The sequence below is a fragment of the Ochotona princeps genome, chromosome 18 (genome assembly GCF_030435755.1).
Source record: "Ochotona princeps isolate mOchPri1 chromosome 18, mOchPri1.hap1, whole genome shotgun sequence".
In the NCBI taxonomy this organism is placed as follows: Eukaryota; Metazoa; Chordata; class Mammalia; order Lagomorpha; family Ochotonidae; genus Ochotona; species Ochotona princeps.
The window spans coordinates 13809375-13880598 of record NC_080849.1 but is presented as its reverse complement, the minus strand read 5'-3'; the positions used below and the strand labels follow the sequence as shown (position 1 = coordinate 13880598).

Below are 71224 nucleotides of genomic sequence, written 5' to 3'. Positions count from 1 at the left end.
AAAATGACATCATCAGACTGAGTGAGAGTAGATTAATGTTCACCCCCATCCATCCATCCATCACCAGCGGTCCTGGGTTCATTACGTGTGCACCAGGCATGGTTTCCCACCATGCCCCATAATTCATCTACAGGTCTAATGAACGAGGGTTGGGTTTGTCAGTTTTCCCGGGTTTTGGTGGAACAGACAACAATTCTTTGGTGCACCTTTTGTCCTAGAGAGAGGATGCAAGGAGAATGGAAAAAGTCCTGACACGGTGACATAAATGTCACAACAGGCCCATTCATCATTTTCGAAGAGCTCCCGCAAGAGCAAGGATGTGGAACTCATACCTTTTCTGCGCAAGGTCTTCATTTTGATTGCTATTTTTCAGGGATCATCTCATCCCTCCACTCTCTCATTCCACTATAATTGCCTGGGGTTCCTTCTGTGACAGAGGAAAGGGCACAGCAAGGGGAGGAGAGACCTAGGTGTCCATCTGCCAGGGCTGGGGGCAGGCATGCATTACGTTTCCACGACATGCTCAAAGGTCTACTCATCTGGGCATCCGTGCATCATCAATGGCTCATCTCTCCATGCATTTACTTCAGCAAATGTTTATCACTGACCTTCAATGTAACAGGTACCATACCAGGTGTTGGGCTGTTTTAAAAGATACTTTCTTTCAGTTCCCAAGAGGAGGGCACATGCTGTGCCCTACCAGGAAGGGCCACTCCTGGAAGCAGCAGTGTGGACCAAGAGCCTTGGGGCAGGGTTAGTTCATGTGGAAATTTAAGCTTAGATAGTTTGAGTAACTTCAGTGAGGCCCCTGCTAAGGGGTGATCCTTGGATGTGAGCCGACTTGGTCCTGAGCTGCTCATGTGGGGCAAGAGGATGGGGTTGGAGCTGCCTGAACCTGAGGAAGGTATTAGATGGGGAAAATAGACCCAGGACTGGTTTGCATATCAAAGGCATTCTTGCAGCCAAATTATTTGTTATCTCTAGGAATCAGCTAAATCTGTCAGAGGCGGCTTCTCCCTAGGTCCAGGTGGCCCCAAGATGTCCCAGAATGGTAAAGCAGAGATGGTAATGAATACATAGGTGTTTTCAGAGTGATTATCTCAGCCCTTGAAGAGCCCACAGATCTCCCAACAATTACCATGATTTTGATACCATAACAGTAAAAGGAATTGTACTTGTCTTTGAGGATGTCTGCTCGGCACACAACCTTCCCATTCTTGGCAAACACATCCCATAACTCACAGGATAGGTCCCTCATAGCCAGGGGTCTTATTCATGACCCAGCCCTTAACCCTGGCTAATTGGACCAAAGTGGTCATTTAGTCTCTCCAGCTCAGCCAATTAGATTTCCTCTCCCATGGATTTCTATTGAGATTCACAGACCGTAAAACACTGTGGGTGAGTACTGGCTACAGCAGGTAAACTCACAGGCTGAGAAGGCTGACTGCACCATCTAACCCAGTGATCCCCAGCCACGGTGACATGGCAGAGTCCCCTGAAGAGCTTGTAAGAAATGCTTCAACCAGAGCCCCAACTCAGAATCTTTATAGCCGCGGCCGCAGGCCCCACTCACTCTTCATACCTTCTCCAATCAGGCCTTTAGCCGGTGTCCCAAGTCCATGTACCTGGGTTCAATTCCTGGCTCTGGCTCCAAACTCCAACTTCCTCCCAGTGCGCACTCTGGGAGGCAGCAGGTGATCGAATAGCTGGGTGCCTGCCACCCCGTGTGGGAGACCTGGATTGTGTTTTCAGCCCAAGCTTTCATGCCTTCTCAACTATTCCTCTCCCCACCCCTCACTGTCCATCTCGGTTTTCTCTACCCTCTTCTCTCGTAAGTAATAAAAACTGAATAAGCCTGGGCCTAGGCTGTCTGAGCGCACCACTGCAGACTCTGCCTGGTCTTGCTGTGTGGTGGTGACATGGGACTTGACCATCATAACTACATGTTCTACACATTTATAGGTTCACAGAATATGGCAACAGATGCTTAGGGGCACTTTAAATCAGCTTTCTTCCATTGAATTTCTATTTTTTTAAAGATTTATTTTATTTTTATTGGAAAGTCAGATAGAGAGGAGGAGAGACAGAGAGGAAGAATTTCTGTCCAGTGGCTGCAATGACCGGAGCTGTGCCAACCCAAAGCCAGGATCCAGGAGCCTCTTCTGGATCTCTCACACAGGTGTAGGGTCCTAAGGCCTGGGGTCATCCTCGATTGCTTTCTGTGGCCACAAGCAGAGAGCTAGATGGGAAGCAGGGCTGCTGGAATTAGAACCAGCACCCATAGGGAATCCCAGCACATGCAAGGTGAGGACTTTAGCCACTAGGCTATCATGCCAGGCCCACCAGTGAATTTCAAATAAAATGTATTCTCACCAGAAGATGTGTAGTACATTCTAGAAGCCAATACCATGTGATTCACCAGGAATTATTTTTAGGAAGGGAGCTGGATGGGAGGAAGGATTGCACTCCTGCTCTGCGTGAGCTTTCAGTCCAGCTGGAGAGGGGGTTTCAATGTTGCCGTTGATGTATAAAAATATAAACACATATGCATATGTACGGGCTATTTCACTCACAGCGGAAAATCGAGCACCATACATTCTGGATGGACAGAGGCATTCCACGTGATCAGAAAGCAAAGATTTCTCTGACCTTGGTTGCATCAGGAAGACTTACTGGGGTTGGGAGGGTTTAGCTTCACATTTTAAAGAAAATTGGGTTTCGAACAATTGAAGAAGGCTGGTGGGATGTCACAGGCCCGTGGACCAGCGAAATCAACTCTGAGGGTGCTTGAAAGAGAACTAAACCAGAGGCTAGTCCAAGGGCATTGTTTGCTCTCTCCCCAGGCCCGCATACAACAGTTCCCTCTGACCTCTCTGATCTTTGCCACAACTTGAAAGTTTGTGACTTCCTTTTTTTTTTTTAATTTATTTTATTTTTATTACAAAGTTGGATATACAGAGAGGAGGAGAGACAGAGAGGAAGATCTTCCGTCCAATGATTCACTCCCCAAGTGACCGCAATGGTCAGTACTGCGCCAATCCAAAGCCAGGAACCAGGAACCTCTTCCGGGTCTCCCTCGCGGTGCAGGGTCCCAAAGCTTTGGGCCGTCCTCAACTGCTTTCCCAGGCCACAAGCAGGGAGCTGGATGGGAAGTGGAGCTGCCGGGATTAGAACCAGCGCCCATATGGGATCCTGGCGCATTCAAGGCTAGGACTTGGGCCACTAGGCTACGCCGCCGGGCCCAGTTTGAGACTTCTTTATCTGCCAAGCAATCCAGAGAAACTTAGGGGCCTAAACACCACTGGCCCAGATCCAAGAAGAGAGCAGGTAGCAGAAGAAAAGGAGAATGATCAGAAAAGACAGGAGATCTGGACTCACAACAGCATAGGAACCACCTTTCAAAGATAGGTACAGGAGCTGGCATCGTAGCGTAGTGCGCTAAGCCTCTCCTGGGGTAATGGCATCCTGTACGGGTGCTGGTTGATGTCCCTGTTGCTCCATTTCTGAACCAGCTCCCTTCCTGTGCCCTGAGAAGGTAGTGGAGGCTGGCCCAAATGCTTGGGCTCTTGCTCCCATTTGAGAGACCTGAAAAAACTCCTGATTGCTGTTGGATTTCTTGACCACCTGTGAAACCACCAGCCGAACACAAACAAGCCTTTACTAAACAAAGGGAAGTTCACTCTGGGCCTTTCTTCTGTGCCATGGATCAGCAAGAAGTGGACAGACCACGGGCAAGAGGAAAGAGCAGGGTGACCTGCGGAAACAAGAGCTTTACACCCCTTCTGACATAGATACTGCTGCCCTACCTGGGCCCTAATATGGTAAGAATTGTTGGCCCTTGTCCATCATTGGCCTGCCTGTTATCTATTAGCCTAGAGAGATGCAGAGATGCACCCACCTGCCTCTGATGCAGGACCGGCTTTCTCCTTGCTGCAGTGCCGGGTGGACCTTGACCCGTCCGCAAGGATGACCCTCCCCGATGGCTGGGCCTGGGGATGGGCCCTTCCGCACCAGGGCAGCTCATTTGTAGCTGTAGACTTTCAGCCGTGCTCAGCTCTGCTCCTTTCTGCTGCCGTGGAACATTTTCTGTGCCACTAGGGAGTGTAAATGCTCCTCACATGCATTTTTGAAAGACCTTGGAAACCTCTACATAAATCAGTACAAGTTCATTTATGGTTTTAGAATATTCTGGATAATTTATTTGGTGTCAAGCATCCTGAGCTGGAGCCTTTGCTTTTTCCACCCAGGGCTCTGCTGGACCTTGCTGCATTTCCCTTGCGTGTTTGTTTTGGTTGGCCCTGAAATGCTAGCTGGCCACAAGGAGCCCTTTATCGTTATTCCAAATAGATCTTCCCCTTCCTAATGACATTCTCTTTGGAGATTTGATTCAGAGCCAGGCCTTCTTCCCCTTTTAAAAAAACCAACAGCTAATACAGAGCGCTTGCTTCCAAGCCACACAGGCTGTGGCTCTCAGATTTCAGCCTTGCCCTGCTGCCCTTGCTGGGAGCTGGAGCTCCGCAGTGCCAGCGCGTAGACCAGCGGATGAGTGCTGCTGTCCTCATGTGGTCAGGGCCCAACACTAAATCTGCTTAGAGGGACACAACGAAAATCCTAACGCTTTACACCCAACAGCAGGCTGCCCAGCGTGTGCGCATCCTCGGGACCTCCTACCAGGGACGCAAGCAGAGAGATACAATTGACATCTGTAGCAACTGGCCCAATGCGTGCGTCCTGTGACTGACTGACACCTGACTACAAAACAAGATGTGGGTGGGGAATGTGCCCTGGTTTTTGTCCCCTCAGTATTTCTGCCACCCTGAATAATCATGTGACCAAGCTTCAAACTCATGTCCTGTGAGGACAATCCAAATGACACCTTTAGTGTTGGGGCTTTATTTTATGGCCTCAAGATCTCATGCCCTTTAGAGTTCAAAGGTCGCATCAGGCAACAGACCAGGAGGTTTTTGATGTAACCTCTGAACCCTGGACACAAAAGAATAGAGGTCCACAGAGACAATCTATCTAAAAATGATCCCGTAAAGAAAGCAACTCAATCAGCTCAGAGCATGCAAATCACCAAAGATTCCCTGGTGCACCCTGCCAAACCCAGACCTTGAGCTGGAAAAGGAATACGAACTCCATGATCCCAGCTGATAAATCTAAGTCTGAGAAAAGCAAAGAAATGGATTTACAATCCACTTAGAATGGAAGGATTTGCAAGATGTGACTCAAAAAATTGGTTCCCTCCCCTCCTTCTGTCTGCACACAAGCTCACACTGACGCCAATCAATAGCACACCACATTGGAAAATCAGCACCTTCCCAGTGGACAGACAGGTGGAGGGGGGAGACCCCTCAAAGGCGAGGTCCTTCCCCTTGGCCATCAGCACCCCCTCCTCAGAGACAGGTTGAAAGTTAGGAAGGCTGGCAGCCCATCAGGACGATACGGACCTGTCACAGAGGGGTAGCCCCACAGAGAAGGCCACATTCTGTAGAACAGATGTCACCTCCCACACTACACAGATTGTCCCTCAACAGTCCTTAATAGCTGACACACACGCCCTGGGGCAAAAGGTCAGATTAATTTCCGAAGTGATGAGAAGCACTATTCAACCAGTTAGGGGGGTGCGGGGGGGTGCTCCTATGCATGTAAACATGGAGATGTTGTTTTTCTTTTAAAGAAAGACTTAAGTATGTGTTTAAGATAAGATGCTACTGCTGTTGCTGCTAGGAAATGAGTCTTGAGAACTTAGCCAAAAAAGTTCCATGAGGAAATGTTCTGGTCAGAGACCAGAGCTGTTAGGGAGAGAAAAATAGATGAGGCCCTGCTCTTTTAAATGAAGACCGGGTTTGCAAAGAAAAGGTGTATTTCTGCTACAGTGAAAACGAAAAGCTGTGTAGGCACATCTGCATTTCTCGTGGCAGGTGCTGTGTAGGAAGGAAAGCCTGGCTGCTCTGGTTCATCCAGGCCCCCTTTAGTTTTGTACTGGTTTCTAATGTTCCTGGAACTAGAATACACATTTTAACCCCGTCTGAACAACAGCACAACTCTATCTAAAGAAACTGTGCCCTGGACAGAGGGGGTTCTAAAGGCATTTTAGATCGCAGACCCTAACCTTGGACTCAGAAACCAACTCTGTCTGGGTGGCTTTGCACGAGTTGCTTCACCTCACTGAGCCTGAAGTGCCTTGATCTGTAAGTTCAGCGGTGCCTATGCTGTCTGCTCCCCACTGGCTCTACTCAGAGGCTCAGGCAACCTCAGCCTATCAGACTTGCAGCTGCATGACTTGGACACAAGACAGTGGAGCCCGGGGCTTCTTCACGGTCCCTGTTCTTGAGCTCAAGCCTTTCACCACCCACTTCCGTCTGAGAAGGCATGAGCTACAGCCCACTGCAAAGAGGCACTGTTTTCCAAAGATGCCTGAGCAGCAGCCATTATTTTGAAAACTTCCGCAGAATTCGGTGTGCTATTTTGGAAGCCCAGACTGGTGGATCTATGCGGATTGTGCTGAGGCTGGGCAAAAAATCCGAGCAGCCAGAATCTCAGACTTTTCCTGGAAAGTTTCTGCCATGAGTGGGCACCAAGGCGGCTATGGCCAGAACGGCTGGAGCAGCGCCGAGGCTGATCACCACCTCTGCTGCGTGGCACACTCAGCAGAGTGGGCACTCACCAGAGGTCCCAGGGTTGGCTGGCACCTGTCATAAAGACAAGTATGGGTTCCTGTGTTCCTGGGCAATCATAATAGCCACTTCACTGAGAGATTACACTGACCTGGAGCATTTGCTTCTTTTTGTAATTAAAGATATCTTAATTCACAAATAATGCATGTGCATTTTTATAAGGTGAAGTATAATTCTTTAATACGTATATGCTGGGGCTGGTGTGGTGGCTTACAGGCTAATCCTCCACTTGCAGTGCCAGGATCCCATATGGGCACTGGTTTGAATCCTAGCTGCTCTGTTTTTACGCAGGCTCCCTGCTTGTGACCTGGGAAAGCAACAGAGGAGGGCCCAAGTCCTGCACCCACACGGGAGTTCCAGGAGAAGCTCCTGGCTCCCAGCTTCACAGCTTCGGACTAGTCCAGCTCTGGCCATTTCAGCTATTTTGGAAGTGAATGAGCGAATAGAAAATTTCTCTCTTTCAAATAAATAAATCTTCTTCAAAATACATATATGCAGCAAAAATCAATCAAGCCACACATCCTATCCATCTCTTCAATCTCCTTGCGTTTGGAGCCCAGTAGTTCCTCTCCCCCAGGGTTTCAGCAAGTAGAGTATGCTTAGCTGTGAACTGCAGTCACCACAGTGTTGGGGAACACTATAACCTGCTACAATTTTTAAAGATTTATTTTATTTTTATTGGAAAGTCAGATATATAGAGAGGAGGAGAGACAGAGAGGAAGATCTTCCATCCATTGATGCATTCCCCAAGTAGCCGCAATGGCCGGACCTGCACTGATCCGAAGCCAGGAACCTCTTTCAGGTCTCCCAAGTGGATGCAGGGTCTCAAGGCTTTGGGCCATCCTCCAGTGCTTTCCAGGCCACAAACAGGGAGCTGTATGGGAATTAGAACTGGCACCCATATGCCATCCTGGCACGTGCAAGGCAAGGACTTTAGCTACTAGGTTATTGCACCGGGCCCAACCTGATATTTCTGTCTGACTGTGTCTTGGTACCTGTCCTGATGTGAGTGGGGAGATAGTGAAGATGAGCTGAGAACTCCAGGTACCTGCACGGCAACACCACAGGCACACAACTTGAACTCCACCTCCTCCCATGTAGACTGCAGCTGCCCAGTTCTGCCACTTAGAACTGGTGCCAGCTAAAAACACCCAGTATGGTAGCAGGCATCATTCCTAGCTTGATCTGCAGGTCATTAGACTGTAATTGCAGCAAAATCATCATGAATGCTACTCCTGTGCCATCATGCACCTGACAAATCTGAGACTTGTGAAATTGGGCATGGAATTGGGTAGCACTCAAGACCTATTCCAAAACCTCATGCCCTTTGAATATTCAATGAAGCCTCACCCTAGACACCACGCCCCATGCCTCCAGATAACATACAAGGACAGTCTTGGACCGTACTGATCGCAGCTCGTTCTGTCTCAAATTTGCTGCACTTATTCCTTGAGTTTGTACTTTAGCTTTAAATACATCTTACTTCTTTTCACACCTGTTTCTGTATCTCTTCCTTGAATTCTTATCTGGAGACAAGTTTAGACCAAGCCTGGCTAAGGACAGCCCCCGCAGCATTCTGGTCTCCCTCTCCTTTCCTTTCTTTTCTTTCTTTTTTTAATGTATCCAATGCAGTTTTGTAAGCTGCAGTTACCTGTTCAGCTCTCACAGCTCATACATAGGGAGCTGATGTCAGGTACCAGACCCTCAGTAACCCAAGTAACAGCCCAAGACTGCTCCATTGCCTGCCTTCCTTCCTTCCCCTTCCTTCCTTCCTTCCTTCCTTCCTTCCTTCCTTCCTTCCTTCCTTCCTTCCCCTTAAGACTTGTTTATTGATTTATTTGAAAGGCAGAGCATCAGAGAGAGAGAGAGAGAGAGAGTGCAATGTTACTTCTGCTGGCTCTCCCTCCAAATAGTTGCGAGAGCCAGGGCTGGGCGAAGCTGAATCCAGGAGTCAGGAACTCCATCGAGGTCTCCCACATGGGTATAAGGGTCCAGGCGTTTGAATCACCATTTTATCCTCCCAGGTGCACCAGCAGGGAGATGGTTTCGAAGTGGGGTCTACAGGACTTCAACCAGCACTTTGATATGGGATGCTGGTGGCACAAGTGCTTGACAAGGATCATCTCTAGTTCCAATCCAATCAGAAGCAAGTAGCATCCACACCCTAACCACAAAGAACACCCTGCCTCCATACCTCATGCCTGCCCAGAGATCCAATTCCCCAGTTTCTGACCCTCCTGAGATGACGTGTTGTATACAAGAGGAACAACAGCACCTGCCCAAAACACCAGGCTGGGCATAGATGGAGGCATTGTGTACAAGAGGGCAGAACCAAAACACTGGATCCAAACGCTACGTAAAGAAGGGGCACCGCTACACCACCCCCACCTGGTGAAAATCCCTGCCTTGATCCCATCCATGACACAAGTGGTAGCACCCAGTCCTAATTTGCCTTCTCCCTTGGCTGGAACATGACCCCCAATAAGCCTTGCATGGGTTGCCTGTTGATCGCTGACCTCTTGTCTGTTTCCATCCCAGTGGGTAAAAGAACTGGATAGGGATCACAATGAATAAGTGTGTTAAAGATCCCATGAGTGGTAGAGACTGTAAACTTGCATTATGAATTTGCGCTGTTCTCAGTGATGACTTTATTGTAGGAAGTAGAATTGTTCAGTGGTTTGCTGTTATTGTTATGATAAAGAGAACGGGATTGCAGAGGACATTAGGAGTTCAAAGTTCTCACACAGCCCTAAGGGTCAGTTCCATTGTCCTACTCCTGATGCTCCATCTTGCTGTTGGCTTTTGGTCCCTTGCCCCTAGAGGGTCCCTGGCAAAGGGAAGGGGCAGACTACAGAGCTGTGGATCTTCATTCATCAGTAATTTTACAGTGAGCCTGTGAAATGGGAAAAGTTTCAATTTCAAGTTTGAGCAACTTGGGGGGCTTACATGTGGCTTTTCTTCTCCTCTGTGCATCTGCAGGTATCGGAACTCTGCCTGCGTGTGTCCCAGATGTCCTTGTGTCCCCACACGGCTCTGAGCCAGCTCCTGGAGGGCAGAACCATCCATCAGAGCAAGGCAGGCCTCCGCTCCAGTAACGACCGCACTTACACAATTGTCCCTTAACAAGGGTCAGCAGGGGTGTGTGTTCCTTCCTGTTTCCACCCTCTTGAAGGTTTTCATGTCTGCGCTAACCCACCGCGGACCTGGGCCATGGCCAGGTTGCCCATCAATATTTTAAAGTAGTGGTGTTATAAAATTTATGGAAGACGTACAAAGGACAGTTCCGTAAAGTGACGAGCCCGCTGAGAGGGGATACTCACTAAAAGGAGATTTCCCACTTTGAAACAGTGTGAAATCAAGTGCCCAGCCAGAGAGGCCCTTTATATGCATGGAGCTCAGAGCTTGGTGGAAAGCCTGCACTGGTTTCAAATCCCACCTACAACTGTTAATTTATCTGGTTATCTATTAACAGTCTCCTGGCAGCTTACTTTTATGTTTAAAATTAAGTGCTTGATTGATTATTTTTGAGAACTGTGATGGGCTGTTGTTCTATACTTAAGCCAATCCATTAGTGGGCTCTCTCATTACTGATCTCTCTTCCTTCCTTGCTTGGTTCATTGTGCACGCGTGCTTGGCTGTACGTGCACATGTGTGCACCTGAAGGTTGGGGGAGTCAGACAGTGGAGGAAGGGAGTCTTTGTTCTGAAACTGGAGGAAAAATGAGGCTTTTATAGTCTCCAAAGCGCATCTCCACAGGATTTGCAATCCCAGGGACAGGCGGTGGCTTCCCAGCAGAGGTTGTAGAGGAAACAGCCTCATGGAGACCTTCTGTTCAGGTGATTTCATTCTAGCAAAAATCTTAACATAAGCTTCCCATTTGAAAAATTCTCTATGTTATCTGTTTTGGAGGTATCTTCAGAAATGTCCATGTTTTTGAGATTTGCTTCTAAACATTTGGATTTCATGACTTTTTGAGAAATTAGGTTTATTAAATATTGAACAAATAGAAAAACAGGGCATACATAAGGCAGAGCTCCTAACTCTTTTTTTTCTTAATTTTTATTGGAAAGGCAAATTTACAAAAAGAGAGACAGAGAGAATGATCTTCCATCTGCTAGTTTATTCCCCAAGCGGCCACAATAGCTAGAGTCGGGCCAATCTGAAACCAGGAGCCAGGAGCTTCTTCTGGGTCTCCCACGTGAATACAGGGTCCTAAGGCTTTGGGCCACCATCCACTGCTTTCCCGGGCTATAAGGAGGGAGTTGAATGGAAAAGTGAAGCAGACAGGACATGAACTAGCACCCTTATGGAGCCCCGGTGCTTGCAAAGGGGGCGTGGGGGATTAGCCAATTCAGCCATTGTGCCGGGTCCAGCTCCCTACCTATGGCCTGGGAAAGCAATGGTGGATGACCCAACGCCTTAGGTCTGTGCACCTGCAGGGGAGACCCACAAGAGGCTCCTGGCTTCAAATCAGCTCAGCACTGGCTGTTACAGCCATCTGGGGAGTGAGCCAGCGAATGAAAGATCTCTTGGTCTCCCCTTCTCTATATAAATCTGCTTCTCCAAGAAAGATAAATCAATCTTCTTTTAAAAGCAACTAAACAATCTGTAATATATCCATCTTATACTTGTACTGTGTGGTCATTTAAGATCATGTTGTGGGCCTGGCACGATGGCCTAGTGGCTGAATGCTTGCCTTGCACACACCAGGATCCCATATGGGCACCACTTCCTGTCTCGGCTGCTCTACTTCCCGTCCAGTTCCCTATATTGGCCTGGGAAAGCAGTAGAGAATGGCTCAAATCCTTGGCCGCTACCCTCACGTGGGAAACCCAGAAGAAGCTCCTGGCTCCTGACTTTGGATCGTTCCAGCTCCAGCTATACGAGCCATTTGAATAGTGAACTGGGGGATGATAGCTCTATCTGTGTAATTCTGCCTTTCCAATAAAAATAAACATTTAAACAATAAAAAATATGTAATGACAAAATATGTCCATGAGAGATCAGGATTACTGAGGACTAAGAATAGCGTAGTTTAATAAGTGCAAGTATACATAAAACATGGGGGATTAGATTCATTAGTGTCCTAAGACTGTTGCTGTTTTCTCTATTTACCTTACATTCTAATTTTTTTCAGATAAATTATACTAAGAAAAGTATTTTCAGAGACAGTGATTGGCACAATGGCCATGATGCCAGGCAGGAAGTACATGCCGCGTAACAGAATGCTTGAGTCTCGACTCCACTCTCAGCGCCAGCTTCCTGCTGATGTCGGCTCTGGGAGACAGCAGTGGTGGCTCACGGACTTGGGCTCTGCTCCAGATGGAGGCTCTGGCTCCTGGCTTTGGCCTGGCCCACTCTGGCCCGGCTCTGGCTCTTGCTGATATCTTTGGAAGTAAAGCAGTGGATGTGATAGCTGTCTGTCTCTCCAACTTCCAGATACATTAAAAACTTTTTTTAAAAAAGCATATGTTTTTAAAAAGCTATGTTCAAATAGTTAGATATTACTTAAAACAGTAATAGCCCATTTGACATATAAAGATTTTTTTCATCACTGATTTTATACACATTGTCTTGGATGATTCTTAATCTAACTTTTTCGGGGGTGGGGGTAGAACAGACGTTTGATAAGTCTGAAGATTTCCACAAACACAAACACAATAAAGGAGAGTAACACCAGGAACCTGAGCCTCCCTCTGTGTCCCCAGGCAGGTGGCCCTAAGGAACTCTAGTAAGCAGCTCTAAGCTCCCAGTACCTACTGTAGCCAAGGAAACACCAAACTCTCTCTGAGCTTCCTGCATTAGTTCTGCTTTAGCTTTTCTTCCCCCTTGGTGGGCATGTTTGCTTGGACTCTGCTCTGCTTGAGACAGGTGGGAAAGCATTTCAGCATACAGGTAATCAGGGTGGTGTGCTGCAGCTGGCTCACGAAAGCAGAGGCTGTGGGACCGGCATGTGCCAGGATCCCATATGGGCGCAAGTTTGTATCCCGGCTGCATCACTTCCCATCCAGCTCCCTGCTTGTGTCCTGGGAAAGCAGTCGAGGACGGCCCAAAGCCTTGGGACCATGCACCCACATGGGAGACTCGGAAGAAGCTCCTGGCTTCAGATCAGTTCAGCTCTAGCTTGCCATTATGGCCACCTGTGGGTAGTGAAACAGTGGACAGATCTTTCTGTCTCTTCTTCTCTCTGTATGTCTTTCCAATTAAAAAAAAAGTAAATATTAAAACAAACAAACAAACAAATAAAAAAAACAGAGGCTGTGACCAGTGACGCCCCGCTGTAGCTTGTGGTCAGTCAGGGTGAGAATGTTAACATCATAGGAATTAGCAAATGCCACAAGTCAGGGTTCCTCCTCTCATTCTCTCACAGCCAGTTGTGAAATGCTTCCCAGAACACCGCTGCAGTCTCTAAAGCGAAAAAATTCATATATTGAAATGAATGTCAAACTACCCAGACTCTTGCTTTAAGCAGGCTTATGCCTGTATAGACTAAGCGGACTACAGATGTGTTAGATAATGATATATGATTCGGAAGTTTATGTCCTCTTCAAAGTCAAGAAAAGGCCATCCATGTCTTTCATGTTTGAACTTGATGGAGCTAACCAGTGATTAGAACCAGACATGAGCGCTGCTCACTGCTTAGGGGCCCCGTCCAGGTGAGGCAGGGTTAGGGAGACTGCACTCAGCTGAGTGACTTGGTTCTTTGAGCCATCCCCACTTGTGGACAACTCTGCTGGGAGTGAAACCTGATCAAGAGAGAATTCAGGCCAGGCAGCATCAACACAAAAAAATGACAGGTAGAAGCACCTGGCTGTGCCGGGCATCAGCAGAGGGGCATCTGAATGTGTCAGAGAAGAGATCGTAGCCAAGCTGCCGTGTACCCTCAGAATGGTACCTTGGGAACGCAATGCCAGGTGAGCCCTGAAGATACGCCTAACTGATGAGGATCAAGGCCTTGCGGCAAAGAGTAATCTTGCAGCCGAAAGCCCAGGAAAGCTTAGCAGGCATGCGGAGTTGAAGGGAGGCTGAGCCACACAGAAAGGGTGTAGTGGCCACCGCAGGGCAAGGGAAGAGGCTGGAGCTCACCGGTGGACGCCTCCCCTTCTTTCCTGTCATGAAATCAACAAGAGAAAGACCCAAATGACAGAAGCTGCTTGTCCACAGAACCCAGCTTGGGGGGTGCTTCTGGAAAAGCCGGGTGAAGCTGGGAAGGTAGGAGGGCGACCTTGTGCTTTCTGGCAAGTGTGAAGCCTGGGCTGCCTCTGGGAGCTGGCATGGGGGCTGCAGTCCTGGACTCATCTGCTCAGCCTTGTTCTCGCTCCGTCAATCCAAGGCCTGGCGTGAAAGGCTGACTCCTGGGAAACCAAAGCAATGTCCTCTGAGAACCACTGCCTCCTGCTGAGAACAAATGAGCAACTCAGACACCAAAACTGCTGGCCATGACTGAGTGTTCCAGCTCTCGGGGCAGTGTCCCAGGCTGTGAGAGGGGTAGGGCACAACCCACTTTCCAGACAGATCTTCGCCACCTGAAAGTTCTCCCATCCAGCCCTCTGGTCTAGAATTACTGACTGGGATTCACCTTCCACATTCTGTGAGTGAACAGGGGTGGGCAATGTCAGAACTACACAGGTCATATAAGGTTCACAAAATTATTTGTTCTGGTCCTGCCAAGGCAAAGGCAGGTGAGTCTCAAAACTCAATCTATCTAGCAGGCTAATTTCTAAAAAAAAGTATTTATAGCATGTTATTTAACTTCATATTGTTGTTAATTTAACTCTATTCCTGTTATTGATTTTGTCTTATGGCTTCTCATTTAAGGGAATGTGTAGTAACTGTAATGGAGACGATCATATCCAGATGTGAAGATACAATGCAGTAAGCATCTCTTTCCAAATCAAAGATGAACTTCCAATGAAACTGTTAAATATATCTTGACAATAAGATGCTGGATTTTCTGCCAATGTCCGTACCTGCAATGTCAGGATAGACTTAAATAGCAGAATAATGGACTTATGACTGCTTATGAAGGACTATACAATCGTAACAATATAGGGGAAATCGGGGAGGGGGAGGGAATCTTTGGGAGGGGAATAAGGGAAATCCCAGAGCCCATGGAATTGTATCATAAAATTAAAAAAATTTAAAGATGTATTCATTTGAAATGCAGTGTTACAGAAAGAAACAGAGAGATTTCCATGCAGTGGTTCAGTCCCCAGATGGGTGTTATAGCACAGCAGGTTAAGCCCTTTGTTGGGCTGCCAATATCAAGGGCCAATTCAAGCACTGGCAACTCTGTTTTCTACCCAGCTTCCTGCTGCCATATTCTAGGAGGTAGAACAAGGCCCAGGTGCTTGGACCCCTACCACACATGTAGGAGACGCAGATGGAGTTTCTGGTTCTGACTTTGGCCAGGCCTAATCTTGGCTACTGCAGGCATTTGGGGAGAGAATGAGTGAATACAAGGCCCCTCTTCCTCTCCCTAGCTCTGTCTTTCCCTAGCTCTCTCATGTTCTTTCAAATAGATGAGAAGAAACATTCTTTCAGGTTCATGGAAAATCTGTATTATGAAATAACTACACATAGATCTCAAATACTTTGTGCCAATGAACTTATCATTAATTTCATTTTCCTGAATATTTTGAAGTTCTTCCATATAGAGAGCTTCTTGTACACAATGAAAATGGACAGCAATTCAAGCATAAATCCTCCCCACGAACCAAGAGATGAGCCCTTTGCCGCAACGCTGGAGGGAAATGGACACCAACCAGCGACCCAAACAACCTGTGTGCATGAATCAGATGTGGAACACACAATTTATAAGTAATAATAAGATGCACAGTACTCTTCACTGTCAATTCCACAAAATCAACTGAATCTCAAAGAACGCTTTTGTGGATTTCTACCAAGTACTTACTATCTGTGGCAAACCTATGGGTGCCACTGATTAGCAAGTACTATAGACATGAAACAACTTCTAAGTCCAGACCTCACTGTATGAACCGGATGAAAGTTCTCAAATAGTTGCAGAGTTATTTGTCAAATGTGCTTTTCACACTGGGATGGCTACTGAGACAACTTTTAAACTGTGCAGGTAACATTTTTACCATTGCTTTCTTTACTCCAGATCAGCAAACAGCAACATATATAGTAAGTAAGCAGGCAGTAAAGGCCTTAAATAATAATCCCATTAAAATATATATCATTTTTTGTAATTGTTTTGCTTAGCAATCTGAAATTTAGAATCATCTCCCAAGCCAGCCAACAGTTTGTGGATTCCATTGTACATGTAGAAACCATAAAAAGAGTAAAAATGCAGATTACTACACACACTCTGTACAAAATCCACTATTTTTTTAAAAGATTTATTTTTATTAGAAAATCAGATATACAGAGAAGAGGAGAGACAGAGAGGAAGATTTTCTGTCCGATGATTCACTCCCCAAGTGGCTACAATGGTCAGAGCTGTGCCAATCCAAAGTCAGGAGCCAGGAGCCAGTAGCCTCTTCCGGGTCTCCCATAAATGTGCAGGGTCCAAGGCTTTGGGCCGTCTTTGACTGCTTTCCCAGGCCACAAGCAGGAAACTGCATCGGAAGCAGGGCTGCCGGGATTAGAACTGGCACCCACATGGGATCCTGGTGTGTGCAAGGTGAGGATTTTAGGCTACTACGCTGGGCCCAAAATCCACTATTTCTTAACATGACAGGTGGCAGAGATTTGGCCCCTAGGGAAGACTGGAATTTAGCTTGCGGGTTCCATTTTGGGAATGGGCTGCTACGAGTGGGTTTCTAGAAATGAAAAGTCAGCTTGCAAGGACCAGAAACAGTGCTCAGGTTGTACCCATGGGCTTCATACAAAGACTCCAATCAGGCTTTTTTTTTCTAAAAGTGATTTTAATTCCAATAGCCTAATGGCCTGCTGTAGACAAATTTAGCCAATAGCTGTTGCTATACTAAAAATGGAAGCTAATGATTTCAGCTGAAAACAAATAGGCCAGTACTATCAAAGAATATTGTCAGAGAGTGGTTAGCAGCACATTTGTTGTGCACTTCCTTTTCCCTATAGAAAGGCTTAATAAGATTCCCACATCAAAGCAAACGCATTTCTTTCTCTCTGGGGACCTTGGAGCATTAGGAGTGTGTCCTCCTTGGGCAGCCATCCTCCACCCTGGGGGAGGGGGCTCTTCTTTGGTCAGCCCCATTGCAAGCAGGGAACTTTGGCTGCACTCAGGAGCAGCACCTGCTCTTGCTGGCCATGGCTATGTCATCCAACTAACACCAGGGGCTGCAGGATGTTCCCGGAAAGTATCCATTATGAAAACTCTGTACATTGGTTTCAAACTTTTTTTGCACCAAATAAACATTGTTTAAGTCTGTGACCTTTCGAAACTGCTCTCATAGAACTTCACACATGGCACCCTGACAGGAAACAGCTTTTATATCAAAAATCACACGATAGCCACTTGTCACTCACCTGGCTGGAGGAAACCTGGCAGAAGAAAATATGGAAATGTTTCCAGCACGACTGTTCAATCAACTGGGAATGTTTGAGAAAGGCCTGTAAAACTGAAACACAATTATGACACCAGGACCTACTGCAAGTAGCAGTGACTGCAGGCTGCCTGTGCTGTCCTGCTGTGCAGTATCGTCCATCTCACACCTACATCCCTAAACATGCTGTGGTTAGCTACTGTGAAATGAAATTTCAGTGTCACTGAAAGTGACCTATACTGGGAGAAGTTACTGAGCAGCCTTGTGAGTACAAAACCTCTGTAACTGACATTTGCAAGGTTTTGCCTTACTTTTTTTTTATCCTAGCAGTTCTAGAAATAATGAAATGGCTAGCTTCTGTCGCCTGAGGAATTCCCCCCCTTGACATTTACCATTGAGGAAGTGGATCATCTTAACAAGTAGGGCCCTGGTTCAGGTCAACACAGAATTCTCCCTCTCCAGCAAGTTTCCCATGTCCACCACTTGGGAAGCACATTCCTGTGGCATCCTCAGGATTCTCACAGAGGACTTTCAGGTGAGGCAGGTGGTGAGAGAAGCTGGGACCCCCCCCCCCCCCACACAAGGCCTCCTGTCCTTCTTATGGCTGCTAGCTACAAATTCTGTCCCACCTGCACCCCTACCTCCCTCACCTTCCCTGCCTTTCCCCCCCATGCAGGGAGAAACAGCCATGCTGGAAGTCTGTGGGTGCCAGGTGACCAGCTGCCCCAGCCTGGGCAGGCTGCAGGTCTCACTACTGGCCCCACCCAGGTGTAGGAGGGGCCCATCCTCTGCCCCTTAAGAGTCAGTGTTTGGGAAAGCAACCATGGCATCACACAGAGCAAGGTTTTCTTTAACAAGCCATGGCTTCCATTTAGGAGTGAATTGATGAGCACAAAATAGATGACGAAAGTGAATGCAATGACCACCGTGCTACGTGACCCTCCATGTCCGCGTATTTTGCCTAAAACGAAGTCAAGAAGAAGAAACTGGTCTGCTTTTCATACCAACTGGAAGCGCCAATGACTTCACATCACTGAAGGACTGTGGATGGCCCCTGGCATCCAACAGGGGTGAGGTGGGCAGCCTGGGGCATTCAATGCTCCGTCTTCTAAGCCGACTCTGCCATGAACATTAGCTAACCAACCTGCCCATACAGAACAAGTGACAGTGGACATGCAGGATAACACTTCTCAAACACTGTTAGCTCTAAGAAGAGTCTCTCCTGCCAGATGCTCCTGTAGGACCCCTCTGCATCCCTGGAGAAGTAGCAGTCAAGCATAAAGCTTCCTACAGCAACAAGTGCATGGGCGGGGTTTCTACTCCTGACTCCGTATCCATCAGAACATAACATTCCAGGTGGCCCAGTCACTGCCAACTCTCAGTTCCCACAGCACATGGGCGGTGCTTCAGAAACGCTAGCAGGGATTCCTAAGCTGGACTCACCTGCAACATGGCCATGGCTCAAAGGGCTGAAGCGCCACAGTCCTACAATGAATGTCCACAGGAGGGAAAGGCTCCTAGGGAACCTGCCCTCCGCCGACACCTGGACCCTCCATCTCGTCTGAGCCTAATTCCCACAAAGGGTTTGGAAAGCAGAGTTCAATTCTAGAGTACCTGTGCCTTGTATCTATAAATATAACCTAATAGAAAAGCCAATAGGGGACAGGGATGCAGTGTATATGTGATCCAGTTGGAAAGGCACTGATCAGTATAGGCAAACTATCAACTCAAGCAGATGACACACTTCCTGTCTTGCGCAAGTAAATTCCTTCTGCTTAGTCATGTTGACAGAGGGAGGTGATTTAGCCTAGTGCTCACGGCATTAGTTATGACACCCTCGTCCGCACCAACATGCCTGCATGTCACTCCAAGCTCCAGCTCCGCAGACCCCGGGAAGTGGTGGTGACGGCTCACACGATGCGGTTCCTGACCCCCAAGGAACCAGGCTCGGGGACAGACAGCATGAGTAAAACTGGCTAACGTTAGCGATTTCATAATAATATCAATGGTAAATCCTGAGTATCGAACATCTCTGAATCCCCTGACTCTTCCACTTTACACACACACTTTTCGAAAAAACAGAATCAAAGAAATGCTCTTTGGAAGAACAAAGTTTCATGGCTTGTATGAAAAAGATCATTACAAATGCATCATGGATCCATCAGAGACTTTTAATCCATTTAAATCCAAATATAGAAGATCAAATTCTGATCTGGGATTATTTTTACATTTTTTAGAAGGTGATAATGGCATTGAAAATAGCCACAGGGAAATACAGGAAACCCAGTAATGCAAAGGCTTGCATTAGAATAGCTGTGTTTCTTTTCTGGATTTCTTAAGTGTCCTGCCATATGGCTGTATAATCTTTATAATGAAAATGTATAAACAAAGAATTCAAGGTTACAAAACGTAGTTGATGCCTTAATTCATGAACCAATGTGCAGAAATGAGACAAGGCAGTCAGATCTAGAAGTCATTGGCTGGAAAGGCTGCCAGGACTGGGAGGCCAAGTCCTCTGTGGAGTGTTTCCCAGCAATGCTGTTGTTGGGGATGGGAATGCTGGGGGAAGCCTGCACCGCTGGGCACTGGACTCCCACCAAGGCATGAGCGGCCAGCATGGTGACCAGCCTACACGCCACCACAGCCACAGAGTGCCTCTAAGCTCTGTACTTGATTCCATTCTAGGGTGAGGAAGGGGTGTCAACTTGACCAATGAATATCCCAGCTTCCATCAGTCCTGGGCCTAGGACAAGATCCATTAGGTTTCTTTGTCAAGCTACATTTCATAAACCTAGCTACATTCACTCCTGAGACTACAACTAGCTGTACATGGCTGTAAACAGATCCCAGTCACACTAACAGCCCACACAGGACACTCTCTGGGCAGGTGGTTAAGGATAAAAAGAGTAAAATTTGTATTTAAGATAGGTGTGTTGGGCAGAGGATAATTCTTTACATTTCAAAGGGGTAACTATTCCCAGAGGGAGGGAACACAAAGGCTTCCTGGGGAGGGTGACAAAAACAGGAACCCTTCAGTAACAATTTCAGAGTCAGCGCCTCTAGAAATGGGAGAGGGCACCCCATGGAAAAAGGGAATTGGGTTTGCTTTGGGACAAAGACAAAGCTCAGAATCCTATGCATAGTTTTGTAACAGACATTTCCCATGAACTTTCTTTGGACCCCAGCGCATGTCACGTGACTTCCATGTTGTGTAGGTAACACTTCCGTGATATGTGGAAAGGGCCTTGGCCAGCGGGGTCACAGCTGCTGGTTGGTGAAGAAGGCCTTGGTCTCCCTGCAGATGGGATTCACGCAGAGCGGGCAGCCCAGGGTCAACTGCTTGGAGCACAGCTCGTTGGACTGCATGTGCGCATGCACCAAGTCAGCCAGGGCCTGGAAGACAGAGCAGAAGTGCATCAGAGGCCAGGGGTGGCTGCCCCGACCCGCCCTCAGCTGGGAAGCTTTGCAACTAAGTCTGGCCTTCTGAGAATCTTCCGCCTGGACAAAGTTCAGAGGCATTTGGGACACAGAATCCCCATGTTCACCCACTCAGCCTCTCCTCTGAGAAACAGATTTTAAATCAGACCGAGTTACAGGTGGGTAGAAATAAGAAAATCGGGGCTCTCAAAAGGAAACAGAGAGCGCAGATGAGGAATTCGATTTTATTTTTGTAATTAATTGGAACTCCAAATGTTCTCATATAAGAGAAAACCAATATTCCGCAGGAGCTTCTCAGAGGATTACTCGCCGGCGTGTTCTACTAAAACGGTTGTAGCACCAGAGGTACCTTGGAGAACAGCGGATTTCCATTAAGAGACTCTGCTCTTCTGATGTTTTCCACTCCACACTGAATCAAATGAGAAAAGGGAGGAAAAACAAGACACGCATTATTTTCTTTTTGTTTCGTGGTTTTTATTTATTTTTTTTCCTAGAGAAAATGCTACAAAAACCCCAACACACACCAACACATTCATACAACTCAAGGCTGGCTTTGATGTTCATAGAATGTTCTCCAAGGACAAGGCTCGGCCAGCCCAGAGCATCGGCCCGTCCGCTGAGCAGCAGCTGCTGGCCCGGCTCCTGCGGCCATGCCCTGGGCCTGACCTGCCCACGCCTGGTCTGCTTCCAGGTAGCATTTGATGGATTCCGCGAGTCATTTAGATCTGCCTAGCACTGCTCTTCAGCCTACCCTTCTAGAATATACCTATTCAGACTCTAGGTAGAATACCGCCTTAATTAAGCCAGCTTTCCTACTTGCTTTAATTCCCAAGTGCTAAGTGAAGTAAATTAATTTGTGGATCATCAAATGTATATTGAACTTAGAATGGATCCAATTCAAAGGTGGGTTGTTAACAGTTTTCTAACAGAGAAAAATGTAAGAAAAAAAATTTGGTAAAAACCTGAGGGTCATTTCAGTACCTACTTTTCTCTCTAAAAATATCAAGTTAACTATCATGTGAATAACTGAAAACTGTCTAATTACAATTATGCAGGTAGTCAGCATCTGGCCTTTTCCTTTCCTGCCAGTTAGCGCTAACATCAGGGGACGTGCATACCTGGCAGGCACAACGCCGAGGTTCAGCCAACTCTTGGTTCTCAACCAAGGACGAGGCTGTGTTCGAACAGTCACAGAAGCGTTAGTCACAACAAGACCCCCAGTGTTGGCACAGGGTCCTGTCCGGCGCTGACCAGTATACTGCTAGAGGCACTCTGGGACAGGGCCGTGAGCATGACATTACACTGTAACGAATCCGCCCTGACGAAGCAGCTGGAACAGCTGGTTACAGCCCCCCTCTGAGTGGCTCTTCTCTGGGGGCATATAGACAAGGAGAACGCACTGCCTGTTTCTCTAAAAGAAAGGACTCCGAATGCTCTCACTATGCAGAAACACTACAAGTCTGAAGAGACAGTTATACTGATGGGACTTTACGTAGTCTATGCATGTGAGAAACGTCACACAAATCTACCATTTCTATGTGTCAATTAAAAATACTCTTAAAAATTAGAAATATCTTACACATACTTGAATCATGTTTTTTTAATCATCATGTAGATCTAACTGCATTTGATTGGGATCCATAGCGCATCTTTAAGAAAGGATAAAAGGGGCCTGGCCTAGTGGGTCAAAGTCCTCGCCTTACATGCACCGGGATCCTGTATGGGCACCGGTTCTTATCCTGGCTGCTCCATTTCCCTTCCAGCTCTCTGCTTGTGGCCTGGGAAAAGTAGTCGAGCACAGCCCAAAGCCTTGAGACCCTGCACCCACATGGGAGACCCAGAAGAAGCTCCTGGTTCTTGGCTTTGGGTAGGCTCAGCTCTGGCCATTGTGGTCATTTGGGGAGTGAACCAGTGAATAGGAGATCTTTCTCTGTCTTTCCTTCTCTCTGTGAATCTGACTTTCCAGTGAAAATAAATAAATCTTCAAAAAAAATAAGAAGAAAAGATTGCAAAACATCATGAATTAAAATATCATTTTGTGGGGCCCAGTGCTGTGGCATATCAAGCTGATTCTTCACCCACGCCACAAGCTTATGAGCACCAGTTTGAGTCCCATTTGCTCCAGTTCTGCTCCAGCCTCCTGCTACTGGTCTAGGAAAGCAGCAAAGCATCAGCCAACAGCCCAAATGTGGGAGACCCAAAAGAAGCTCCTGGCTTCAGGATGGCCCCGCTCCAGCCATTGTGGAAAATGAAAAATCTTCTTAAAAACATCATTTTGTGACACAGGTATGACAATCCCATTTCTATTAAAATACACACACATTTGGAGAGATAAGGAGATCAATTTTTACCAAAATATTCACAGATGTTAGCTCTAAGGGTAAGCTCCTGGGTGTTTTCTGTTATCTTCTGAATTGGCTGAGATCTTTATTATTTTCATGATCAAAAAGCAATAAATTTTCTCTATGGGGGAGGAAGAAGTCAAAGAACTTTTTAGAGTTCAGCAGCAGTTTTAAACTTACTACAGTCTCCCATCAAAATAATGAAATAGATTGTGGCTGGGTGGTTTTCTTCGCTATGCGGATTAATTTATTCATCACTAATACTTGCTCTGACTGCTAAGGAATAACCTGGACACAGGAGGCTGGATGAACGCGCACTGTCACTCCGGACAGACAACACTTGATCTTCCAAACACTGGTATGAAGTCTCACTGAAGTCTTAGCAAGCTCACACTTAGCCAAGGTCAGGACGGGATACAGCAGGCATCATTAAATGAAACCTGAGGCATCACTGTAACCTCACCGTAGCCAATTACAACAGGCCTGCAAACCCTTTATCAGACCCACCGGCAAGTAATTTCAGGACTCCCCAACGTCCTCACTGTCTGATTGATAACTGGTGTACACACACAGACTTGGAGGTTGGAGACTGCCTCACGTGCACCTCCCATCCACTGTCTCCTCCCTTTACCTTGCACCTGCCACCCTGTACCAGAGAGGATACGGCATCCTTAGAGGCCAAGAGTCCTGGCAGATGAGAGACAGACATACTGACACAGACACAAAGCTGCAAATGGGACGCGGATTTCAGACTGACCCCCAGAGCCCCTGAGAGAGGTGAGCAGTAGTTTTCCTCTACTCTGTATGAGAATCCACATCCATCCTGCATTACAAGACACCCAGGATATGGTGTCTGTGACTTCAATAACTAGATTGATCACCACACAGTTGTGAGGAGCTCATTAAGTGGGCGAGTAAAATAGGTCAGAGAAATCATCACACGCCACTTCCGTGTTCATCCTGTGCTCTTCTCCTAAATGACAATGTCTCCTATCTGCCTTGACCCAAAGAGGAGCAGTAGAATAGTCCCAAGGAAAAGGGGACACGCTCAACTTAGGCAAAGAAAAGGATACAGGACAAAATGTTTTGTCTTCAAACTGGTGAGGCCCAGTCTTTTGCCTTAAAGGAATGTAGGCATTACTACATTCAGGTATTACAGTGATGCAAACAACACAAAATGATGCCGACCAGGGTGATCCAGGGGTGTAAATGTCCCTTGCTGACCAGAGTGACCCAGAGGGGCAAACATCTGTCCCACTGCTGAGATGGAATTACCTCTGTGGGCTAAGATTATCACCGAAGACTATTACACAGACAAGGACACAGGACACATACATACAGTAAACGGTGTTTGGGAACGATACCATTGGATAGCTGCAGAGGAAACGTCCTTTTTAAACAAGCCAGACAGGTGCACTCACCTCACTGGCAAGCACCTGCGAGTACTCGATGTCCAGCTCGTACAGCGTTTCGATGTGGTCACTGGTAAAGGCTATGGGGACCAGAAGGATGTTCTTCCTCCCCCGCTCACACAGCCCTTTGATGGTCTCATCTGTTTGAGGCCCCAGCCAGGACATGGGACCCACCTAGGAAAGGAGAATGCTGGTGTCCATGGACTATTCTCCCAGAGTGCCTACCACTGCCCTCTACTACGCATGCACATGAGCCCAGCAGGGACAGGAGCCACGCTTGTACCCACTTGGTTGGGTTCTAACATTATCTCATTGAGGCATAAATCCTTCTAGAAGATGGCTCAAATACAAATAAGTAACGGTTTCTGGCATTACAACTGAAAATGAAATCTTAAACCAACTGATCACTCGATTCCCCCTTCCACCTGACTTGATGGCAGAGTGCTTTCTGCCCATGGCAAACAATCAGGCCACAGAACAGCCTGTGTGCCAGGAGAGCCGAATCCAACGACTTTACAACCAAGTCCTCCAATGGGCTTTCCGAGGAAGCTGGCTGGTGGCAGACATGGGGAGGCCACCTACCTTGGACTGCCAAACCAGCCGGTAGGGGTTGGAGTAACCCAGCCTTTCCATGACTCTGTGCACAGTGGCGCCCACCTCCTGAGGGTAGGGGTCCCCTCGGTTGACCACCTGCAACAGAGGAGCAATGGGTATTCAGTGGCCAGCACCGGGAGGGGCTCCTGAAGCCTTGTGTGTGTGCTGAGGTGGTATCCTCCCGTCTGAGGAACAACATGGCCCCAGCCCAAACGCCAAGTGTCCTTAGCTCCATTTCTTCACTGGTTGAAGGAAAACATGGCACTGCCTGGTCTCTCAAGTCCTAAGGAGGAGCGGAGCCCACGTGCCATTGCTGTCTGTGGCAGACTGAGGCCTGCCGGCGGGATGGCAACCCTCTCCCTGCGCCTCCTGCCTGTGGGAAGGCTTCCCAGCATGGGATGGGAAGGGCCACCCTGGGCGTCCCGTGGGTGGCTGTCTGACTACGAGGTACAGAACTGCCCCACTGCGGGGGCAAGAGGAGGCCCAGAGCTTCGTTACAGCATCATGACCTGTCTTCTATGACCTTATGGCTCCGCACCCTCCCCACAGCAGTGCCCGTGGGCAAACACCGTGTCAGGGGGCATGAGTCTCGTTCCTAAGAAGCACACACCACAGGCTGTACCTCGTGTGCTGCAGTATTCAGCAGGGCCCTCACGCTGCTCCAGTTTCTCTACTACCTCCTAATCTTCCACACCATTTTCCTATGCTTATCACCTTTTCTGCCTGCTCACCAAGGACTAAGATTTTCTTCTGTTTTTCCATTCCTGTATCCTATGGAAGTGGGTACAATTTAGCAGATGCTAGAACACAGTAGGTGCCTAATATGTGTCACTTAAGCGAGTGCTGACAAACTACCTTGCTAGTGCCAGTGGTCAGTTAAAAAGCCATTTGACACACAGATACACGAGGCAGGCAGGAACTAAAGAGTTGCCTTTTGGAAGCACAGTTAGAATCATTACTAAGACTTCCAAAAGGATTCCAAAATCAGTGGGAAGAGTTTGAGTAATGATAAAATGTTTGCCTGGTTTCAAAGGGTCTCCCTCGATATACTTCTAAGAGAAGAAAAAACAGTCATTTTAAAATGGGTAAATCCAGCCATTTCTACTTTCAACACATGCCCCGGGGTCCCAGCGAAGTGGGCCGATAACCCGTGCTGCTGAGCTGAGAACATCCTGCAGCAGGCTCACTGCAAGCAGACACTGGCCAGGGGTACACAGAGAGGTGAGACCAGCGATGCTGGACAGACCACCACGGCAAGACCCAGGGGAGGAAGGCATGGCCGAGCAGGTCCAGACGGCCAGACAAACTGTGGGCTCCTGCACTGGATTCGGGAAGGGGAGAGGGACTTGGGTGGGAAAATGAGTGAGCTCCATATACAGGCTGGGAGTTAGCTAAGAGGACTGCACTAGCTTTCACTTCTTTGGGATAACTATGCTAAACTTAGGTAAGGTAGCAGAGCGGACAGGAAAGCACTTTATACTCTGTCTATAAGTCATCTTCAGGGGCATGGAGTGCCGGCATCCCTTTTGGGCACTAGTTGAAGTCCCAGCTCCTATACTTACTATCCAGTTCCTTGCTAATATACCTGGGAAAGCAGCAGAACATGGCCCAAGTGCTCGGGTCCCTGTGCCCATGTCGGAGACCCGAGTGAAGCTGTGGGCTTCTGGCTTCGGCCTGGCCCAGCCCTAGCTATTGTTGTTAATTAGGGAATGAACCAGTAGATGGAAGATCTCTCTTTCTTTGTCTCTCTCTCCCCCTGTATCTATCGCTTTGCCTTTCACATAAACAAAAACATTTTTAGAAGTGATTTCAAAATAAAAATGTCAGAAGTCACTAGAAGCGAACGTGGGGGAGAAGAGTGAGCTGGGTCTGTCTTCTTCCTCTCCACGCCAAGTGAGCTCACTGCCCTCTGGTCGCACTGCAGCAGCATGCTCAGGTCTGAGGCAGGAAGGGGCTGGAGGCCGAGGGTGGGCCCGGGCAAGGGGGCACCAGGAGCTACCCGTGAAGCCTCTGCCCCTGCCCCACTGAGGAGCACCATGCCTAAGGTCTGGCAGGAACAGCACGAGGGCCAGATTGAAGGAAGGATGTGCTGACCACCAGGAAAGGGGAGAGGAACCTGCTGAAGTGAAACATGTAGGCTCCCAGGAGAGAGTTGTACCAGGTTCACCCGCTTGCTCAGCCACTGCCTGCTTTGTTAAGATGCCAGAACAGCAAGGCACAAATAGCTTGCCCCAGTGGCCACCGCTAGGTGGCGGTAAGGAGCGGGGAGCAGAGGGGTCCTGAAGTCCTTGTTGATGCTGTTCCCGATGACACTTCATGAAGGCCAGCGGCAAACTGGTCACTCAATCAGTGCTTGTCTTCTCATATCACACAGCACCAAGATGCAACAGGCAGAGGCAGTCTTGTAAGGAACGAGTCCACCACAACTGTCTATATTCACTGCCCACAATATGAATGCCTTGCTTGAATGTGGATTTTAAACAGCTGCTATTGATGCCTGAGGATGAGGAGGGGACAAAGAGCTTGCTGTGAATGGGGATCCCACATTTACACAATGGCCAGCAACCCGGGCACCAACAGGGCAGGCAGATGCCACCTTCAAATAATCGGCCCCTTGACTTCAAAATCTCCTCTTTTATATAAATACTTTTAAAAAAGGATTGTTTATTTATTGGTTTAAAAAGAGTTACACAGAGAAAGGAAGAGACAAAAATGAGAGAGAGAGAATCTTCTATCTGCTGGTTCATTCCCCAAATGGCTCCAATAGCAAGGGCTGGGCCGGGCCACAACCAGGAGCCAAGAGCTTCTTCTGGGTCTCCCTCATGGGTGACAAGGACCCAAGCACCTGGTCCACCCTCTGCTGCTTTCTCAGGTGCATTAGCAGGGAGCGAGATGGGGAGTGGAGCAGCCGGGCCTTGAACCAGCATGTACATGCGATGCTGGCGGTGCAGGTGGCAGCTTGGCCCATTGTACCACAGTGCCCGGCCCCCAAAACTCTTATATAATGAATACATCTTCAACTTGTCATTAGGTAAGAAAAATGAAAATACAATTTGCAATAAAACAGGAGGATCCAAGAAGTAAACGGAGTTTAGGCAGCACGGGGCGGGCCTGGGAATTCAGAGTTCACCCCTTCACGGGCTTGGGGCACCAGGGGCAGCTGAGCTCCCGAAGCCCCGCCCCGCCCAGGCCCCTCGCAGTCCCCTCCCAGCAGGCCACGCAGCCACACTCTGACTTACCGACATGGGCAGGGAGTGCGCAGAGAACAGAATGACCACCTCGCTTCGCTTCTCTGGGGGAAAGTGGTCCAGCTCCTTCAGAATGTGGTCTGCAAAGCACTGTGGGAAACCCCCGAGAGCAGAGGAGTGGGCAATGGGAAGAAAGGAATGGGAGGAGAAGTCTTAGAAAAAGAGTTGCCCCCGAGACCTCAGCAGGGCCCTCGGACCCTGGAACCCGCTCTTTCCTCAACACTACCCGTGGTACCGCCTGTTCGCTTTGGCTCACCACCAGACTGGAGCCCAACAGTGTCGGTGTGGGGGGCCTGGGGGATTTGACGGGAAACTTCTAACGCTGGCTAATGGCTCAGTGCAAATGACGGCTGTGGCTGCGTGTCCCCTGGGACCGGCAGGAGTGCACACTTCCAGATGGGAAGGAGAGGCTGTGGCGAGGCCTGGGGTGTGCTCTGCAAGCAGGAAAACGGCACCCAGGGTCTGTCTGAATCTCTTGCAGTCTGCTCTTGAGCACAGCCCTCTGAAAGATGTGAGCCTGGGACGGCAGGAGACCAAGAACATGCTCGGGGCCCAGCACCCTCCCCGAGTCGGTCCCGGCAGTGCATGGCCGGCTCTCTGACCCCCATCTGATTCACAGAGCTGGGGGAGGGGGAGATGTTGGGGCTCCAGGCCGGGCAGTCCCATCTGTGATCTGTGGCTGCAAACCTCTGTCCACCAGATCAGCTCAGCCCCTCGTCTACTTAGTGCTCTGCAGTGCACGCGGCTAGGTGCTGAAATGCCAGATCTGAAGGGGCTTCCTTTCATCTCACACTTTCATCCTTCTCTGCCACTGGGCTCCTAAGGAAAGCGCTAGAGGGACGGGTCACTAACGGGCTGGAGGAGCAGCAGCAATAGGACAGAAGTCAGCGCCGATGTTGTTTCCCAAAGCTGAGTGTTGCAGGGTGGTTCCATGAGAGAATAACCCTGATGTGAATACACACACACTTGGGCCTGGCGCCACTGCCTAGCGGCCAAAGTCCTCGCCTTGCATCCACAGGGATCCCATATGGGCGCCAGTTCGAACCCAGCGGCCCCAGTTCCCACCCAGTTCCCTGCTTGTGGCCTGGGAAAGCAGTCAAGGACGACCCAAAGCCTTGGGACCCTGCAACCATGTGGGAGACCCGGAAGAGGCTCTGGGCTCCGGGCTTTGGATCATGCAACTCTGGCCATTGTGGCTGCTTTGGGAGTGAATCAATGGACTGAAGATCTTCCTCTCTGTCTCTCCTTGTCTCTGTAAATCTGCCTTTCCAATAAAAATAAATAAACCTTAAAAAAAAACACCTCTGGGGTCCTCATGGTGATACTCCACTGTGTGAAATATTTACCTATGCTCTTCAAAGGCTCAGGCAAAAAGCCCTGCTCGTTTCCACATATGTATACACACACGGGGTGTGCAAATGGTAAAACAAGAAGTGCACAGAACACTAACACTGCGGCGCCTTACACTGGTCTGAAACTGCTCCTAAAGACCAAGACGCTGTTTAACAATAAAGGCTAATTCATCAGAACCACCAGAATTTGCCTTGTGTTTGGCCTATCATTGGTCACACGGTGGCAAGCAACACAACAGCACTGATTGTCCCAGAAGCCTTGAAAGGCGCTAAATAAATGCTCTAGGCCCCAAGATGCAGCTCAGAGTGATGATCCCTATTCAGAATTTGGAATGTGCCGACAGCCTTAGAGACCAACACACGTGGGATGTCTGCTGCAGAGTGAGGAGCCAGCGGCCAAGCCAGTGCAGGAGCCCGGGAGGGAATTTGGCTCCAGTTACGCCAGGAGCTGGACAGTGTCACAGCAGTCACTGGTTGGTGCTTACTTCAAAACTGGATTTGTAGTTGTAATTTAGAGTTTTATTGCTGCATATTTAAGAAAACAAAACAAAACAAAAAGCCCTATCTTAGGCAGAGCCGCGAGTTTTCCCCTTTGTTGGAGCGCAAGGTGGCCACAGCCCCTGGCCGACTGCAGCTGTCCGGGCTCCCTCCGGCACGCCAGGCAGGGCTATGTCCATCCCCTCCCGCCCATCTGCACGACTGGCAGCGCGCAGTCCCTCTGTGGAATGAAAGGCCCGCGCCTCTCAGAGCCTTCAATCACCGGCCAGGAGGGCAGACAACCGCCTCGCAACTTCCCTTTCATTTCATGAACAGAGACTTCCTCAGTTAAGAGACCTTTCCATCTTTCAGCTCCCCCCCCCCCTTTTCAAAGGGCTGAATTTTAATGCAAATCTAATTACTCACTCCATCGGGGCAGGCAGATGCTGTGCAGACCCTGAGTCCCGCCACCACATGTCAGCCGCCGGCATGCGGGGGGCTGCAGGTGGCCGCAGGGGGCTGGCCCCGAGAAAGTGGGGGCAGTGAGGGACGCAGGGTGCACAGCCACACCCATGCGTAAGGTCAGCTCCGGTCTTTCCACTTTTTAACCTAACACTGGATTTCAACGCGGGCGTTAACCCTTCCCTCGCCGGCCGCCCTGGGGAGACCGGGCTTGGTTTTCATGACGTCCAGCGCCATCTAGTGGCCGGCGCCGTTCAGCAACCCCGGGTCAGTGGACGCCCAAGGAGGAAAAGCAGCCGGGGTGGAAATAAGTCACTGAATGGTTCTCCTCCCTCAGGTAACTGCAGGATTTAGGACACTGTCTTACCAACTGCACTCTCGTAACTGAAAGGCAGAGAATAAAATAACAGCAAATCTGCTGGCTCTAAGATGGATTCCTTTAAAATCGTGAGCTGAATTTACATATGCTATTCACAGAATAAGTTGTTTGTGTGGAAAAAATTACAATTCTTCAAGTCTATGAAACTTTCTCAATTGAATATTTATATTTACTTTCATGTCTCAGAATATATAGATGCCTTAAATTAAAACATGAAAAACAAAAAAACTTCCGCCACTTTGAAGGAGTGACAAAATGGGGCACTGAACTCATCCGCAGGTCGTTCAGTCTGTGCATGCACACTGCAGCCCCGTGCGCAGTCTAACACGCACCTGTCCATGACAAAACACAAAACTTATCAAAAGAGACTCTTGTCAGGAAACTGTCAGCACTAATCTGAAGAAAGGAAAAATGAAATAATTTCATTTTCATTTTCTCTTTACAATAAAATCATGAATTTACTACTGTTTCCAAAAAAATCCCCTATTACATCATCCAAGTTAAAAGAACAGTGCTGTCACAAAGCGAGGGTACGCCCACAGCACTGGCGGCTGCCGACTCACCTGGATGAGCAGGGGATGTGTGGGCCACCTGTCGATGGTGCTCCATCTCATGCCAGGCTTCTTGCCCGTTCCAGTGTAGTACCTGTAGATGGCATTCAGGCTGCTGCCTGAAACACACAGGGGACCACTCAACAGATGCATTCTGGGGGTGGCCGCTTAGAAGTCTGACACAGGCAGCAGATCCACGTTCAGAGGAGTTCAGGGCCCCTCCACTGGGACAGTGGCATCCCAACCATTCTGATAGTCTAAAATGCACACAGATCGACCCAGCTACCCTACAAAGGAAGGTCGCAAAGACGCGATCCATGGCAGCAGATGTGCACAGATGACGGACCACGTCGAGTGACGAGCAGGCGGCCACTGGCTTGGGAGAGGGAAGCAGGTGCTGTTGGAAGGGACCCAGTGTGACAACTGAGAGCATGTTAGGCATGTTCTTCCCACCATGAAGGCAAATGATCCCATGACAGAGAGGGGAGGGGATGACGAAGACATGAAAACAAGCCAGCCACCAGCCCAGCGAGCTGGCTAACACCGCTACTATTCTGTCCCAAAGCCATCATGCTGTTTGTTTTTCACAGAGGCTCTGTGGTACCAATTTGTAGTCTTAGTATATACACAATTCCATAGCCTGAGGAGTTTATTTTGAGAGGAGGGACATTCTCAATATCTTGAGATAAACCTTCTCCATGTCATACAACCAACCTCCCAGCAGTTTTCTGACTAGGAGAGCAGCTGAGGGGCCCTCTGTGACGGGCCCTTTGTGACTGAGCCCTCTGTGACGGGCCCTCTGTGACTGACGGGCCCTCTGTGACGGGCCCTCTGTGACTGGGCCTCCCTGTTTTTATCTGCTTCTACCAAATGACAGGCACCCCCTGCAGACAAGCGCCAAAAACACCAACTCTTCAGAGGGAATCTACAAAAAGCTTCCGTTTGTAAGTGGAGAAGAGGGGGCCGAGCGAGGGCACATTCTATAGGGGCAGGTGATGGGACCAAAGTCGAGTCCTGTGGAGGTCTCACCTGGGCCTCTTCCTCAGCCTAACTCAGGACAAGGTCCAGAAGGAGCCCACGCCTCCGTCTCCTTCTAGGGGATTCTCTAAGGGGAAGGACCATCAGTCAGCTGGGCTTCCGGCTTAAAGCACGATTCACGAAGCAGCCAAACCAAATGTGCTCTTGTGCTAAAACTCAGCAGCTTGGACAAGCAGAAAACAATGACTCTAGAGAAGCCAAACTGGGTCCATTTAATGTTCAAAAGTAACCTCTTCATAAAATGCAAACCACATTTTCCAGGTGGCATCATTTGCATTTTCAGATGTACAAAAAGGGCTTCTGAAAGCTCCGTGGGCTCGTTGAGGTCACTTGGGGGACACTGACTAGACTCCTAAGAAATGAGGAAGACGTGTGAACCGAAACAGAGAAGCAGGCCTGCCGACTGGCACAGGGCACAGCAGCGCCTTCCTTAAAGACACTCCCGCACTCCGCTTCGTGTGTGCTCCATCCCGAGGCTTGCAGGTGAAGACGTGCCCGTCCTTTCTGACAGGATTTACTACACAACAACTGAGCATGCACGTGTGCGCCCCCCAGCGGTACCTGGGGTGTGAAACCAGCCAGCGTCTTGGGGTAGAACTAACCAACTGAGCGCATCTCCCGTGACAGGGCTGCTTCTGGCTCTGAGGGAAGGCCAAAGCACAGCTCTCCCTCAGGGGCCTATAGTCTGTGCTCAGATCGTGTGAAAGTTCCAGTGGTACATTTGCAAAAGATATCCTGATTCAAACTCTAGGGGTGGCTGAGCACCGGGGCCTTCCAATCAGCACTCCCCAAACCTTCGAGAGCATGAGCCCGGGCAGCCTCTTAGTCTCCCTACACTCAGCAGAAGTCATCTGCATCAACCCCAACTCAGCTTGCTGAGAAAAATGTTCGACCTTGGGTCTGGAAACAGAATGCAAATCGATGTATTCAGGGGGTGACAGCGAAAGCTTCGTCTACAATTAATGACCCGCAGATTGCCAAACATAGATTCTTCACCAGCCTCAGTTAAACACAGAGCAAATAATGGGCTGGCGTGTTTTCCCAAGCCAGGAGCTCTGAAAAGTTACAAAAGGAACCCCAAACTGGGCTTCCATTTAACTCCAGAATGAAGCACAAATACCAATACTTCCTGGGTTATATACAGTTTCAAAACACAAACAGCTATTGCCTTTGCTGTGGGAACAGGAATGACGTGAAAACATGGTTTACAACACACTGAGAAAGTGCCTTAAGTTTCCTTACGCTCCAATGCACAACTGCACGGGGCACCTTGAACACTCGCTGCCGCCACCTGCCAGCCAGCGGCTTGAATTCTCGACCCGCTGGCCAATACGTCAAGGGACAGTTGAACCGTAAGACTTCAAATGGCCCGTCCTGAACCCTTGAGTTTAAAGGAGACAGGCTGGATTTGCCATTCAGATTGCCAGTGATTTATCCTCTCCCGCCACGCCTGGGCGCCTGGGCTCCACGTGCCGTCCCCCCCGCCCCCTCACAGCCACACCGGTACCTGTGGTGGAGCAGCTGTACTGCGGATACTGCGTGAAAGCAATGGCCCGTTCAAGCCCGTCCCTCTCCATCTCTTCAATTGCTTCTTCCGTTAAAGGATGGACGTACCGGAATCCAATATAGTATTTGTGAGGAGCTATTAGAAGGCATGTGTGGGAAAAGGAGAATGTATTTGTCTTTGCAGTTGCCACACATAATGCCTACCGGGACAAAGACCAGCTCACCAATAACGGGAACAGGTTTAGAACACACCTCGGATCTCATTCATCTTCAGCAGCCATGGGGACTTTCAGGCACTATTGGATCCCATTTACTTAGCACAATGGCTTTGTAGTCCAGTGGCTAAAGTCCTCACCTTGCATGCACTGTGACCCCATGTGGGTGTTGATTCATATCCCGGCTGCCCCACTTCCCATCCAGCTCCCTGTTTGTGGCCTGGGAAAGCAGTCGAGGACGGCCCGAAGACGGGGAACTCTGCACCCACGTGAGAGACCCAGATGACACTCTGGCTCCTGGCTTTGGATGGGCTCAGCTCTGACCATGACTGCCACTTGGGGAGTGAAGCAGCGAATGGAATATCTTTCTGTCTCTCCTCTCTGTAAATCTAATTTTCCAACAACAAAAAAAAATCTTTTAAAAAAGAAAAAACCCAAAACCCAAACGCATGCTTCTGTCCTAACTTGCTGTTATTGGCTGAGGTCAGACAGACGCAAGAAAAGTATATTTACCCAAGGGGTAGGGGTGGGGAGCAAGTGAACGGGCGAGCTGGCACTCCAGGCATTGCTCCACTCCCCAGATGCCCACAGTGCTCAGCGCTTGGCCCGGGGCCAACTCTGGTCACTACAAACACAGTTCAGGTCTGACGTGGGTGGCAGGAATCCAATTACTTGAGCCATCACCACTGCCTCCCGGGGGCCCCATTAGCAGGAAGCTGGAGTCAGAGCTGGATTTGGAACCTGAGACTCCAGCCTGAGACACAGCATCTTCAGAGCTTAGCCATACCAGCCCGCTAAGTCCCACCCTTAAATTGTAACCTCCTCAGGTGGCCTGGACACCATGGCAGACAATTCACATGTCTTTTTTTCTCTCATTCAAACCTCCATTTCTCAGATAAGGAAACAGACACTCAGGGTCCATAGGTCTGCTCAGAGCCACACCCAGCACAGTCAGCTGGGATTATCACCCAGCAGCTCCAGCCACAAACCCTCCAGCCACACCCCCTGCCTGCTGCCCTCACCCGGTCCCCTCAGATGCCAGGCCACCTCTGGTTTATAAAAACAAAGACTCGGGGATATATGAAAACGCTTACTGACAACAGAGGTTAAGAGGACTGGCTTCTTTCCGGTGTCATCCACACATCCTTCTTTTCCTTCCCGTGACATCAACAACCCCATCCCTTCTTCATCCTCCTACTTCTTCTTAAAACTTTTTATTTAAAGGAATTCCAGAGAGGGGGAGGGAAGGGAGACGGGGGAGGGAAGGGAGAGAGAGAGAGCGAGCAAGAGAGAGCTCTTCCATTCACTGGTTCATACTTCGGATGGCTGCAACAGCCAGGCTAAAGCCAGGAGTCGGGAACTTCTTCCAGGTCTTCCACATGGGTTTCAAGGCCCAAAGACTTGGGCCATCCCCCACCCCTTTAACAGATTCATTAGCAGGGAGCTGGATCAAAAGTAGAGCAGCCAGGACTTGAACTGGTGCATGTATGGGATGACAGCACAGCAAGTGGCAGTTTTACCTACCATGCCACAACACCAGCCCCTTCTTTCATTCCTGCAGTGTAAAAGTATCCACATCACACAGCATCTTAGATTTACAAAAGCCTAAAACTGAAGGCTCGCTGAAGTTACCTGATCTTGTCCTTTTGCTTTTTCATGATTGTGTGTACTGTATGCTCAAGGATGATACTGAGAATACACCATCCAAATGTAAAGTAAGAATGGAACCAATGGGGCTGGTGCTGTGATGCAGTGGGTTAAACTGCCACCTGCAAGCCCGACATCCCATGTGAGTGCTGGTTTGAGTTCCGGCGACTCTATTTTCAATCCAGCTTTCGGGCAATGTGACTGGGAAAGCAGGATGAGATGGCCCAAGTGCTTGGGGACCTGCCACCTGTGTAGGACACTCAACGGAGTCCTCGACTCCTGGCCCAGCCCTGGTCATTGCAGCCATATGCAGGAGTGAATGAGTAGTGTTCACGCATGTGGCGAGCCTGGTTTGACTCATGGTTCTTGGGGAGGGGACTGCAGAAAGAGGAAGGAAGAAGTATGGATGGAATCATTTCCGCTGGCCACCAATCTTTCTGCTCTCCTGCAAAAACACATGCTCAATTACAGTGAAAACACGCCAGAGGACGTGACCCCATAGGCAAACTCCCGTTGACGGATGGCTGAAAGATTATGTGCTCAACCTGCCAACTGTCACAACGCCATCAAGTCCATTTCGAAGCAACTCTTGGGGATCTGAGCTGAGGCTTAGCAAGCCGGTGGGAATTGCTTTCTAATCTATTTTGAGACAATACAATTGCCAGATTGACGCAGCAAGGTCCCGGGACGGTGCCCACCAGCAGGCCTCCCCCCGTCCGGGAGCGGCAAGTTGCAGTGGAGAGGTCTGGCGCCTGGAAGCCCCTCCCATGGTGCCAACTCAGTCAGGGAGAGGCCACCCCAGTAGATAAAGGTGGGGCGGGGAGTGTATTTTCAATATGCTTTCTTAAGATAATGCTTCTGAAAGCTGCCCTGCATGTTTTAGGAAAGTTGACAACATACTGTGTGAGCGGGACCCGTCACTGGGGGGATTTCACCCTAAGTGGCTGTCCCAGCAGGGCACAGAGAGGGAGAGGTGCCTGCCTGCTGTGGATCAGCAGCACGTCTGGCTGACATGAGCCTGGGCCCAGCTGAGCGTGCTGCTGAGTGGCTGCTGTCCCTTCCCTGCCGACCCCCTGGACCTCACCGTGCACACTGGCAAGAAGACAGAGAAGCCCAATTTTAAACATTAGAACTTCTCTGACTTGGCAAGGATGTTATTTCCAAAATCTGCTATGCCCCTGACTCCTTGAGAGCAAGGCTTCTTGGGAACAGCCTATGGCGTGGCGGCTGAGAGGGCATTTGCCTGCAGCACAGGCATGCGCTATGGACACTGGTCCCCGGCGCGGCTGCCTCCATGCGGGTCTGGTTCCCTGCTAGTGGCCTGGGAAAGCAGTGGAAGATGGTCCCTACCACCCACCTGGGAGGCGTGGGTGAAGCTCCAGGCTTCTGGCTTCGAACTGGCCCAGTAAGAGCTACTGGTGCTATCTGGAGAATGAACCAAAAAATGAACTATCTCTCTCTCTCTCTGTCCCTGTCTCTGTAACTCTTTCTTTCCAATAAATAACCAGATCTTTAAACACACAAGCGTGCATACACACACACACACACACACACACACACACACACACACAGACTTCTGAATTTCCATCATATCCTGAACCTACACCAAAGGTGACAGGGTGCAATCCTCACACGGTCTGCCATGTTCCAGGTGAGCACCCGCCAGGATGACCTCACTTAAAGGGCATCAGGCTCTGTAGCAGTTGAGTTCTTTCAAGCAGCCCCATTTCCAAGAGGAAACCTAGTCAGGAAAGCCACACGGGCAGGACTAGAGGAGCCAGGGTCACCTGAAAGCCACGCCCTGACCCACTGGCACCCATGAACGGAACCATGCCCCCGAGTGGCACTCACACCTGGCAGACAGCAGGATGATTAAAGGGGGTATTTTAGACATGAACTTGTGACCTGATGACAGCAATGACGACCTAGCTGTTTTATGCTCTTACCACAATGCAGTGTCACCATATGAAACCACTTCCGACCCGCAGACTCTGCATAACTTGCAGTCTTACTTAATTGGTCAGTTTCACCCAAAGCCAGTGCCAGTGTCAAAGTTTGAATACTGGCTACCAAGCAACAAGTATTTATCTTTTTTAAAAAATTTGCAGCATTTAATGTTTTTATCTGTTTGGAACCATCACATTTTCTTGCCTAATGAGAAGTTTTCCTAACAGAAATTAACAGATGAATGCCACACAGATGTTCAGTTTAAAACTGTATAGTGGGCCCGGTGTGGTAGCCTAGTGGTAAAAGTTCTCGCCTTGCACACACTAGGATCCCATATGGGTGCCAGTTCTAATCCCGGCTGCCCCACTTCCCATCCAGCTCCCTGCTTGTGGCCTAGGAAAACAGTCAAGGACGGCCCAAAGCCTTGGGACTCTGCACCGAGTGGGAGATCCAGAAGAAGCTCCTGGCTTCTGGCTTCAGATCAGCTTAGTTCCAGCCATTGCAGCCACTTAGGGAGTGAATCAGCAAATAGAAGATCTTCCTCTCTGTATCTCCTTCTCTGTGTAAATCTGCCTTTCCAATAAAAATAAATAAATCTTTAAAACAAAAAGACTGTATAGGAAAGAAAGGGTGACAAGGGAGGATTCTGGGCCTACTTCCTCCCGTTGTAGCTGAACGCCACAAAGAAGGACTGATAGAGGGTGGGCGCTCAGTGGCCAGCACTGTGGCACAGCAAGTTAAGCCACTGCCTGCAATGGGAGCAGCCAGTTTGGCTCCAGGGATCACTCTACTTACAATCCAACTCCCTGTCCAAATGTCTGGGAAAGCAGCAGCAGGTGGCCCAGGGCTTGAGCCTGTCACCCGCAGGGGGACCTGGACGGCGCTCCCCAGGCTCCTGGCTGTGGCAGCCATCTGCAGGGAATGAGCAAAACATGAAAGACCTATCTCTTTAATTTGGCCTTTCAAAATAAAAATACATAAATCTCAACCAGCGGAGGTTCATCCAGCTCACGTTCTGCAGATAGGAATGCCCAGAACATGGAGCCAGCATCTTCTGCATTCTCACACACGAGGTGCCACACAGAGAGCACAGCACAGTGCCAGCTCGGCCTCTCTGCCTCTTCTTAGAAAGCCACTAAGGCCGTCAGCCCCCACCCTCAGCACCTCGCCTAGCCCCCATCACCTCCCCAAAGCGTAGCCTCCAACTCAGGAATATGGGGGTTATGTTTCCACCACATGAACTTGAGGGGGCCACAGTCAAGGTACGACAGAGAAGGAATGTGAAAGAGAGAAAGAACAAGAGAAGCCTGCGGGAGCTGAGGGACAAGGGAGCTGAGCGTGTTGCTCCCTGCCAGGGAGTCGCCTGGCTCTTCGGCACCCAGCTCTGTATCACTCAGCAGTGCGGAGCAGAGCACACAGCCTCCCTGGGCGGCCTCGGGGCCTGCCTGGAGCAGGGGGAAAGGGGGACCGTGGCACATCGTGATCTCTGCCTTCAGTGGCAAGCCCCCCTCCTGTCCTCTCCCTGTCTGAGGCTGTCTCACTTAGCCCTGGCACGCTGTGTGCTCATCAGCCCTCACACACGTCTTGTGGCCATCCCTCTGCTCCTTAAGCAGGCTGGCCCTACAAGGAAGGCCCTACAAGGCTAGAGACATCTTAGAAGAAGACGGTTTTCAATTTTGAATAGCGGCACCGTGCAGTACCCAGCGCCAGGTCTTCAAACTCACTGCTGAGCAATGACTGGGTGGCTATGAGCTTTAGCAAGACCATAGTTCCACACCTGCTTGGGGCAGGTCTTCTAAAGTCATGAGGTGCACGGGACCGGTGTTGTGGTACAGCGGGTTAAGCTGCTGTCGCCTACAACGCCAGCATCCCATATGAGCACCTGTTGCAGCACCTAGTGGCTTCACTTTTAATCCAGCTCCCTGATAATGTACCTAGAAAAGTGGCAAAGGCCCCTGCCTCCTGTGGAAGAGCTGGATGGAGCTCCTGGCTCCTGGTTCCTTCTGCCATTTGGGAAGTGAACCAGTGGATGGAAGATTCTCTCATTCTTCCCTCTCTCTGCAACTCTACCTTTCAAATAAATAATTAAATCATAAACAAACCAAAAAAAAAAAAAAAAACCTCAATAAGGTGCTCCTTGCCCTTGCAGGCAAAAGACAAAATTTCCCCTGCCTGCCTCAGACAGCCCACGGTGTGGGCCACAGCAGAGTGAGGTGTTAAAACCCAATTGGTCGGCCTGGCACAGTGGCCTAGTGGCTAAAGTCCTCACTTTGCATGCGCTAAGATCCCATATGGGTGCCAGTTCTAATCCCAGCAGCCCCACTTCCCATCCATCCCCCTGCTTGTGGCCTGGGAAAGCAGTTGAGAATGGCCCAGGGCCTTGGGACCCTGCACCCGTGTGGGAGACCTGGAGGAGGTTTCAGGCTCCTGGTTTGGACCAGCTCAGTTCTGGTCATTGCGGTCACTTGCAGAGGGAATCATCGGACGGAAGATCTTCCTCTCTGTCTCTCCTCTGCTCTGTATATCTGACTTTGCAATAAAAACAAATAAGTATTTTAAAAAAAAAAAAAAAGCCCAACTAGTGTACCCTGGATTAGGACCTGGCCAAATTCCCAAGCTCTAGAGAACCCGAAAGCAGTCCCTGCCTGCCTCGGTGTAAGCCAGCAGGAAGCTCTACTCTGTGAAGAGGAGGCTGCCTTGCTACCCTTTCCTTGTACTTTACCCGAGATAAGTGCTGACATTGACCTGCTGGTTGGTGGGTGCACGTGGGATTAATGGGTCAAAGAGCAGGTAAGTGAGCAGGTAAGCTGAAGAAACGAAGGAGCAAAGGCAATTCCTTGCCATGTTAGGAGTGACGGAGTGATTACTCAGGCAAGCCCAGAGCTGATCCTCGCTTCTTGGAGACCCGAAATGTATCCCCACCACTCCAGTGGGGCAGACATCTGGTACAGTGGTTTAAGTCGCTGTCTGAAGCACCTACATCCAACACTGGAGCATCTGACTCAAGTCTCAACTCCAGCTTCCTGCCTCTGCGCACTCTGGCAGGCAACAGATGCCGGCTCAAGTAGTTGGAGCCCTGACACCTGTGCAAGAGACTCAGCTCAAGATCAAGGTCCTGACTTTGATCTGTGCCAGTCCAGGCTGTTGAAGGCATCTGAGAAGTGAACCAGCATACGGAAGATCTCCTTTTCTCTCTGCCTTTCAGAAAAAGAGTGTACAAATATTTTTAAAAATCACTTTCACGATAAGACATTATTCTTCTTGGTCCCATTCCAAAGTAGAGAATAATTAGTTCTAGAACTTGCATACTAGTAACTTCTCTCCTTGCACAAAGCTGACACATATTAAAACTATCAGACATTTGATGGTAGTTGGGGTGCCTGGTCAAACCTGGGTCGTTCTGTGGGACTCTGTCCAGCTAATTTGGCAGGTTGTCAGCTACAGCTGGTCTGAAGGGTCTGGACCACCCAACAGACTCACCAGGAGACCAAGGACACAGATGGAGGACACAAACATGTGCTCCGACCTGTTCTCCTTTCCCAGGCAGGGCCACACGACAAGGGCTTGGAACTGAATACCACAGTAATGGGGAAACAGGAGGAAAAAGACCTTTGCATCTCCTCTTTCCACTGCTTACAGCACAGCAACAGCCAAATGGATTTACCTTTTATTAGGAAAAACTGATAACAAGTGGGAGAGTTTGTTCTCTGTCAAGCAGGAGTGAGCAGATGGCAGCCAAGGTCCCCACTGCTGCCACTGCCCGTGACATCTGTGACATGTGTTCCTGGACAGCAGACCTGCTGAGAGCCACAGCTGAGGTAGGCGGCAAACCTCACACTCAACAGCACAGTTTGGCCACATTTCAGCTGACACAATAGGCCTTCCCACCCGTGTCGCACTCCTGTCTTCATTCTGATGCCTTTTATCACAGTGAGTATATTTTAGTTCCCTTAAAATGCACACTTTTCTTCCTCTTTTTTTTCCTTTTCTTCTTTCTTTCTCTTCCTCTTTCTTTCTTTCTTTTTATTTCTTCCTTCCTTCCTTTTCTTCATTTCAATTGGTTTATTTTTATTGGAAAAGCAGAGTTACACAGAGAAGGAGATACAGAGAGAAAGATCTTCCATTTGCTGATTCACTCCCCAAGTGGCTGCAATGACCAGAGCTGATCTGAAGCTAGCAGCCAGGAGCTTCTCTGGGTCTCCCACAAGGGTGCAGGGTCCCAAGGCTTTGGGCCGTCCTCGACTGCTTTCCCAGGCCACAAGCAGGAAGCTGGATAGGAAGTGGGACAGCCGGGATATGAACTGGTGCCCATATGGGATCTCAATGCATGCAAGGTGAGGACTTAAGCCGCCAGGCTACCACGCCAGGCCCTGGTGCATCCTTTTCAATTTTAACATCCTTGACTTCCAATGTCTGTATGTGCACTGCCGTAGTGAGCGCCCTCTTGGTCTTAGCTGATGTGCACCATAGACAGTACACATAATGTTATGCCCTGCGATCACTTGTGTCTTGCATAAATTAGATACCGAACCTGCAGCTCAATGGTGCACGTGGTGCTTTGTGCTGCACGTGACTGTTGTGCGTGGACATTCTCAGAGGATGGGCACAACCCTTCCTGTGGCTCTCGGTGCTGTCAAGAGCTGAAAGCAGTGGCCTTAGGTTGCCTAGTGGCTTGTGGCTTTGTGACAGTTGGCTGCTTCTGCTCTAAATGCTGGTTTAATTAGCTATCTGACTAGAAAGAAAAGGTAAGAACAGCAACCCCAATCCATTTCCCAAGGATTTTTTTTCTCCTGTGAGATCATGGGCATGAGTCCTTACATTCATGGTGTATCACTTCTGCCCCATAATCTAGTTCAACTGATCACACACCTTGCGCCTTTTGTGAACCTAACATTAGCTTTTATTTGCAATGGGAAAACCACACGCTGACCGGATAATGCCTCCAGAACAAAGGGAAGTGACCAGGTAGTATGCAGAAATCCCCACAATTCAGGATGTGCTGATCTATGCCACAGCACGTGGTACCTGAAGTGGTTTGGAATTTCCTGATTCTTCTGAAGAAACAGGCCTAGGACCACAGGTCAACGATGGAGCACCCTACCTGTGTGGGGAGACAGTTCGTCCAGCAGCTTCACCATGCCTTCCCCTTGCTTGGAGGTCCACATCTTGATGGGAGAGCCACCTCCAATCTTGCGGTACTGCTCTTGAATTTTGGGGGTCCGGCGTTTGGCGATGAATGGCCCCAGTTTGCTAATCATTGAACAGGTAGAGAAGTGGATTTTATCATTCCACTATAGCAAAGTGAGAGATGTTTACTACTCAGTTTGAAAAAGAGAGAGAGAAACTAAAAATTTAAACATATGACTGGGGAAAAGAAAGGAGGAAGGAGAGAAGGATGAAAGAAAGAGAAAGCAAGCAGCCAGGATAACTATTTAGAACGTACGTGAATAAAGCGCATTGCTTGCCCCAGTGGCAATCAGCCATTACTGGCCAAGTCCAAATAGATCTTTAGGTATCTTTCAAGGTACTTCAGCTGTGGCAAGACAGCTATGACTTCCACAGCCCTGGAGAGGAAAGAGCCCAAGGAGAATCCCAACTTGCCATCCCCTACCACAGTTCCCCAATATCACAGCCTTCTAACACACAACAGCAAAGAGTGCTGCCGCCATAACCACTGCCATGCGTGCCTCAAGACTGCGCCAGACAAGTTACCAGGCCATGCAGGTGTCTCTGCGTTTCTTACTTTTGGACAGGAAGTGTCATGAGATCTCGGTCCAAGAAGAGCCTCAGGAGGAAGTCATGAACGTCTCCGAGGGTCTCAGGGCCGCCCATGTTCAGCATCAATATACCCGTTTTCGGCTTCCTACGAACAAAATAAGTAAAATTCAATGGCTGGCTTGTCATTCTGCTTTTTTTCCAAGCTGGCAAATCCTCATGTCACCTGTCTGGTGTAAAAGAAGAAGCCTATGACTTGTGCACAGCCACCACAGGGAGACCTCCCTAAGGACACCCAAGACCTCCGAACCCCCACAGTCCCAGCTCAGACTCTGACCGTCTCTGAACTCCGCCCAGACACAGGTCTTTGCTGTGCTTGGAACCGTTTCCTGCTAAACCGTCAGCCCTGTGCAAAGATCCAGCTCTCTGGGTTCTGAGAGTCAAGCAGGAACAAGAAAGTGGTCCTGAGGCTGAAGCTCCTAGGTGGGCCTTATGCACACTCAGGAGACCCCACCTCTCCAAATCTCATGTCTCCTCCTCTGCCTGACAGGGAGCCCACTCCCTGCCTCCACTCCGTCATCTGAGAGCCCCGGTCACTTAGAAGGCACTGACACAGAACAGGGTCTCTGACAGCTCACATTCTGCAAAATAGACATCCGGGCCCACCTTTCCTTCCCCTTATTGTTTATAAGCATTTATTTGAAAGACAGAGCAACAGACAGAAAGATATTACATTTGCTGGTCCACTCCCCTAAATGCACACAACAGCCGGGGCTAAAGCAAGGATCCAGAACTCCATCCAAGATCTCCCTCGTGGGTGGCAGGGACCCAAGTACATGGTCCATCATCCGCTGCCTTCCCAGGGCCACTGCAGGGAGCTGGGTCAGAAGCAGAAGAGGCACTCGCATATGGGGTGTAGCTATTTCAAGTGTCAGCTTAGCTCAGCATGCCACTGTGGCCCATCTTTCTTCCACTCCCTTCTCTTTAGACATCTGTTCTTTCTGCTGCTCTGTCTCCTCCACTAATCCAGTATGTGGTGACAGTGACAGAGAAACAAAAGGACACAGTACTCTTTTCCTTTGTTCCCTGGTTGGTTTTACTCTGTGCATGTTTTAAAAATCGAGTTACAATTCACAAAGTGGAAAAGTCACCTTCTTAAACCTTTTTCAGGCAGTCGGAAATCTGGGAAGCCATCTCAATTTTCTCCTTCCAGATACCTTCATCACGCCCCCAAAGAATCTTTGCATCCCTAATGACTACTTCCTGCTCACTCTCTCACCCTCCCTCACCGCTCAGCTACTTTCTAGTGCTACAAACCTGCCTATGCATGAAATCTGAACTGTGGAGCCCCTCCCGGGGCCGGTCCTTCCACCTAGCATACGATGTTCACGATTCACACACGTTGCAGCATGACGCATTATGTCACTCCTTCCTTTTGCTAAATAATATCCCATTATACAACCAAGTCCTTACTCATGCCTGGCAAAGTGACTGGAATAACCTGCCACCGCCATCACGAATGCAGAGGGTGGCCACTTTCGAACTCAGCCTGCTGGAATGGCTCCCCTGGGTGAAATCGTTCTTACGCCCTCCTACTACCCATGATGTCGTTAGGATTCTGTTTTTAAACAAGTGCTGGCAACACCTGGCCACAATGTTAGGCTATGTCCAATGTCAAATCTACGCAGAAAGAAACCAGTTTCTTAATCAAACACACTGTCGATGAACACGGTGACAATCTGAACTCTGCTGACATTTTCAGAATAGGAGCCGATTCCTGAGCAAGGGAATTTTCTAATTGAGCTCCCATCACAAAGATGAACTAAAATCACCTTTCATGTCGCTGTCACTGCCGAACCCGTGGGAGCACGAGGGGAGTACAGGGAGCCCAAATGTCCTGCCCCCCCTTGAGCCCCATCGTCCTAGAGGAGAAAGGCTAAATCCCCTTTTTACTAAACCCAGGAACTACATGAGGCTGTCCTATTATAAAACCCTCCCACAGAAAAGTCCTACCGCTAAATTAACGCAGGTGTTGAGTCCTCTTTTCTTGATACCTGAAAATTCCAGACGCATTATTTTGTGAAGCTGTAATATTCTCTTAATCTTCCTACTTAGGCTACCAATCTTTTCCTGGGATCCTGTCATTCGCCCTCCAAATCTGTGACTCAAAATAAATTAAGTGCGTTTTCCCGTGGATGGCTGCCAGTTAACAGATTACTGGTTGAGAACGCCCGGGCTGAAGGACTTACCTAAGCCACAGAGGGTATCAGTGTGCAAACGGGATTTAGGCTGGTGTTTTTCATCTGCAACACCTGAGCTCTGAACAAGTGCGGCTTTACGGCGGCTGTTGCTGTGCCCTACACACCATGTTGATCTCACACATGAAAGGGACGCACGCGATTTGAAGACGCCGCAGTACGCATGCACTTCATTCAAAACTGTGTTGTGCATGATCAATGGTGCATTAGCAAGCTCTTGGCCAACTCCCCTCTACTCCAGAATGTGAAGTGCAAAGCGTTAGTTAAGGGTCTCCGGCGCCTCTCCTCTCCAGACACAGCACACCTGAGGCCAAGGTCGGACAGGGCAAGTTCCCTTTGTTAGAACACAAAACAGCAAAACCACATTTGTAACTTCTCACTTGGAGGGCTACAGCTGACTGGGAGGAACGCCTTCTGGTATACTAGAGAATACTAGCGTATGGATGGCTGACGGCAATTAACTGAGCTTTTCAGTCACTGGTAGAGAGGAATTTTGACTGTTACTAGCACAGAGAAAATGCTATGTCTGAGGTGATGAATATGCCCAGTGACTCTGATCATTGCACGCCAACTCACTACTGAAATACCACATTTTACCCTAAAGATAAATGCAATTGGGCCCGGCGGCGTGGTCTAGCGGCTAAAGTCCTCGCCTTGAAAGCCCCGGGATCCCATATGGGCGCCGGTTCTAATCCCGGCAGCTCCACTTCCCATCCAGCTCCCTGCTTGTGGCCTGGGAAAGCAGTTGAGGACGGCCCAATGCTTTGGGACACTGCACCCGCGTGGGAGACCCGGAAGAGGTTCCAGGTTCCCGGCTTCGGATCGGCGCGCATCGGCCCGTTGCGGCTCACTTGGGGAGTGAATCATCGGACGGAAGATCTTCCTCTCTGTCTCTCCTCCTCTGTGTATATCTGGCTGTAATAAAATGAATAAATCTTTAAAAAAAAAAAAAAAAAAAGATAAATGCAATTATTAGGTGTCCAAAAAAAACCCGCACTAACTCTTTTCTTAAAAATGCATTTGGGGTTGGGCCTGGCGGTGTGGCCTAGCGGCTAAAGTCCTCGCCTTGAACGCCCCAGGATCCCGTATGGGCGCCGGTTCTAATCCCGGCAGCTCCACTTCCCATCCAGCTCCCTGCTTGTGGCCTGAGAAAGCAGTTGAGGACGGCCCAATGCATTGGGACACTGCACCCGCGTGGGAGACCTGGAAGAGGTTCCAAGTTCCCGGCTTCGGATCGGCGCGCATTGGCCCATGCGGCTCGCTTGGGGAGTGAATCATCAGACGGAAGATCTTCCTCTCTGTCTCTCCTCCTCTGTGTATATCTGGCTGTAATAAAATGAATAAATCTTTTAAAAAAAATGCATTTGGGGGCCCAGCGGCGTGGCCTAGCAGCTAAAGTCCTCACCTTGAACACACCAGTACCCATGTGGACGCCAGTTCTAATCCTGGCAGTCCTGCTTCCCATTCAGCTCCCTGCTTGTGGCCTGGGAAAGCAGTCGAGGATGGCCCAAAGCCTTGGACCCTGAACCTGCATGGGAGACCTGGAGAAAGTTCCTGGCTCCTGGCTTTGGATCAGCCCAGCACCAGCCATTGTGCTCACTTGGAGAGTGAATCATCGGACAGATGATTTTCCTCTCTGTCTCTCCTCAAAGTATATCTGACTTCACAATAAAAATAAAATAAATCTTTAAAAAAAAACACATTTGAAAAGGCTTCAATGTTTTCCTTTTTTTATATTCTGAGGTTCTTAAAACATGAGCATTTTCCTCTGAACTAGTAAATATACATACATAACAACTTTAAGCTCATCAATTAATAATCAACTCTATTCTGCTGTCTATATTCAATATCAAGAAATAGAAGCAAAACACCAGCTCTTCATTAAACCTACAAGAAGTAGTTGGCTGGTAGTCCATCCTGCCTCCAGAACAGTCTGGTAAACCACAGCACCCACCCAAGAGTGCACATGCACACTCCCATTACATGTTTTGTGCACAAGGTTAGAGGAGCACAGCTCCCCTTGCCAGTTCATCCAGAATCTAGGATTACACTCACCACAGAGGGGAACAGCAGCCAAAAGAAAGGCGGCTGCAGAGTCTAAAAAGATTTGCTCCCAAGGTAGGTGTTACACAGGGTTAAGCACCACTTGGCACACTGGCAACCCATATGGGAGTCTTGGTTCAGGCCCCAGTTATGCTGCTCCAGATCCAGCTCTCTGCTAACATGCCTGGGAAGACAGTAGATGATGGGCCAAGCGCTTGGCCTCCTGCCACTTAGGTGGGAAAACTGGATGGAGTTCTAGGCTTCTGGTTTCAGCTCAGCCCAATACCCAACCTGGCTATTCTCGGCATGTGGGGAATGAACCAGGGGGTAGAAGTTCGTTCTCTCTCTCTCTTCTTCTTCTTCTTCTGTCTTGTCACTCTACTTTTCAAATAAATAAATAAACCTAAAATAAATTTACAAATAAATAATCTACTCTCTTCCCCTTTACAGTTAAGTCTGAGAGCCCCTAATGCAGTCTGGTGTGTGGCCTAGCACCTGTTTGGACCAGTCCAAGCACCAAACAGAACAAAGGGGAGGCCTGGCACTGGCATGATCATAGACACGCATCACTTTCCCAACTTTTAACATCCAATAAAGCAGAAATAATCTAGATACTCCATAATGTAAGGCTGGAAAAGTAAATTATGACTTAATACATGACTCAGCCTGCTAAAAATGTAGAAGAACAAATTTATATGATGATGCAGCAAGAAACGAGAAGAAGCTACACAAATAATACGCACGGTATTATCACACTGCAGTAAACATACACCAAGAATAATTAGTTCTAGAACTTGCATACTAGTAACTTCTCTCCTTGCACAAAGCTGTCACATATTAAAACTATCAGACATTTGATGGTAGTTGGGGTGCCTGGTCAAACCTGGCAGACAAAATACTAGGATTACAAGGGATTTTTTTAAAAAGTTTTTTTGTCCTATCTGATTATTCTAAAATGAACTATTTCTTTAGTAGAATTGGGGGATTAAGATTTTTACTTCAATAACTTAACATTATGACTAAGTAAAACTTTTGCCTCTAGGATAATACAGCATCAAAGTAACTCTTCTTCCAGGGTTCCATACAGAACCAGTTCTCCCAGTTACACCTGTTGTTCCTGCCAAGCCCTCAGTGCCCATGGCTGAAGTGGGAAGGATGGCAGGGGAGCATGGAGACTGTGTCCTACTCAGTACAGTACTAACATCATCCTTTAGCGGAACAGAGGCTGGGGAAGAGACGATCAGGGGCCCTAGCCCCAGTGCCCTGTCCCCAACAAACCTCAGCTTGCCTAGCATTCATTCTGTGTCCACCATAAAACGAGGAAAATATGAAGCACACAGAATATTGCCTTTTCGTGGCTGGATAACTTTGATGACAACTTCAGGTGTAGCAGAAATGTCAAGGAGTTCAACAAGTCACAGCTACTTTCTTTCACTCTGCCTGGTGGTAAAGTGTGCTGATTCCATGTACTCGTCCAAGCCACTTCCCTCTGGGGTCACTGTACCTGTTGTGGTACAGCGAGTCAAACCGCTGCTCTAACACCAGCATTCCATATGAGCACTGGTTCAAGTCCCGGTTTACCTGCTTCCAATCCAGCTCCCTGGTGGTGCAACTGTGAAGCTAGTGGAAGCTGGCCCAAATACTTGGGCTCCTGCCAGCCATATGGGAGATCTGGATGAAATTCCTGGCTCCCACTGCAGCCTAGCCCAGGCCTGGCTGTTGTGGCCATCTGGGGCAATGAGGTAGCACATGGAATCTTGTTCTCTTACACATGCACACTCTCTCTCCCTCTATCATTCTGCCTTTAAAAAGTCTTTTTAAAAAATACATAACTTGTGATAGCACTTTCCCCGGCCACTGTGCAAAGCAAGACTGAGAGCTCCTGTCATGTGCAAGAAAATGGTCCCACCTGGAGACCAGCACGCTGAGCAAAACAAGCCGGACCCCAAAGGACAAATACCATACGTCCTCTCTGATAGAAGACAGTTTTTATGTAAAATTAAAAACAGGCAGGTATAGATAATCAAGCATACATATATATTCTCACAGATGAACTATATAATCGAGACTAGCATAGTGGGAAGTAAAATTACATTGCAGTATGCATCTCTGTTCCCAAATAGAAGCAGGACTCCCACCAAAACATGTAAATAAACCTGTACAGTATGATACTAAATATTCTACCTTTGCCGATACCTACCATGTTATGGACATTAAGTAGCAGAAAGTTAATCTTGTGACTATTACTAAGGGACAATATTACTGTGATAATTCAGGGGGAAATGGGACAAGGGAGAAACAGGGACAGAGGGGCGCAGAAGGAAAGAATCCCTATACCTACAAAACTGTATTGTGCTAAATAACACATACACCTGACCAATCAGAATAATAAAAAGACTAAAAACAACTAACGTCTGTCTCGAATAAGACCCTCAGCAATGTCCAAAAATGGCAAGAGTGAAGCATGAAATAACCGACCCCATCTCTGTAACTGATCGGACATCAAACCCATGGTCTATAATTAGGCTACCTGTGTTTGCAGATGAAAGGCAATGATGCTGTTTGCTACAGAAACTCTGGGTGGATCGGTTATGCTTTATCTCGCATAAGACATGGACTGGATAGGTGTAATTACATTAAGTTCCTAAATCCTTTTCTAGCCAACATATCATTCGTGTTACATGACATCTTCCAGAACAAAATTCTTATGGGATCTGCAGGCTGGCCATACTCAACAGCATGTACTCCGTCGCAAGCCCTGGTGTGGGTGTGAGGGGAAAGGTGAACGCCTGAAGGGTAACAGCTTCCGGGAAGGGAAGGCATGAGGAATGCCACCCCTCATGTGCTGGCTTTCTCCGCACTTCTCCTCTAGGGCAGCTGTTGCCACCGGGGCTGGCATCAACAAAGAGAAATTCTATTTGTGCCTAAAACTAGACTCCTACCTCTTCTCTGGGTGAACTTGAGGCTTTGCACTTTTGGCACGCTGAGTTGTCTCAGTGGTGGCGGTGGCAGTGGCTGCTGCTGTACCCAACTGACACTTTCGTAGCTGATGGGCCCTCAGGCTGCCATGCGCTGCTGTAACAAAACCAAAGTGTTAGCATGTAATCCAGCTGCACAGTCATTTTCTCTGCAGAGGTCCTCGGGGTGGGATTCCTGGAGTTAACGCTTTCAGAGCTACCACAGCAGAGGGAAATTTTCTAGTATTTCTGCTGGCATGGATAAAGATATGTAAGGCCTCTCCAACGGGCTGGGGTGTAGGTTCACTACCTCTTGGATGGTCTCTTAGAAGCTGCAGGGAGTCTTCCCAGAAACCACACCTGCTCCTCTCTCTGTCTTGACCACAGACTTTGTTCTAATCCCTCTTGGGAACCACAGCGCCCTTTGAACCCTGCTAATGGCTCAGAGGAAGGGGGCTGGGTGTCTTGACCAAGGGATGAGCCCCAGAAATTAGGCTCATTTTTTCTAACAAGTTGGCGATCTTATTTCTGCCACCAAGTCTTCTCCAGGGAAAAGCACCTGTGCTGGCAAGCTCAGTACCACCCTTAGTCCTTAACAAGGGTGGCCTCTGCTCTACAGGACCTGCTTTGGCCCTCCTCCCACTGCACCCCATGCCATGGGACCCTGCCTCTGAGTAAAAGATCTGGAAGAAGCTCCTGGCTTTTAATCAGCTCAGCTCCAGCCATTATGGCCACTTGCAGAGTGAATTGGAGAATGGAAGATTTTTCTCTGTGTCTCTCCTTTTCTCCGTCAATCTGCCTTTCCAATAAGAATAAATAAATCTTAAAAGTAAATAAAATGGTGACACCTTGCCGCTAGAACTCATGTGAGGATAAGAGCAGGGGAGACCAGTGTCTGCCCCGTAACGCACACCAGCACTCATTTCATTTGGAACTTTCTAAAGTATAGGAAGGGCACCTGTCACCTAATTTCCAGCTTTCCAGAGGGGGCACATTCCCAACAGAGCTTATTATGTAAGCCTGTGCTGAGCAATCCTTACTAGCTCAGAACACGCATGTACACATTGACATCAGGTGCAGGCAGCAGCACAGCGGAGCAAAGACAGTGTGGGTTCCGCAGCCAGAGGAGATGCCAGCACAAACCCCACCAGGGACACACAAGCCAGCTGCCTGTGCTTGGGCAACACACTGGGCCACCATAAGTCTCACTTTTCTCATCTGTAAAGGGATGATAAGCCCCACCTTGCAGGGCTGCTGTGACAAGTGTAGGGTGAGGGAGGAGAAACCTACATCCAGCCACAAGAATACAGCCTGGTGTGCACACACTGCATGAGGTTAAGCAAAGAGGCTAAGAATGCCCAAGAGTACAAACTCACCAACTTAAGAATTAAGCCTGGGGGCCCGGCGGTGTGGCCTAGCAGCTAAAGTCCTCGCCCTGAACGCGTCGGGATCCCATATGGGCGCCGGTTCTAATCCCATCAGACCCACTTCCCATCCATCTCCCTGCTTGTGGCCTGAGAAAGCAGTCAAGGACAGCCCAATGTCTTGGGACACTGCACCCACGTGGGAGACCTGGAGGAGGTTCCTGGCTCCTGGCTTCGGATCGGCGCAGCACCAGCCGTTGCAGCCACTTGGGGAGTGAACCATCAGATGGAAGATCTTCCTCTCTGTCTCTCCTCCTCTATGTATATCTGACTTTCCAATTAAAAAAAAAAAAAATTAAGCCTGGGGCTAGCATAGTGGTGTAGTGGTGTAGTGGTGTAGTGGTGTAGTGGGTGCTGGTTCAAATCCTGGCTGCTTCACTTCCCACCCAGCTCCCTGCTTGTAGCCTGGGAAAGCAGTAGCCTAGAATTTTAATAGCCTAGAATTTTTTCTCATTATCAAAAACATCATAAATATAATTTTTTAGAAGAAAAGTTACCAAAAAAAAAAAAAAAAAGCAACAGGTCCTATATGCAGGAATGCTTCAAAAGTTAGTGGACAATGGAATTCAAAGAAAATTCATTTGGGGAGCCCATGTACACTAATCCTTAGCCTGCAAGCCAGCACCCCACAGGGCAGCCGGTTCCTCTCTCAGCTGATCCATTTCTGATCCACCTCAGTGCTGCTGGCCTTAAAAGGTGGGAGAGGATGGCCCACGGCCTTGGCCTCCTGGACTGATATGGGAGACCCAGAAAAAGCTGCTGGCGCCTGGGTCTGAACTCCTCCAGCTCTGACTGTTATGGCCATCAGGGGACAAGGGACAAACCAATGGATGGTATGTCTCTCTCCCTTTTCCTCTGAGTAACTATGAATTTCAGTGAAGTAAGTCCTTTAAAACTTTTCCTACCAACCAAAATTTCTAAAGCATTACAATTAGACCCAGAAATCAGAATGAAAGAAAACAGTGACTCAGTCCTTCGCTGTGCACTGTCTTCCTTCTCAAGACAACACCCTTAGCTTCCAGCACCTTAACGAGCCCACCCTCAGTGTTCCCAGGCCCTTACTCCTTTTCTAACACAAGATATGTAATAAGGTACGTTCAGAGTGGACGCCCTTCACGCCCCGGACGCAGGTGCCAGATCGAAGAGCGAGGCAACTTAGAAAACAAACTCAGGTCTGTGTTTACCCAAAGTCCCAAAGGTTACTGCACCTTATTTGCGACAGCTGGCCGCCTCAGCCAGACATGCCTGATTCAGAGGAGCCTCAGCTCATCTCACGGGCCCAAGCCACCCATATTCACAGCTGGCATCAGAAACGTGCGAGGCTGTTCGCCCTACTAGTACCTCCAGCAAACAGCAGCCCTGCTGCCCAAGCGATGTCACGGGCTAGCGCTGCGCAGGTGCGCTCTCACCAACACAGGCAGATGGCCTCGGTGGTGGGTGGGCCGTGACTGCGTTAGGCTTCCCCCTGGCCTTCCCTCGGTCTGCCCGACCCCCGACCGTCTAGTTACTGCAGGGCTCTCCCTGCCTGCGGCTGCTCGGGGCCCGCAGGTGTACGCGCTCGCAGCGAGCCTCCCGGGGAGGGCCTGCTATGGGACCTAGCAGCCCACCGCCTCTCCCGGAAGCCACAGGCCAAGGAGGGGTCCGGCCTCGGCGGCGGCCACACTTACGCGGACAGCGGAACAGGGCGCCCGCGCCTCGCAGGGCCGCTGCCATGTTGGCGCCGGCTGGAAGCATTTCCGGCGCAACCTCGGCCTGGGCCTGCGGTCCTCGCAGCGGCGAGCTGAGGCACCGGCCGAACCAATGCCGAAGCCACCGAGGGCTCCCCGCGGACTCCCCGCAGCCGCCCCGGGCCCTCCACGCGCTCCCCGGCCCATTGGCTGCGGGGCAGGGCCGAGACACGCCCCTCGCAGAGAGCCCGCCCCCTGCACGCTGTCCCCGGGCCCGGGGTGAGGGGCATGTGGTCCCCAGGACCCCCGGCCGAGAGCCTGGCCAGGTTGGGGTCAGCCACTGACCCCTCCACCGCTACCATCAGAGGCTATAAACCCAATATAAAATGTCAGGTTAAGTTATATTAATTGGATTGCCTTTTATACACCCTACCTCATTTTAATTCAAACCACGAGAAAACTTGCTCCAGGTATCAAACCACCTAGCATTTTACGCATTTCATATTACAACGAAGATTATATTTAAAGAGGTGATCCTTTAAGGACAATGTACTTCTTTACCTAAAGCCTGAACATGAAATGAAAAAGCTGCACCTTATCTAATGCTGTGCTAGCAAAAATGCAGTCAGGGCTGGGGAGTGCAGCAGCCAGGGGCCCCTGGTCTTTGAGACCTGTGGGCTTTCCGGGTCCTCCCCGCCCTCCTGCTCTTGGGCCCCTCCTGGGAGGAGGAGATAACGGAGATAACGGGGACTTGTGGCCCTGCCCCAGGGAAAGGATTATGGATAAGACAAACACGTCAAAGTCAACCCTTACAACAGGTCAAACATGCTTTATTAACTATATCAACATCTTTTTGATAATTTCTTTTTATTTTTTTTATTGGAAATTTAGGTTTACAGAGAGACAGAAAGATCTTCCATCCCCTTGTTCACTCTCCGAGTGGCTGCAATGACCAGAGCTGAGCTGAATCGATCTGAAGCCACGAGCCTGGAGCCTCCTCCAGGTCTCCCACTTGGGTGCAGGGTCCCAAGGCCCTGGGCCATCCTTGACTGCTTTCCCAGGCCACAGGCATGATGCTGGAAGAGAAGTGGAGCAGACCGGACAGGAATTGGTGCCCATATGGGATCTTGGCGCCTGCAAGGCAAGGACTTTAGCCAGTAGGCTATCACACCAGGCCCATCAACATCATATCTTTTTTTTTTAAAGATTTATTTATTTTTATCACAAAGTCAGATATACAGAGAGAAGAGACAGAGAGGAAGATCTTGAGTCAAATGATTCACTCCCCAAGTTACTGCAACGACCGGTGCTGAGCCAATCCAATGCCAGGAACCAGGAAACTCCTCCAGGTCTCCCACGCGGGTGCAAGGTCCCAAGGACCTGGGCCGTCCTCGACTGCTTTCCCAGGCCACAAGCAGGGAGCTGGACAGGAAGTGGAGCTGCCGGGACTAGAACCGGCGCCCACATGGGATCTCGGTGTGTTCAAGGCGAGGACTTTAGCCACTAGGCCACGCCACCGGGCCCAACATCATATCTTTTTAAAGGCCACTTAACACCGTTTCATTCATTTTATTCACAGCAGATGTGTTCATTTTTGTTGTCCTTTAAAAATTCATTCAAAATTCTTGAGTCTGAGGCTTCCTAAAGCACGTAGGACTCAGAACTTAAAACAGAATTTTGTATTTTTTCCCCAACAGACAGTATCATAGTAATTGCTATTTCTAGTCTATGGCTTCTCTATAACACACATCAAACAGACTAGTTTCCCAACAAGTGTCTGTTTGACAACAGATAAACTCGAAAAGTCCTTGAAAGGCTAAAAAATATGTGAAAGACTGATTCATATACAAGTGTACTTATTGCAAAAGGCTCATGAGAAGACAGAATCAACAGGTAGGTTTTGGGGGAGACACTGGGGCCCTGTTAATTAAGCCATCATCACTGGGACGCCTCCTCCCACCCCCGGCCCCCACATCTCGTGTTAGAGTGCCTGCTTGGAGCCCTCGTGTGCTGCTTCCAGTGCAGCTTCTGCTGACGTACCAGGGAAACAGCTCAAGCACTGGAATTCCTGACACCTATTGGGTTGGGGAGAGACAGGGAGCCGGGGCTCCTGGACCTAGCTTGATCTCGATACATTGGGGAGGGGGAGAGGTTATTTTGTGTAAAAATTCTTTTGAAGTCTATAATATGCATTTTCCACCAACATTTTGAAGATAGACCTCCAAATGTGTGCACCAAAATATTTTGAAATTTTTCATTTTATTTTCAATTTACTTGAAGGGCAGAGAGCAAGAGAAAGAAATCTCCATCCATGGGCTCATTCCCAGGGAGCCAGAATAGCCGGAACCTGGCCAGGCTGAAGCCAGCAGCCCCATCGTTTCTCCCATGAGGGTGCCTAGGCCCAGAGATTGGGGCCTTCACCTGCTGTTTGCCACAGCATACGTTTGTAGGAGCCACAACTTGAACCAGACATTCTGGTTCCACAAACCCACCACAAATGCATTTCAAATTCCATTTTTCACAAACTTCTGGAAGTACTCTGATTGTTGACTGCATTTTCTGACTTTGAAAATGTGTGCCAATTCCATTAGCAAACAGAAACCTAAAAGGCACAGTGCCTGGGCTGGCTCGAAGCACCACCGCAGCCCCAGGGGTGGCCTGTCTGTGCCTGCGTGACTGAGCGAGGCAAGCATTCGTCTGTCACAGAGCAGGCCGGGCTGCTGAGAATCCTAAACAAAATGAATTTGTTGGTTGCGGCTCAATGCTTCAGGGAAGGTGGGGGGTGTGTTTGCCCTTGTTCGTTATTTGCTGATTGGCAACTCAGCCACGCAAACTAAATCTAGATTACCACTCTGTCTCCTTAATCAGAAAAAGAATCAGGGGGTGGAAGGGGCAGGCTTGTTCAATGTAAGAGAAACGGTGGTTGTGTGTGACAAGTGGTGAGCTATGAAGAGTACTCGGAGAAATCTGATCGATTGTCCTCATGACTGCTTTACAACACAGGCCACCAAGTGCAGGACAGCATGATGTGCCTTCAGCTTCCATGGTCATGAGCTGCTTACTCCATTCACGCCCTCACCGAGTGTCTGCTATGGGCAAAGCATCACAGCACACTTCAGGAAAATATGCACCCTCAAGTAGCTCATTGGCTTATGAAATAAACACTCCTGTGTGTAAAGATTCATCTAAAAAAAAAACCTTATCTTTGTTTGAAAAGCAGTGTCGGGGTCTTCCGTCCCGCAGAAGAATTCACCCAACACTCCAGGTTCTATATCTTGAGGCACTTTATTCTTCCAACCCGTCCGTTTCCCAGCCAGTCGACTCGACTTCTCCCTTTTCCTCCCGTTTGTCTCCGCTTCATTTCCCCAACCTCCTCGTCACCCCTAGTCTTCTGTCTGTCCGTCCGTCCGTCCGTCCCAGTCGTACTCTGTCCTCCGTCTCAGTCCGTCCGTCCGTCTCTGTCTCCGTCTTCCTGTGCTGACCCCCGTTCTTCCTGAAACCCCCACCGCTAAATACAATCCTAGTCCAATCAGCTTAAAGGTCACCGATGCACGCGGCAGGCACGCCAATCATGGCTCTGATCACGCGTAGCACACGCGCTAAGCATGCAGCTACGGACCAATCAGAAGGCACTTCCTAAAACCTGTGTACTGCCAAGCTCCGGAGGGAGGAGAGGTCTCAGCGCCATCTTAGGGCACACGTGCAGTGCTCCCGACATCTCCCCCTTTTTGTTTTAATAAACAAAGGACCGTGCCTGTCTTAGGTGTTCTGAGTTAGGGCTCTCCTTCCCCGTCATGGGCTAACCGCGTGGCTGTGAACGCGGCGCCTGTCTTAGGTTGGTAAAGCCTTATCGGATACTTACCCGTCTTTGACTACCGGTCCAGCATGTTCAGCCATACTTCCGGGGATTCTCTGTTGAGAAGCACTAGCACTGCCCGAACAAGCAATTACTGCTGATGTTGTTGGCGTCCTGAGTAAATTAGGAGCATGCAGGTACCCAGATCACAATAACCAACAATAAACTAAGACCCACTAGGCCTGCCCACTGGCGTGCAAACGATAAACCCTGAAAAATCCAACTGGTCTAAAACCGAATCCCACTGGTCCAAGACCGTAGAAACAATAAACATAAATGGGGATTGCACACATACATAAACAGGATCATGAATAACATTAGCACTACAATTAACCGATACACCCTATTCCCAAACTCCCAAAGCATTACTGCTATAGATACAGTTTCTTATCACAACCTTATCAATAAATGCAAAAGCTGATATAGCAGAGCATCCACCCCTACTGGTGTACAATACCCAAGCATTCCAGGGCTGGTCAGATACAGATTGAACAGGATTATCATCCTGGGAAAGTGGAGTTTGTATAGGTGGAAAACAAATTGGTCATGGCAAAGCCAGGCGCCACCCTCTTGGGAGTCACAGCACTCTGGCAGTCTGTCCACATAGGAGACTACTTCCAAGGGTCCATACACTGTGGTAATATCTGCCACACTTCCTTCACAGTGTTGTTGCACTCACTCCATGGGCACAATCAGGGGACTGATGTGGTCATGACCATAGTGATCCTGTAGGTTTGATTGCTTCCGAATCTCCCTATAGTCTGATTTGCCAATAGGATGCAGGGTGGAGTTCCATTGTCCGCTGGTGAGGTGCGAGTCTGGAAACAAACTGCTCCTGGCAGGTCAATGTTCATGTTCTTAAACCTGGCAGTGGTGTTATCCAGAGGGAGTACAAGCAGTCCAACGCCGACATTGCTGGTAAAAAAATGCAGGCAAAATGGAAGAACTATTGGTCACCGACAGGGGGGTTGGCCATGCCTTCACTATCGTCCATAATTGAAGGTTCTGGCTGTGCCCCTTCTGCATCTGGATGATCGTCAGGGTTAGCAGCGTCCACCACATCCAAAGATTCATTTTGATGTGGCTTCTTCACTGCTCACGTCAGGCGTTCAGGCATCCACACTGGTCCGTCCAAATCCTGCGGAAAAACACAAACTGCGCCTCGCGTCCGCCTAAGAACCGGATGCGGGCCCAACCACTGTTTTGTTATTACATCTTTCCACATAACCCAATCTTTATAGGGGCCTGCGCTGGTAGCATGACGTTCAGCAGCAGAACGGCCATCCAAATCCAAGATCAAAAAATTAAAAATATATAGGACAAGAGCCAATTGGTGCTTAGGGCTATTGGGATATAGGGAGGCCCCTACTCCCCCTTTTTGTTTTAATAACAAGGCTTTAAGAGTCGCATGTGCGCGCTCTACAATAGCCTGGCCTGTAGGATTATATGGAATACCTGTGGAATGATTAATGCCAAATTCTGAACAGAACTTGGAGAAGGCTTTAGCTGTGTAGGCAGGTCCATTGTCTGTTTTATAGCAGCGGGGAACACCCCAGGCTGCAAAGGCTTGCAGACAATGAGAGATCACGTCCTGGACCTTTTCTCCTGTATGAGCTGAGGCAAAAATTACACCTGAATAGGTGTCAACTGAAACATGTACATACGAAAAGCGACCAAAGCTGGAAACATGGGTGACATCCATTTGCCGTAGTTTTGATTATGATTTTTTTTTTAACCACCCCCCCCTTTTTTTTTTCTACCCTTCTGCGGCTTTATTGCCTCTAGGCACCATTTCCTATTCATATGCTAAATGCTTTACCAAAGGCATTGCTGACTCCACCTCCCCAAAAATTCTTGAGGTAGTTTGAATAAGTTAGCCACAAAATCCGCATAAGGCTAATTGGCTCCTAGAATAACTTTGGAGAGGCATCTCTGTAGATCCCCAGTGCCTGTCTCTAAATTCCACTGGGGGTTTCCTGCAGCAACATTAAGCCACACAGTGTTTGAACAAAACTCTTGGTATGCCGCCTTCCAAGAAAAAGCATGGGCAGAAATTAAGCTATTTGTAAAAAAAAAACAAGTTCCAGACCCCCAACAGCTGGGGTCACACACCAGACAGTCTGATAGTCTGGTTTAAGGAGAAACTGGCAGGAAATATCAGGACCTAGGTGCTCATAGGAAAGAGATAGGTGCTTAATAAAGGTCCAATATACTTGCTTGTCCCGTCGATCTTCCGATTCAAATGCCATCATCTTGGCCAGTACCCGAGCTTTCACAAGATTCAGCAGCAGGAGCTTGCCAGACAAGCCTCTCATGAATCCACTGTGGATCATTTTTGTTTTCTGGGAAAATACAGACTGATCCTCTCCTTCAAATGAGGATGGGATCTGGGAGTGTCTGCAGAATTCAGAGCTCAAGGCAACCTGCTTTTGCTGTTGATATGCAAGTTATGTGTCCCGCCTTTGCAGCTGAGGATTCAGATAGCTGATGGGACAGATGCATTAATTTACCTGCTTTTTAAAATATTTCCTACAGTAAGTTTAAACTTAATTCACAAAAGCTAGAACATTTTCTGACCAACAGACAATAACACATTATAACAATTTTAAACACCTTATACAGAAGACAAACATTAAGACACACATGTGCGCGCACACACACACACACTTTTGAAACTTAAAAAATAAAAAATTATTAGTAGTGATATTCTCCAGAAACCAGTAGCTGAAAAGCCATCAAATAATCTTGAACAAAGACCTTGAGAAAGAAAAGTCACCGTTACGAAATCTTTTCATCATTGCAAAAATGTGAATTTCAATCTTCCCAATAATATAGCCATCCTAAAAGTACTTGATGAACAACCAGATACAACTGTAAAGCTAAATCATTAAAAATGTGCATTCTAAAATTTAAACCCTCACAACTCCATGGATGTGTACAACATTTTGACGCAACAGAAGTTTACTACATTTGGCAATAATCTTCATCCAATCACCCTGATTAACTGTCTCCACAAAATGGGAGATAAATCCGTTGGCATTCTTGAGGCCTCATAAGAATACCAAGAGATACTAGAATTGGAAAATTTTGAATTCTTGGATACCTTTTTAAGGATGACTAAAAATATCTGGAAAAAGGTTTTTGCTATTATTAATATAACACATTATAGATTAAACTTCGTTATTGACGTGAAATCATCACTCAAATACCTTTAAAACAAAACAAAATCTTTACCAATTTGAAGCAATAAGAAGTTTGATAACCAGCCGAAGACACAAAAATTGTTTTAAACTATAAAAATGCTTTATATATAACAAATACCACATTAATTTAACTTATACCTAGAAATAATTTAATAATGAGTTAAAATTTACTTCTATAACAAATTATTTGCGATAAAACTTCACATTTTTTAAAACATCACAATTGAAACCCCCAAAATCTCAAGAGACTTGTCTTGTATTACCCCTTGAACTCCAAATTTCCAAAATTGCCAAGGGCCATGGATATGCAGATGAAGCTAGCCTGCACAACAAAAGACCTTCCAAAGTACAATCTGCAAGCCCAGAGGACAAGTTCTGCAAATTTTTTTTTTTCTTGACTTTTTCTTTCTGATCATACTATAAAGATATTTAAAAGGTGGAAAACCAGGCAACAGAAAACTTAGGGTCAGGTAATGGAGATCTGGATTAATCAAAAAGCAACCACCTGTCAGCAATATAAGGCCTAACAAAATCAGCATCTCAAGAACTGCTATCAGAGCAAAGCATTTAGCCAAGCTTTTAATGGGTGGAGGATCCTCAGAAGACTCACTTTCAGAGGCCTCTTCTGACTCATTTAACAATCCCTGCCGCAGGTGCTGCATGTGCACCGTGGAGGACAAATTCCCCATGGCTCTAACTTTTTTCTAGTCACTAACCGTGAACCTTCTTGTCGCATAACTGCGAGCTTTCTCTCTTGTCGCACACCGCGAGCTTTACGTGCACGTTCCCGCTTTTGCGGCTCCCTGAGAAATAAATCTCAGTTGAAAATTAATTCCCGCTGTTCAGCGGCTCCCTGAGCGTTCTGCTCAGCTGCTTACCTTATTCCCGCTTTTGCGGCTTACTGGCTAAATTGGGTCCGAGTCACGGCACCAGTTGTCGGGGTCTTCCGTCCCGCAGAAGAATTCACCCAACACTCCAGGTTCTATATCTTGAGGCACTTTATTCTTCCAACCCGTCCGTTTCCCAGCCAGTCGACTCGACTTCTCCCTTTTCCTCCCGTTTGTCTCCGCTTCATTTCCCCAACCTCCTCGTCACCCCTAGTCTTCTGTCTGTCCGTCCGTCCGTCCGTCCCAGTCGTACTCTGTCCTCCGTCTCAGTCCGTCCGTCCGTCTCTGTCTCCGTCTTCCTGTGCTGACCCCCGTTCTTCCTGAAACCCCCACCGCTAAATACAATCCTAGTCCAATCAGCTTAAAGGTCACCGATGCACGCGGCAGGCACGCCAATCATGGCTCTGATCACGCGTAGCACACGCGCTAAGCATGCAGCTACGGACCAATCAGAAGGCACTTCCTAAAACCTGTGTACTGCCAAGCTCCGGAGGGAGGAGAGGTCTCAGCGCCATCTTAGGGCACACGTGCAGTGCTCCCGACAAGCAGGGGTATAGAAAGAAGATGGAGTGGTCTTCCACCTACTGATTCACTCCTGGATGGCTGCAACAGCTGGAGATGGGCTGATCTGAATCAGGAGTCAGGAACTTCTTCCCAGCCTCCTTAACATGAGTACAGGTGCCTAAGGACTTGAGTCATCCCCCACTGCTTTGCCAGGCCATATGCAGGGAGCTGGATGGAAGGTAGAGCAACTAGGACACAAACTGGTGCCCATCTATCAGCCTGCTATGCCAGCCTAGGAGAACAACTTCATGTCAGACATGAATCACGCACTGACTCAGGGCAATGAAATGGCAGTCTCACAGAACTGCCTTTCTAGAAGAGATTATTATTATTATTAAAGGCTTATTTTTATAAGAAAGGCAGATATACAGAGAGGAGGAGAGACAGAGAGGAAGATCTCCCATCCGATGGTTCACTCCCCAAGCGGCCGCAACGGCTGGAGCTGCGCTGATCCGAAGCCAGGAGACAGGAGCTTCTTCCGGGTCTTCCACATGGGTGCAGGTTCTAAGGCCCTGGGCCATCCTAGACTGCTTTCCCCTAGGCCACAAGCAGGGAGTTGGATGGGAAGTGGGGCTGATGGGGTTAGAACCAGTGCCCATATGGGATCCTGGCGCATTCAAGGTGAGGACTTTAACCGCTATGCTATCATCCTGGGCCCTAGAAGAGATTATTATTTTACAACAAAAAGATCTTTGGGGCCCGGCAAAGCAGCCTAGCGGGTAAAGACCTTGCCTTGCACACGTCGGCATCCCATATGGGCACCAGCTCGTGTCCCAGCAGCGCTACTTCCCACCCAACTCCCTGCTTGTGACCTGGGAAAGCAGTCAAGGATGGCCCAAAGCCTTGGGACCTGCACCCGCGTGGGAGACCTGGAGGAGGCTCTGGGCTTTTGGCTTCAGATCAGCCATTGCAGCCGCTTGGGAGCAAATCAACAGACCAAAGAACTCCCTCTCTCCTCCTCTCTGTGTATCTGCCTTTCCAATAGATAAATATTTTTTTTTTAAAAAAGATCTTTGTGGAGAACATCAAAAGGTTCATGGAAAATGGAATGTTGATTTAAATGCAAAAAACCTGAAATCTATGCATAGTTTTTCATCACTCATTTTCCATGAACTTGATAAAAAACTCCTTCTGTGCGTCACTTTCAGAAACTTTTTTCATACAAATAAACATATGCTTGGATTTCAATTTCTATGAACTTACTGAAAATAACCTTGTACAACGTAATGTCAGGAATGGCAGAGCCAGTGAAGATAGACAACCTAGGAATGGAGAGGCCTGGACTGCTGGCTGTAGCGGGGTAGGCAGGCAGTGCCTCTCTGCCACAGTGGCCCTGGCACAGGGAGCTGCAAGGAGCAGAGGGCACTGGAGGACCTACTTTGCAAGCCAAGGGACTGGCCAGCGCTAGGTGATGCATTTGAGGACTGTTAGTGTCCTAGATTGCTGGAACAAACTGTCCCGACTAGGTAGAGCTAAGTGCTGCCTTCCAGTTCTGAAGCAGAAGCAGCAGCTCAAACTTTAGAATGCCTTGGTTTCTCTGAGCTGGAGTGCTAAGCTTAAGTTATGCAAACTGGATTATGTCTTCCACACCAAGCACACGCAGGCTGGCTGCGTGCTGTGCTTTTTCTACGCTGAGGTCACCCCCAACTGATCCCCCCTCCACTGCGCTCCTTGACTGCTTTCCGTCCCGAGTCCACGTCCAGCAGTAAGGCTCAGGCTGACAGAGTCTCTCCTCTTCACCTAAATTCTGTTCACCTGAATTGCCCACTTGAAGCCAAATTCTTTGAAGTATTTTCCTATTCACGTATTTAGCATGGAAAGTCAGATTTACAGAGGAGAGATAGAAAGATCTTCCATCTGCAGGTTCACTTCCAAAGTGCCTGCAATGGCCAAAGCTGAACTGATCCAATCTGAAGGTAGGAACTTGTTCTGGGTCTCCCAGGCGGGTGCAGGGTCCCAAGGCTTTGGGCTGTCTTCAACTGCTTTCCTAGGCCACAAGCAGCGAGCTGGAAGGGAAGTGGAGCAGCCAGGACACAAACTGGCACTCATGTGGGATCCTGGCATGTACAAGGCAAGGACTTTAGCCACTATGCTACCATGCTGGGCACTATTTTCCTATTTAAAGATGCCCCATTTCCTTCTGTCATTGCTCTTGCTCACAAAATAGAACAAAATCTAAGGTATTCAGAAATAACACACCAAAAAAAAAAAAAAAATCCACACATGTACATCTTAAAAATCCATTTCTTTTCACTACCATGCAACTTCTGGAACACCAGTAATATCTAACTTTAAATATCTACTTCATGTAAAAGAAGATAGATTTAAGAAATGTACAAGTTCTGACTACTGAGACACTAACCATCCCACCTGAGGAAATATAAGCCAGCAAAGAGTTTTTACATGTGTCCATTTATTGATTGCTGGGAATATAGTCTATTGAGAATACATGCATGCGTCTGGGGAACCAGGGTGGGGCAGGGGGCATTTGAAGCAGGGTCACCCCAAAAGGCTGCTGCGGTTACTAAGGTAGTACTGAGCACACCTGAGACTCGGCGGGGACGACTCAGTCAGCCACAGAGCGCTGTGAGGCAGACTCGATGCCAAGTCCTTGGGAACTGACTCCGTCCTAACTAGTCGGGAACCGCAGGACGGGATTCAGCTGGCCGCCTGGGTTACAGGGAGGCCGGGAGTCGGCCGAATGCACACCTTCCCCATGCTGTTGTTCTTACCTCACATTCTTTCAGCAGTTCCATTTTTTACAATTTCTTCCGTATCAATTTAGAGGCCTTAGGATTATAAGCAGCTATGTAACAGCTATCTTGATTTGATTCCACCTCTACTGCTCAGCTACACCTGTTCTAATGTTGGAGCTTTATGCCGCATCACTAATTTTCTCACAGGATGTTTGCTGTAACTCACTGATACTATCAAATAATATTCCAGTTACCGTTAAGAGGACAGAAGCATTAAGTTACTGGAATGTCTTAAATCATAATTAAAAACTGTTTTAATTGTATATCTGCTACACATTCATTAACACAATTATAACCTGTAACTGAATAAAATGTTGAAACATATCAAATAAAGTAGTTACAGGCCACATGTTTCTCCCAAATTTTGCAATGAATATTTTCTTAAAATTATATCAATGTTGCTCAAGTTCAAGTAATACACACTACTTTTTATATTGTAGGAGAAATAAAACACAAAAAGACAAATAGGTAATGCAACAAAAGAGGGATGATTTGGCTTTTTTCAAGAGGCAGTCTCTCCCTTCCATGGATGGTTTCCTTCCCTTTGTGATTCAGGAGGACCAGCTATGGCCTGCAGCGCTGGACAAACCGAGGGTATAAGCACACATCTCGGATGTGGTACCGATTCAGAATCCAGGTTAAGAACCGCTCCAAGCCCAAGCCGTAGCCTCCATGAGGACATGTGCCGTATTTTCTCTGTTAAAACAAAAGCAAGGAGGAATAAAGGCCTAGCATAAAATTTCATTTAACTTAAACTATCCTGCCATGAAAGGAGTGCTAACTCATTATGGCTAAGAATTACACTTCTAACTCTGTGGGGCTCCAAGAACCAACTACCTGTTTTTCAGAGACAAATGAAACATAATGCCAGGCACTGGTATGCTTCAGTGACTTTCCTAAAAACCTGGGAGCCATAAGCCACTTCAGCAGTTGAGGTTTTCAAGTGAATTGAACTCATCCCTCAGCCAAAACAAAGCTGGGCAGAACCACATGCCGCAACCCCAAGCAGGAAACGGAATACGGTCCAACCACCAAGGACCGCCTCCAATTCCCTCCTTTACGAAAGCTCGATCTACAGACAAGTATTTCAATAAAGAAAATTTGGGAAATGTTTAAAACAATTGCTTACCTGATCTGTGTACCAGTAATAGGGAGCGGGGTCAATCCCTTCCCTCTTATAACCTGCCAGCATTTCTTCACTATCCCAGATACGCATCGAGCCTCCCACAATCTCACCGACATTGGGCATCAACACGTCCACCTTAAATACAAGCCAAAATGAAGACACACAGTTACTACCAGGTGACAGACACGGCACCCTCTACACAGGAAATGGAGAACACAATAAGCTCCCACAGCAAAACACTACCCCAAATTTCAACACTCTCCAAATCTTCTCACTGAACAAGGCACACCAACCCTTATCAGGGGATGAGAAACCCCACTTCTTTACACTCCGTCAGTCTACACTTAATAGTAAACATTACTTTGCAAAGAGCCACAGCCCTTTAAAAAAGTAAAATTACTACTATTCTATCAGAACTGACAGATTCCGTGAGGCGGGGGTCCTCTGGACATCGCTGCATGTAGAAGGACTTGATCTCCACGGGAAATCGACACAGCAAGATTGGCTCATTAATGGTGTCTGTCATCAGTCTCTCAGGAGCTTCTGGGATATCCTGGGGTCAAATGAGACTTCATTAACATGTACAGCTCGAAATGCAACAGGACAGAAGTAGCTCATTCACCACACACCAATATACCCCTATCCATAACCTACATGCATTTGTGTAAGGAACCATTCCTTTAAAAAAAAAAAAAAGGTCGCTGTATTTAAAAAACAAACATGGCTGTATAATTAACTGTTCAAAAATCTTCCCTTCTACAGAACAGTTCAAGCTGTTTAAGCAAGGAAAAGAGAAAACCCCAGTTCACCTCAGCTGTGACAAAATCCCATGTAGTCATTGTCCAGTGGCCCAAAGTGAATGTGGGCCATTTAGTTCATTAAGCAGGTTACTGGGGAACACTCTAGAACATCACTAGCATACATATGGTGTGTTATTAATCACACTAATCTTTAGACTCTCGCTACCTGCACTTCTTCTCTGCTGTAATAATTCAATTATGCCTTCACTGCTAGTAAGACACAGTTGTAAAACCAATCACCCATGTCATACTCAGAAGCATGCCCAAACTGGAGCAGTTACCAACTGCAAGCTGGATAATAATAAATCAAGTTAATCAGGTTCTTTCCCAAAGCAGCTTTCAGTAAACCACACATAAGCTCAAGTTAAAATTGAACTCTTGTCCTGGTAAAACTGATGGTGAGAACCAGCCAAAACTCAGTGACTGGTGTAATGTATGGACTGATACGAAGCTGAGCTATTTTCTGGTGTGGCTGCCTTCTAGCCCTGGCCCCTGGGACTTGGGCCCTCCGAGATGCAGACAGGAAGTAGCAGTAAGTGGGAGAGGGATGGACTCGGCTTGTACTCTGATCGCTTGAGACACCAGGGCTGTGCCTGAGCTTTAAAAGAAGTCTTACGGCACACCCTGTGAGGGCCGAACAGCAGTGACAGGCTCTGGGAGGACCACAAAGAACAGGCAATGCCGACACAGGCCCATCAGACATTTGACTCATTAAGTCCCTACAATGTTGCCAAATACTAAAAGCTGACTGGCAAGGCACAGATAAGGAGCCAGGGAGCTGCGTCTTGGCCCTTTGGTCAAGGCACAATTGGTCATGGCATGGGTGGGAGCCGGAGGCCAGAGGGAACAGGGCATTCCGACTCTACAGTTCCTGCTCTTTCCACTCAGTCACACTACTCTTGCAAAACACTTGCTCAAAGTACTCATTTTCAAGACAAAATCCTGTTTCTATACCCAGAGACATTGTGAATGATTTAAGCAGACCTGGTATACTGCTGTTCTCTGTGAATTATGCAGCAGCTACCCACATTTCTTCTATAAAACAATTAGATATGCAAATTTTACATAAGGAATGGTTAGACACATAGGAGAGAGGGCCTTGAACTATGGCACCAATCTCCACCCCAGTGCATGGTGGCAGGTGGATCCCAGGCACAGCCAACAAGCCGACAGCACCTTCATCTAGGCTTCCTCTTGGTTTCGCACTTCACCCGATGCGTATCAGCTCTCAATATCCTCTCCCATGATGGAGTTCTAAATCACCATTTCAAGGTGGAAGGGGGTGGTAGGGAAAGACCTGGTCCTTCACCCAATACAGTTTCCCCATCTTCTCAATCAGCCCTGCGGATGAAAGGATCTTAGCCGTCAGGGCCAACGAAGCATCACAAAAGCAGAACCAGGCAAAGGTGCGAGGGAAAGAAGCCAAACCCACTGATGCCGACGGGGCACGACAGAGGAGCCACTGCTCAGAGGGCCGGGCCACCCTGCCAAGGGATGGTCCTTCCTCCGAGGACCAGCACACAGGCCTGCATTCCTCGTCCACTGGCTGCAAGCAGCCATGCTTTGACACAATGCCACCTCTGAAACAGTGATCAGAAAGGCAAACGTACTTCCCCAAATTCATAGAAAGTTCCATCTTCTTTCTTTATATTGTGTTCTTTCAGCCACACAATAGCATCTGAATAGTTCATCCGCTTGAAAGGCCGTTTGGGGGGCTTAAAATTCTACAACAGAAAGGAAAAGCACAGCATACATAAAGAAACGAAAAACTGACACTCATATTTCCATTGAGAAAAAATGATTTTTCACTAGTAAATACCATTTGTTAGTAAACTAGATGACTGATTACAATCTTAAGCAGAAAACACAGACCTCTTCAAAGGTAAGCTAAAATACTACAAAATTACTGGCAATATAAAATTTTAGTCTTCACAACATATACTTATCAGCTTGATAAGCTATCAAATCTATCAAAAAAAAAAAAGTCGAGGACTAAGATTTCATGGGTTCTTCCAAAAATGAATTATCATGTTTAACTTCCAAAGCATCCCACCTACCGGGTTGAGGTCGTACACTATGCTTGCTGCGGGGGACTTCAAGACTCGGTCCACTACATCACAGACCAAGTCCTCCAGCCGGTTCAGGAGGTCCTCAAAGGTCAGGAAGGGGCACTCGGCTTCCACGTGAGTGTACCTGAGGAACCAGACTCCAGCTCAGTGCTCTGCTCTTAGTTTGTCACAAGTAAAGATCTAAATATTGGAAAACCGTCCAGAAAGGTAACATCTCAACCCTGTTCACCAGTTTCCAGCTCTAACTTTTTTACTCCCCTTTTTCCTTTTTATAGTGTTTCCTCAACATATAAAGCATCAGAACAAAATTTTACAAAACAGGTATGATCTAAGAGACAAAACATACTCTCCCACTATCCTCTTAAATATATCAAATTTTTGTGCAAAGATACCACTTAACAACATAAATATTCTTTATTGGAAAGATGATTAAAATAACAGAAGTAAGACAATTCCATACTCAGCCAGATGCCTTCGCGTTCTGGATTGTTCTGCCCTGTACGACTGTGCAATGCAAAAAACATCTCCCATGGCTGGGATGCAGGTCTCCAGGTACAACTGAGAGGACTGAGTCAAAAATGCCTCTTCTCCAAAATAGTCGAGCTTGAAGAGGGTAGCGCCGCCTTCTACCTGTGTCTGCACTAACGTTGGAGGAGTCACCTGCCCACATGCAAAAGGAAGAGTAAGCAGAAGCTGCTGGGACTGCCGCTGTTCAAGTTTCCAAATGGCAAGAAGGGCAGCATTGGCACAAGATGACAACACACACTTACTTCATAGTAACCCCTGTCAAAGAAGTGGTCCCTAAAGCACCTGGTGACCACCGAGCGTGCTTTCAGGATTTTGGACATGTTTTCTCCCCGGATCATCATGTGTCTGTTGTTGAGCTGGACATCGACGTCAGACTCCTCGTTGATCAAGTTATCAGCTCCTCCAGCTGGGGCCAGCCCAACGAGTTCCCAGAAGTCACAGCTCAGCTCGTGACCCCCTGGAGCCTACATTTTTTCAAGTGAGGTGAAGGGAAATATTGGGAGGCAGAAGGAAACAAAAAGTTAACACAACCAAAGACTAAGTCAACATGCTTGGTCAAGAGAAATTTCTAGGAATCTCGTTGCTATTAGTTCTACCTCTCTGAGAACAAAGACACAGCAATTCAATGTCATATCAAAATTTTTACATTTTCTAACCAGAGTAAACACACCCACATATTTTTTAAAACATAAAATCAATTGTTAATCCCACAAATGGAGTTAACTACTAATTGTTTAATAGTTATATTATTTCTAGACAATAACTTAACACAGCTATCTGCATTGAAAAACTTCTTAAATGTAAAGCTTTTTCTAAAGGCTATTTATTTTGGGAGATACACATATTTGGAATAGAAATTCACATTCTCCCATATTAACCTACTAAAAGTGACCTGTTTTAAAAACATTGCATGGAATACATAATTATACACCAAGTAGCATCATGACAATCACTCTCTGAGATACTAATTTTTTACGCTAACTCTTCAAGCAATATTTCAAGTAGATTAGAACTTTAATTTGCTCCCTCTTGTGGCTACATGTTGGATTCCTTTGTTTACTTTCATAGTAAATAGAATCACAGTGGTTACTTGAACAGTTACAATTAGCTCTAACTGCTGTAGGTTAAGTGTCTCCTGGCTAACTACAGGGGCCAGTATTGCCACAGAGTGGGAAAACCATGGCCCACAACATTGGCACCTGTATGGATGCTAGTTTGTGTCCCAGCTGTTCCACTTCCAATCCAGTTTCCTACTATTGTGTAGGGAAGCAGCAGAGGATGGCCCAAGTGTGTGGGTCCCAGCCATCCAAGTAGGAGAGTCGTGCATCCAACTTGGCTCAGTCCTGGCTCTTGTGGTCATTTGAGGGTGAATCAGAAAATGGAAAATTCTCTCATGGTTTCCCCCTTTCAAATAAACCAACTGTAGTTATATTTGGTCATTTTTAAAGGTTTATTCATATATTTGACAAGAATGACAGAGGGCTCTCATTTCCTCTCCACATGGCCACAATGTCTGGAAATGGCCAAGGCCAAAACCAGGAGCTTCACCAGGATCTGCCACGTGGGTGGCAAGGACTTGGGCCATCAAACACGAGG

At 48.2% G+C, this 71224-nt stretch overlaps 2 protein-coding genes across 3 annotated transcripts in view; both read right to left on the bottom strand.

Moving 5' to 3' along the window:
• Positions 1 to 19324: 19324 nt before the first annotated feature.
• On the bottom strand, positions 19325 to 54012 carry FECH (ferrochelatase). Of its 2 annotated transcripts, none has more exons than XM_058676845.1 (11): positions 53840 to 54012; positions 50734 to 50866; positions 43519 to 43638; positions 42877 to 43025; positions 33968 to 34102; positions 31435 to 31541; positions 28193 to 28291; positions 24942 to 25049; positions 24369 to 24533; positions 20955 to 21014; positions 19325 to 20560 (listed from the first exon to the last, which is right to left on the bottom strand). In XM_058676845.1, the coding sequence occupies exons 1-11, from the start codon at positions 53904 to 53906 to the stop codon at positions 20426 to 20428; spliced, it is 1278 nt and encodes a 425-aa protein (XP_058532828.1). In that variant the 5' UTR covers positions 53907 to 54012; the 3' UTR covers positions 19325 to 20425. The 2 variants fall into 2 exon arrangements, with proteins under 2 accessions (XP_058532828.1, XP_058532829.1); XM_058676846.1 differs by having other exon boundaries at positions 50734 to 50863; positions 53840 to 54009.
• Positions 54013 to 65011: 10999 nt separating this feature from the next.
• Positions 65012 to 71224, bottom strand: part of NARS1 (asparaginyl-tRNA synthetase 1) — a 13461-nt gene continuing 7248 nt past the window's right edge. The window contains exons 9-15 of the mRNA XM_004579471.4: positions 69871 to 70092; positions 69561 to 69760; positions 69089 to 69224; positions 68642 to 68755; positions 66653 to 66784; positions 66235 to 66366; positions 65012 to 65801 (exon numbers count right to left, since the gene is read on the bottom strand). Of these exons, the coding sequence (XP_004579528.2) occupies positions 65670 to 65801; positions 66235 to 66366; positions 66653 to 66784; positions 68642 to 68755; positions 69089 to 69224; positions 69561 to 69760; positions 69871 to 70092 (1068 nt within the window). The 3' untranslated portion in view covers positions 65012 to 65669. The remainder of the gene's footprint in view (positions 65802 to 66234; positions 66367 to 66652; positions 66785 to 68641; positions 68756 to 69088; positions 69225 to 69560; positions 69761 to 69870; positions 70093 to 71224) is intronic.

What these genes read in the sequence shown, in the direction of transcription:
- FECH (XM_058676845.1), bottom strand. Translation starts at nt 53,906, where the DNA reads ATGCTTCCAGCCGGCGCCAACATGGCAGCGGCCCTGCGAGGCGCGGGC. An exon ending in ATGACACTTCCTGTCCAAAA is followed by an intron (nt 43,026 to 43,518) that starts GTAAGAAACGCA and finishes TTCAATGATTAG; the next exon opens with CAAACTGGGGCCATTCATCG. An exon ending in GAAATCCGCTGTTCTCCAAG is followed by an intron (nt 20,561 to 20,954) that starts GTACCTCTGGTG and finishes TCTGTCTTCCAG; the next exon opens with GCCCTGGCTGACTTGGTGCA.